Here is a 60948-nt window from a genome sequence, read left to right on the forward strand (position 1 = left end):
CTGTGGCCTTGGGAACCTTTATTCCACAGACAGAGAGCCACTAATGACTGATCAGCCCATAGATAGATGTGTCTATTTAAGCTCAGTTCAGACAGTGTTAAGTAGCTGTCCTGAAAATACTCAATGCTGACGGGCTGACTTAAGATGGTTCCTTCTCTTCCTTTGCAATTATGAGGCTCACACCATGAACAGACAAAGCCTACGTGAAGAGAGTCCAAATTATAGTTTCTGACAAGCAGTTGTGTATACCTCATGCTGTTTTGCCCCCTTATCGTGTTTTATTCCTTGTTATTTGCTCTTGAAATATATTTTAAAGGCAATCCAACTTCTCTTTTAACCCTTCATTGTCATCTAGTCTCTGGAACAGGTTGGGGCTGAGGGCTGGCTGGACTTCAGGGCCTTCATTCCTCTACACTATCTACAACACTATCCAATGTCTTTTTGGATTTGCCAAGCTTTGCACATTCATTTTGTTTCCAATTTGCATGAAGTATTGATGAATATCTTTAACCACATCCTCTGCCTCGAGTTTTGAAGCAGCAGAAAACCAGTCATTGTTCATTATCTCTCATTTTTATTTATTGTACATGTCTAGGAGCCAGAATCACTGGATACCATTCCTTTTAGCTTAATATGGAAGTTTTCAATTGAACAATAACTGGACCTTTGACCCTCCAGATCTTAGACTGGAAAGACACAGGTGTCTTGTTAAGTGGCACACTGTGACTCTAATGCTCCTAGCTCACACTGTCGGGAAGACATGGGGGATTCCCTGGGCAATGCACAGCTTAATTGAACCATGCACACCAGGCTCCTGCCCTGACCGGCTAGGCCAAGTAAATATAATTGCCAGATCAGTGTGTATGTACTGTATGATCATATGGAAGAGGTGTTTAAGTTAGATTATGTAAGGGAAGTATCGTAAACTGTTTTACCAGCATATAAAAATGGGACAATTTCATCAAACCAGTCACTGTTCCCTTTCTTCTAATTTCTCATTTATAACAATAATGGTATTCATGTAGTGTAATTAGACTTAGTCTTGTCTTGTGAGATATGGACTAGCATGTGATGGACCAGCCATTGCTTCTGTCACGGTAAGAGACAAGCAATCAACCCCCACTTTAAAATCAAAGCAGACCTATCAAAGACCGAACAAAGCAGGCAACTACCCAGAGGCTCCAGACTTCCAGCAGCCAATGAAAGCCCTCGATTTACTGTCTGGCTTTAGTTTGTGGTAATTGGAAGTGTGTTGGTGTCGCAGGTCTCAGGCATGTGACCATGCAAACATATATCCTGTTCAATAAAAGGTTTAGCTAACTGTGGATGGCCCACTCACCCACTCACCCACCACCTCATTTTCTATTCTCTTACTCTATTGTGTTGTATATTACTATACTATAGTATGGATTATTATTATTATTATTATTATTATTATTATTTATTTATTTATTGTTATTGTTTTTATTGAGCCGGAACAGGTACGCAATGATTTTCACTGTACATTGTACTGTATGATTCTGTATGTGACAGATACATTTGGATTTGAATTAGAATTTTAAAATGACATACAGTTTTTTATTAGTCATATTAATCAATTTCTAAATGTCATATCTAAGCCCCCTCTTTTACTGTCATTGACCAAACAGCAGTTTGCACCCCTGTCTTGACTGCTGGAACAAAAACCTGCAGCCCCCTTTATGGAATAGTTTGGACATGCTGATGGTACAAAACAAACTTAGAGGATCCTGTGTTGTCATTTAATTGAGTGTTGTGGAAACTGTTTTTGACCATGTCAGCATGGCTGGCGTGCTTGAGTCTGAATTTGCTGAATGGAAACATAATTGCGACTGAATATAGACAGTGCTGCTATCTACCTGCGCTGTGGTGAGCATATGTATAACGAACTGTGAAAAAAATTTATTGCCAAATCCAAAGATATACTAGAAAGTGGCTTATTTTTAGCCCAGTGGCTTATTTAGGCTATTATGTAGTTGAAAATCACTACATGGAGTCAAAAAGAAGATGCACAAAGCATTCATGTATTTAATGTATATAATGTTGTATTTAACAGCAGAATGACAGTATCCAGTATCAATACCTCTATTAAACAGCTTTGAGTCTTACATTTCAGATTTTAAGCGTACTTAATCTGTCTTCCTTTTTTGCTTGTTAAAGTCTAGCTTGAAAAAATTGCATCAGCTTGGTTTGAATTTGTAATTTGCTTAGAATAATCAAAAGTTCATTGACAAAAATAAGTTTGTAGTCCCCAGCAGCAGAACAAAAACAGCTGTACCATTAAAAGTGAAAAAAAAACCCGTCATTTTCTTAAATGAACCAAATCACATTCATATCTTTTGACTCAACTTGCCAAACAAAACATGATATTGCCTTTTAATGCATTTTCGATGGTTGAATCGATCCAGCTTCTGTAGTCAGGAATTTTGGTATAACATTTAATTTCCGGGCCACCTGAGGGTGGTCGGAAGTTGTGGGACACCAACCCGTACGCCTTTCCATTTTCACAGACCAGTGGAATACCACCATCTCCCTGGAAGTACATACACAGTATGCAGTGATTGCTTCAACAACAGTCAATTAGTTTTCATTGTTGACAAACGTTTGTTTGTCCATTTAATGTTACAAAAATACGTACCTTACCAGGTCCAGTATCTTTCTCAGAGCAGTACAAGTTGGTATTAGGACACTGCTTACTGTCAATCAGTGTTACATTGACTTCCATGAGTACAGCAGACATATAACTTATATTCTTGTCTGTTGTTCCCCAGCCAGAGAGTATACATGATTTTAACAGAGAGCCATCACCTTGGTACTTAAGTACAATATTTCTCTCTGAAATGTAGTGGCGTAGAATTAGAAAGTGGTATGAAAAGAAAAGACTCAAGTAAAGTACAAATACCTGAAATTTGTACTTAAGTACAATACTTGAGTAAATGTAGTTAGTTACATTCTACTACTGGACAATATATACTGGTGTATGTATACATATATATATATATATATATATATAACAAAACTAAACTGACCATCAATGCCCATTAATTTTATTGATGTCTTTGAACTTGATTGAAATAAACAGATCCATCTTTGCACATTTTACAGTATGTCCCACAGTATGGAATGTCCTAGATGTAAACTCAAACTTTACTTAATTTTACCTAAATAAAATGAACTTGAAGTATACCTCTTATGAATATATTTTAAATCTATTAAACAGCATTGAGTCTACACCTAAATTACTGCTATCAAGCCGTACTTACAGTAATCTTTGTGCAATGATTGGCTTGTTAATTGTCAAGTTGTTCTTATGGTTTCATCAACCAAATCTTACATGTATCAGAGCTTTTCAATGCATTTCCCATGGTTGAATCGATCCAGCTTCTGTAGTCAGGAATTTTGGTATAACATTTATTTTGCGGGCGACCTGAGCGTGGTTGGAAGAAGTGGGACACCACAGCGTACGCCTTCCCATCTTCACAGACCAGTGGACCTCCAGAATCTCCCTGGAAGTACATACACAGTATGCAGTGATTGCTTCAACAACAGTCAATTAGTTATCATTGTTGACCAATGTTTGTTTGTCCATTTTATGCTACAAAAATACCTACCGTACTAGGTCCAGTTTCTCCCTCAGAGCAGTATTTGTGCTTTTCACACTTCTCACTGCTGAATAGTCTGACATTGACTTCCATGAGTTAATCTGTAAAGTATTTGAATGCTCCTGTTGATCAACACATTCAATAGAGCATTATTACATAATTATATTATTATGTTAGCACATAATGAGAAACAAATATAAACGAAAGCTACATTTTGCTTTTAATTGCAAGAATTTTCATACCTTAAGAAACATTATATCATTTTGAAAATCAGTTGCTCTGAAGTCTTTATGTGGAAGTGCTTGTTCCACAGATATACGCTGTATTCCATTAATGTTATGGAAATTGTGCACCCCTAGTAAGGACCTGTGTGTAGGACCTGAAATCACAAAATGTAATGAAAAAAAAAAAAAACAATCTAAAAATAATTTGATTATTTGTTCTCTGAGGGCATTTTATTCACAAAATATAATTAACATACATAATAAACATTTACATTTGATGGTAAATAAATGTTCTAGCTAAATCTGGAGTGTTAATAAAGCATGAAAGCCTGATTTAATGCTTGAAAATTGGAAACAAAATTTGCTTGTATAAGTGGAAAGTGGAAAGCGAAGGGTCTGTTTTAGAACTTAAAAATGAGAAGAGAGTTTCAGCTCTGACTTCAAGAAGTGAACCTCTTGCTGCATGGATACACTTTGTTCACTAGGAGGCAGTGTTGTCTTTTTCTTGATTTAATTTACGCTCAAACAGAGACGTGTACAGTGGTACTCAGAAAACAACAGTTTATTGTTTAAAAAGACTGTGTTCTTATTTATTTGTGTCAAAAAGAAGATGTGCAAAGCAGTAATAATGTAGATAATGTTGTATTTAAGAGCAGGATGACATACAGGGTCTAATATCTTAAAGTGCTCATATTATGCTCATTTTCAGGTTCATAATTGTATTTAGAGGTTGTACCAGAATAGATTTATGTGGTTTAATTTTCAGAAAACACCATATATTTGTTGTACTGCACATTGCTGCAGCTCTTCTTTTTACCCTGTGAGTTGAGCTCTCCGTTTTAGCTACAGAGTGAGACATCTTACTTCTGTAACATCTTTGTTGGGAGTCGCACATGTGCAGTAAGTACTGCTAGCTTGTCAGTTGCAGAGCATGAGGGTGTGCCACGCTAGCAGCTAGGCGAGCAGTATAACGTGTGTTACAAAGTGACGCACGTTCGTCACGGAAGTAAAGGCTGGACTACAACAGAGCAGTTTGGAGCAGTTTGTGAACAGTGTTTTCTGTTGGAGATGGTAAATCCCTTTGGGGTGGACTTTGGGCTATTTCACTTTGTAAACCTATAACGTGCACAAAAAGATATATAACACAATAAGGGAAAGGGAAAAAGCCAAAAAGCATAATATGAGCACATTACTAAAATATCTAACTATATTAATCAGCATTGATTTTAAGACGTACTTAATTTGTGTGCCATGTTTGTTAAAGTCTAGTAATAAAAATACCTGCATGTGCTTGGTTTAAATTTGCAAAAAAAAATGTAATTGTAAATTGCTAGCCCCCTGCAACAGATGAAAATAACTGTACCATAAAAAGCTAAAACATGTCACTTAAATTAAACAAATCACATTCATATATTTTCACTCTTATGACTTAACTTCTCACACAAAAATTGAATTTGTATCTTTTGATAACGTCAAAGTAAACCACATTTTAAATAAATCTGTGTAAAGCAAGCAAGTTCTTTGGTCTGTGATATTAGCATCTCAATTATCAGCTCTCCAGTGTTATACAAACAGTAAATTCAAATCTTGTGATTTGATCATTTCAAAGCTTTTTCATGCATTTGTAAAAGTCAATTCGATCCAGCTTCTGTAGTCAGGAATCTTAGCGAAACATTTGATTTCCGGGCCACCTGAGTGTGGTTGGAAGATGTGGGACACCACACCGTACGCCTTCCCATCTTCACAGACCAGTGGACCTCCAGAATCTCCCTGGAAGTACATACACAGTATGCAGTGGTAGCTTCAACAGCAGTCAATTAATTTTCATTGTTGACTGATTTTGTTTGTTTGTCCAATTATATGTTCTAAAAATACGTACCTTATCAGGTCCAGTTACTCCCTCAGAGCAGTATATGTTGTTAGTAGGACACTGCTTACTTTCAATCAGTGTTACATTGACTTCCATGAGTACAACAGACATATAACTTATAGTCTTGTCTGTTCCTCCCCAGCCGGATGTTATACATGATTTTGGCAGAGAGCCAACATCTTGGCCTGCGAGACCAATGGGTCTCACATTTTTGCTAAATTTTGCCTTGGCGCTCAACTTGAGGAACAAGGAGAGAGAGAAAAGAATACACATAATGAAGCTTAAATATAAATTCAGGTGCTCACATTTGCCTCTAAAATATTTCCTGATAAGTTATTGTTCAGTGATATGCATACAAAAAGTATTTCAAGCCTCCTCTTTATTAATGCATAGCATTTGCAAATAACATCATGATAAATATAAGGTAGTTATTACTAAAATAGACAAAAGCTAATTTTTGGCTCAAACTGCGAGAATTGACTTACCTTAAGAAGCATTATGTCATTGTTGAAATCAGTTTCATTGTAGTCTTTACGTGGAAATGCTTGCTCCACAGATACACGCTGTACTCCATTACTGTTACGGATATTGTGAACTCCTAGTAAGACTGTGTAGGAACTGAAATGACAAAATGATATGCGCAACATTTATATACGAATAAAATGATTAATGTTATTCACAATATAGAAATATCAAGAGAATTGCATTTTTGTCACAATCATTAAAGCCATCATGAAGCATATTTGCCTAAAATCATCATCATCATCATCATCATCATCATCATCATCATCATCATTATCATCTCATCATCATCATCATTTATTGGTGAATTTTAAGTTGAAGTCTGAATGAATGAGATTACGTGTTGTTTGAATGAGAAATTCTATCAGGACTCCCAGAATTCCCAGTAAGTAATTATAAAGTGGGTTAAACTGACCTGGCTTGGCAGTGGGCTGCAGTCATCACAAAATCCTCATTCAGAAGGAAGCCACCGCAGTATCTTGTTTTACCATCCTGCATGTGCCGCTCCAAAAGCACCATGTAGGGTCTGCTATGTGGCACAGCCTCGTGACCTCCAATGATTTCCCCTGTATGAACTGATTAAAAAAAAAATATATATATTTGTGATATATTATATATATATATTAGGGGTGGTACTGTTCATGAAAAAACATCCGAACCGCTCGGTTCGCTTGTCTCGATTCGGAGCGTGTGTGTGTCGAACTGTTCGTCAGTACACTGTTAATGTGCACTAACCACTTACTGCCGTAGTGCCCACTTTTGACACCTATGTTAAAACCATAGGTTAAAACATTTACTGGAAACGACGAGGGGGATGAGCGTGACGAACACAACACATGGCAGCTGATTAGACGAACGCGTCATCGATGTTCTTGCTGCTCCCGAATTTCAAAACAGACTCTAATGGTGTCTCGTTCTGAATATGATCTCGTATTTTACGAAAAATAGTTTGAAAATGAAAAAAGTGTTTCTGAAAACATTTTAAGCGAGAAATAGGCCATACAGTTGCTGAATCTGTCCGTTTCTTTGATCGACAAAGGTCAGTTTAAAAGATTTTCGTCAGATTTTGAGAGGCGCCGAGCCGACCGCTCCTCAGGTGGAGTGTGGAGTGCTGCTGCTGCTGCAGGTCACGTCACATGTAGAAATGGTAAGTGGGAGAGATAAGGAAGGCTGCCTGGAGTTGGAGGATGCGCCAGCGTCGTATAATGCCGCATTCTATTTACCTCGCAACTCAGTTTTAACGAGGTCAAAGTCGGAAACACGCCCCCTGACCTCAGATTTACGAGCTCGGAACTCGGACAACCTCGCAGTAGCCCAAGTTCAAAATCCAACATGGCTGCCCCCTGTATTAACAGTTGTGAAAGCTGCAGTAACATAAAGTTATAAGCACTTCTGTCTTATTTGTGTCACTAAATCAGTCGTTCACCCAGGCATGTTCAACTTCTATCTGTGGACATGTTGTTACACTGTTTGCATGCACAAAAAATGGCGTAATGCGTTGTTATCATCTTGTATTGCTAACAATAGCTAACCGGGCTAGAGCTAATGAAAACAATGAAAATCCAACTTTTTAAATAGAACGCATTCATCTTGGGTATGACGTCATTCCCAGCTCCGGCATCCGAGTTCTGAGGTAAATAGAACGCGGCATAAGTCTGGTGCGTGGGAACATTTTGGATTTCATGTTACCTATGATGACAGCAGAAATAAAACAATAGATAGAACTGCCACTGTGTGCATGTATTGTGCAACATGCATTCAATATGCAAATTTTAGCTATATATCATATGCTGAAGTATATTTCTGGAGTGTTAAACATAAATAACATAAATAACAAGAACCTTACAGAACCGAAAACCATGACCCTAAAACCGTGATACGAACCAATATATATATATATATATACTATATATATATATATATATATATATATATATATATATATATATACATATATATATACACATATACACATATACACACATACACACATATACACATATATATACTACTATACATATACTCACAAAGCTAAACTGACCATCGACGGCCATTAATGTTATTGATGTCTTTGAAATAAACCGATCCATCCTGGTGCATTGTATGTCCTGCAGTGTGGAATGTACAGTATCGGTCAAAAGTTTGGACACGCTTTCTCATTCATTTGAATGGGAAAGTGTGTCCCAACTTTTGACTGATTTACATGTATCTCCTCATGTGCTGTAATATAAAGTGCATAACAACCTCAATGAAAAAAGTATAGCTGTAAAAATGCTTCTTAACTTACCTTGACCATCAAGAGTCAGTGCAAGTATCAGTATTAGCAGTTCACAGTGGATAGACATGGTGAGATCACAGTCCAGCTGAGCTCCTGAAAAGCAGTGGCTCAGATCACTGACAGCTTCAGTCTTTAAATGCTTCCTTGTATTAGGGTGGGTAGTTTGCATATGCAAATGTTGTGGCTTTGATGAGAGCACATCTGTCACCTCCAGAGTATGACACCACATACTTTGTCATGACTGTCATAAGATTTTCGTAGTACAGGTCTAACTTCTTTAGACAATGTTTTATTAAGTAGACGGTGTGTGTATATGTAATATGTAATGTAACATATTTGAGCTGGGATGTAAACATGAATTTTAAGAATGTGCAGCCATGAAACAAACTGATTCATTTTTTAGGTCAAGACTGATGTTGCGAGGTAAGTAATGCCTTTCATAGTATACTCTTTGATTCGCAAATTATGTATCTATTATGAATTCCCATTTTATATTTTTACATAAAAAAGACACATGCCTGTGACCGCATGTTAACTTGTCATTGAGTCAATTGTTGCAAGCTTGAGTAGATTTCAGACCAATGTAGTGAACTGTGATGGTCATAATTTATCCACCGATGCCTTTGTGGTAACATTCACAGCCTTGAAGATCTCTATTGGCATTTCATGTTCAAAGTTGTGGCTTTCTCAGAGGAGCCTCTATGTCTGTCACACAGCCCCAAAGGTAACATTATTCTGATGTTATCACGTCATAAGACAGTGTATAAAAATAGGATTTGTTTGAAAGTGTGGTTCGTGGAACTTAAAGTGAAATGGGACCCCTGAGCTACCAGAGGAATGAAGAAGTCATTAGGATTATGTTGGAGGCAAAATTAGATGTGAGATGAGATGAAACCAGTATTATAGTAACAGAATATTTCGGGGTTGTCTTTTTCTTTTAAGCAAGGAGCCACAATTTCTTTATTAGAAAAATGTATGTGTAACATAAATCAAATGCAATTCATAATGTGTGTTCATAGCTTGTGGGCTCTCCAAACCTTTTTGCTTCAGTTTGGCAAAAATAAAGGAAAACACACTTACGAGATACTGACTGCTGTATTTTTGTAACCAATGAGAAGGAAAGGAAAGCTGGATATTAGTTTAGAGCAATGTGGATCAAATGCGAATGAAGCAATTTGAAGATATGAAGACATTTTCAACACATTAAAAATAGTGGTGGCTATAACCCATTCCCCTTCGGTGTAGTCAAGCCTAAAAGTATGCAGCTTACGGACCACAGAATACAGATTTGTCTGTTACATCACTTCCTTAGTCTAGACTCAAGTATGACCCTCTTATATCTTAGTCACAAACTTTATTGTAATTGTTTTGAATGATGCTTAATAAAGGTTTCATGTGTTGAAGAAAGGGGAGAAAATGAGTAGGTGGGGGAGGATGAGAGGAAAAGGAGTGAACACGTTTTTGGGATGTGAGCCCCTGGAGTCCAGGGCAGTAATGGGAATTACAGGAGGAGATGCAGAGAGGAACTTGCTTGGTGGAACAGGGACTTTACAGTTAGCCCCTCACTTTTATTGGGACCCCGGGGCTAAGAGGGCTGCCTGGTTTAGCCATTGGACACAGCTACAAGGAAATGGGGAATGAAATAACGGCCATGAAAAACCATCAATCATAGTGCAAATTACATGTTTATTAAGAAGAAAGGAAAAGGACAACAATAAAAGCCGACAGACATTCCTAGAACATTGATAGATCAAACTGTGGGTTTAACGAAATCACATATGGAACCGGAGGTTTATGGCCCGATCCAATGCTGATGTGACACTGTTCAACAATTATCCTGATATTAGCTGACTCATGTCTATGCTGGTCTTATGCTGTGCTCACACCAAATGCAAATATAAGAGAATATTGCAGTTCTTTTATAAAATTAAGAAATATGACATCCCAATTCAAACCACACCAACTATAAAAATGTGCATGAATTGCTTATATGCTCTTTCTTACTTCAGATTAAAGATTACTCAGTGTGTTGTGGCCAATTCGATTTCTATGCTTGTGGCCCAGCTTTCTGGAGATGGAAGCACTTCCTGTCTACAAGAAAGGACAGGACGGATCTGGATTCCAAGACTGTAGCTCAGCCTCTGTGATGGGAAGGGAACCACTGTCAGGAGAAATTAGACTGTTCCCAGACAAAGGTAAGACAGCCTTCCCAGTTGGGCTAAAGACACACACACACACACACACACACACACACACACACACACACACACACACACACACACACACACACACACACACACACACACACACATACACACACATATACACAATCACACATCAATCTATGAATAGTTTTACCATACAACATCCCGTGGCTGGTAGACCCCAAGGTATTTAATCTTACATTTTTCTTCTTCTATTCACTTTGTACATTCAAGAACAGATGAAGAAAGAGAGACCGGAGATGTTACATTGCAGCAAACTCAAACATTTCAAGCATCAGCAATGACCGCTTTTGTTCCCAAAAATAGCCTGGTCACAAATAGCTAGTACTTCCACAAAACTAGATTCAATTCATTGACATAAATAAAAATAAAAAAATAAAAATAGTTGCTTTTACAGTTTTTCTCAATCGATTTGGTACATTTCTCCAAACTCAGGTAACAGCTCTCAAAACAGTTAACACAGTGATCTGTACACTTTGTAATTGTCCTAAACAGATAGTAAATTCTCCTTAAGTTCATACAAATTACAAATCAAAAGCATCATTTTCTCAAAACACTGTGCACAAAATTCCCTAATGTTATCACAGCAGTTCATACAGCCAACCAAATCTTTAATATATCAGGAAAAACATTTGCAGCTTTTTCATTAGTCTTCACAAAGATCACAAGCATTTTTGTACCATTTTCAAAACACAACAAACAAAACTCTGTGAATTGTAAAATAGTCAGTTGCACACCTTACGTCCTCAATTAACCGATATCTGATGAGTTAGTAATCCACTCAACACAGAAAAAGCCAATTTCCTAATTGTTCACACAGCTTAATTACAACAACTACAAAAGGGGAAGAGAAAAACAACAAAGAAGACGAATGAGGAGAAAAGACAATAAAAAGAAGAAGAATGAGCAGGGGAAAAGGAAGAGGTGTAAGAGTGAGAGGTGGTGGACAGGGTAGAGGGAGAGGAAGAGGAGATGGAAAAAGAGCAAGAAGAGCTGAAGATGTAGGAGAAGGAGCAAGAAGGGTTGAAGATGTAGGAAGAGGAGAAGAGCTGGATAGATTGGAGGGCAATGGTATAGTGGAAAGAGAGAGTAGAAAATATAAGAAGAGATGGACAGAGAGGAAGAGGAGGGAGGAGAGGTAGGATAGGTACACACGTGTTTCAAATGAAATCAGAGCCACACTTATTGACCATGTCATAAATCATGGTCTCTCACTGAGAGAAGCTGGGCAGAGAGTTCAGCCCAATATAAACAGATCCACAGTGGCTTCAATTATCCGCACATTTCAGAGGGAAAACCGTTAAGTAACTATATCATTCTACTTCTACAATGAGAGTCCATGTAGTCTTGTTTGACATAGGTCTAGATTTCTACAGTAAATGTTCCTGCTTGTCCAAACATTTTTCAGAATTGAAGTTAGAGAGCATTCAGGTGGACGAACAAGACTTCTTTCAATTGAACAAGACCATGCCATTGTTGACATGGTGGTCCAGAACAACACCCTCCGCCTCAAAGAAATTCAGCAAAGAATAACACAGGACAATCAACTGTTCCACGATATCCACCAATGCAGTCTCTCCACAATTGATCGTGTTCTAAGGAGAAATGCAATCCGAATGAAGCAAGTATACAAAGTGCCCTTTGAGAGGAACCCCCGTTAGAGTGAAGGAGTTGTGATTCCAGTTTGTATTAAGTATTTTTTCTATTTGCAACCCAATTACTGCACTTTTACTGTCAACACAAAATATATATTTTTCCTGAATTTTAAGTATGTGTCCATAAACTATTCCATGCTACTGTAAGTGAAAATATTTAGGCATATCTATGTATACTACTGCTTCAAAGTGTGAACTCAAACTTCAGCAACAGTTTCACAGTAGTATTGACTACTGTATTGTACCTTACTGTATTGTACCTTGTGTTCTTTTTACTCTAGAGAATCTTGGAGTTGGATAGCAGTGCAACTCATTATGAGTACCTGTATATTGATGAAGCAGGCTTCAATCTTCACAAAAAAAGGAGAAGAGGGAGAAATGTGATTGGCCGTCGTGCTACAGTCAATGTCCCTGGACAACGAGGAGGCAACATCACTCTCTGTGCCACAATTTCTACAACTGGTGTTGTGGCACACAATGCTGTCTTGGGACCATACGACACAGCAAGGCTCCTACATTTTTTAAACCTCCTCAATGAAATCCTCTTTCTGCAGGGTGACCAGGAGCAAATGGTGTGGAATTTTGTAGTTGTTTGGGACAATGTCCAGTTCCACCATTCAGCACTAGTGCGAGAGCGGTTTGAGAATCACCCACATTTCAGGATGGTGTTCCTTCCACCATATTCTCCTTTCGTGAATCCAATTGAGGAATTCTTCTCGTCTTGGAGATGGAAAGTACATGATTGCAACCCTTACAACCAAGTAAGTCTTCTTCAAGCGATGGAAGAGGCCTGTGGAGATATTGGGGCACAAGCATGTCAAGGAAGGATACAGCATTTCAAGGTTTTTTTTCCCACGATGCATGACTCGTGAAAATATTTGCTGTGATGTTGATGAAAATCTCTGGCCAGATGTAATTGAGAGGCATGATCAATAAATTAATTGATTCAATGAATGCAGTACATTTTTTATTTTATTTTTTATTTACCTATGTACTTATTTGCATAATATTTTTTTGTGGGGTGACAACTCATTGTTATACACCTGTTAACTCCCCATTAAAGAACTTAATGAAAAACATGTATTTTCATTTATTTCTTTGTGTATCTTCAGCTGAATTTGTTACCAAATCAACAGAGAACACACTTTTAGTTTTGATGTTAATATTGAATTTTAATAAATGCATTACTAGAATAAAATGCTGTGTTTCATTGTGCAGTGAATACTTAACTGTTTCGCCAACATAAGAGTGTGTTTAGTTTCCTGTGTTAACTGTTTTGAGAGCTACTTAACTTGATGTTGACAGTCATTTACTTTCCACTGAACTAGAACCCACAGAAAAAATGAGTCACGTAGGCATTTGATTACTAAGAGTGTGATGCAATCAGTACAGAAAGTTTCCTTCCTCAAGATAAAGAGATTGAACATACAACTGCATTCTTGTTTTTGCTGATGCATGAGTAAGAATTAATTAATAATTTGTTTGAAGATTGTTAAATCTACTACATAATAAACTATGAAAATAACTTTTTATTCCAATAAAATACTCAATGACTTTATAACTCAATACTTAATGCCTAATCAAGGCCTACCTACAATAAATAAGGTAGCTGGCAAACAGAACATCTTCTAAAAATGTTTGTTATCAGACCTCAGCCACGTGCTTTAAGCCTGCGTAGATAATAATTCATGCATTTATTTTCAATTCTTCTAAGCAGTTTTTTTACAGCTGGAAAAGTAATGCTACAGCAATAGACAGAGCTGGCGGTTGATGCCTGCAGAGAGTTCACAAGAAGAGAGTGAATTGAAAGCATTCTCGAGTGCACCTGTGATTTCAATAAGAGATTTTTCTTCCAAGTCAGGCTTTGTTTATATTCAATTGAAGTTAGATATGTGCTGTTCAAATGAACTTTGACAGACATTGCATGATGAAAACATCCCATAAACTGGAAGAGGATGTAGAATTGAGGAGTTATTTGATTTTGCCATGGGCTTCATTGACCCGACATACTGTCAGGGAGTGTGTTTTTATGTGAAGTGCAGCTTTTACTTGACTGACATAGTTGAAGTGCCTCATTTTACTCTGCAATCTTACTGCACAGTGCTGTGATTGGTTATGCATGAGAGTTCCATTCAAAATGTAATTTTCGACCCAAAAAGTGCCATTAAGTAATAATAGTAATAAAAACTACTTTCCCACTCCGCATGAGACTAACTAATATCTTCAATATTAACCTGCATTGTATCTGATTAAATGTTATAAGTTGACATTATAAGAGAAAGCTATTGGTAGTGAACATGTCAATTTAGAAGTATTCATATACAGCGGGGAAAATAAGTATTTAACGCGTCAACATTTATCTCAGTAAAGATATTTCTGATGGGGCTATCGGTATGACATTTTCACCAGATGTCCATAAGAATAAGTCCATAAATTAAGTTGTGTGTAATAAAGTGAAATGACAGGGAAAATGTATTGAACACACTTGCTGAAATTTATTTAATACTTAGTAGAAAAGCCTTTGTTGATAATGACAGCTTCAAGACACCTACTGTATGAAGAAACTAGTCGCACTGCTCAGCTGTGATTTTTGCCCATTCTTCCACACAAACTGTCTTCAAGTCTTGAAGGTTCCAGGGGCATCTTCTATGAACCTCTTCTTTTCAGAGGTTTTCAATTGGATTCAAGTCGGGTGATTGACTGGCCCATTGTAACAGCTTGATTTTCTTTCTCTGAAACCAACTGAGAGTTGGGTTGGGATTACTGTCTTGCTGAAATGTCCACCCTCGTTTCATCTTCAGCATCCTGGTGGATGACAGCAGATTCTTATCAAGAATGTCATGGTACATTTCTCCATTCATCCTTCCTTCAATTATATGAAGTCTGCCAGTGCCAGATGCTGAAAAACAGCCCCACAACATGACACTCCCACCTCCAAACTTCACTGTTGGTATGGTGTTTTTAGGGTGATGTGCAGTGCCATTTCTACTCCAAACATGGTGTATGCTGTGACAGCCAAAGAGTTAAATTTTGGTCTCATCTGACCAGATTTTAATCTCCCAGTATGTCATTGGCTCGTCCAGATGTTGTGCAGCAAACTTTAAGCAAGCTTCCACATGCTTTTTATCTGTATGTTTTTCTACAATAAGCTTGCGAAGGTCTTGGGACAGTTCTTTGCTTTTACCCATCATGAAATGCTTCTTAAGTGACACCTTGGTAATGAGAAATCTTTTTATAGGCCATCAATTAGGACTAATCCAGCTGATATTAATTTGCACTAATAGGGGACAGGATTGCTTCCTAAATACTTTTTAGGTTTTTTGGCGTCCCATGCCTTTTTACACCCCTTTTTCATGTGTTCAATATTTATTCCCATTGTCATTCCACTTTATTACACATAACTTTTGTCATGGACATACATGTTTTGATTTCTTTGTATGTGTGGATTACTTGGGTTGTTACTGACATCTGGTGAACATTTTCATTCCAATAGCAATATACTTACTGGGAAAAATGTTGACGTGTTCAATACTTATTTTCCCCGCTGTATAATGTCTATGTGTGACAGCACTGTTGTGAAACACAGAAAAATGAAGTCTAGTTTATGAAATCTCATCTCCATGGCAAAGAAAACACTTTCAGTTTCCCACCGTGGACTCACATTTCTCTGTAAAAACGTGTTAGATTTGGCATAGTCCTACCACACTAGGGCTGGGCATCGTTTTGATTTTAACGATTCTGATTCCAATTCCGATTCTTCCTTTCGATTCCGGTACTTATCGATTCTCGATTCCGATTCTTTGAGGGGTGGAGTTGAAACAGTTCACATGCCTATTTTCACAAATAAGAGGAAAGTTTTGTTTTGATTCAATAGTGGTTTGCAGTTTTACTGCTTTTTCAACGTAAACTACACTAGAGCGCCGCTTACTGTTCTCCATGGCTGCAACACAACAAGCGCCTGGCTGCTACTGGAACCAAAACTTGCGCATGTTAAATGGGGAAGCGATGATCGGATTTGAAACCAAATCCTCCATTCCAATAAAGAAACGATTCCGATGGAATCTTAATTTTTGAAACGATTCCAAGTAGGAATCGGTTCTCGATGCCCAACCCTATACCACACTGACCAAAGCTTCAGGAGATTAGATCTTGTGATTCAAACCTATGTTATCTCATCTCAGTCATGCTGCTTCTGCTTGTTTGACAGCTTTCTGTAAAGAATGTGCAGCTATTCTCAAGCAGCAGATCTCCATGCTTTTTTTGCTCCAGCAGTAGCTTTTTGTTTGTTTTTGTCTCAACCACGTACAAACTGCATTAGAGGGGACACATCCTTAATTTCCTGTCAGCAGTTTTATTCACTAATCTGGGCAATGTGGTTGTGTAAGCAGTAGAACACAGTCAAAATACTGACCTAAACAATGAAAATATGAATAGGCAGACAGTTAATGACAACATGTAATTACCTAAGAAAACCACAGGTCACTTCTTGCCAAAATGTAAACTCTACTCAAGTAACATGGCCAGCAAAAAGCAGACATAAAAGAGGCAAATAATTTGACTAAGCCTCAATTGACATAAATTATGTCAGCTCTATGGGTGTTTTTCTGTTCTGCTTGAACCATTTCAATCCAAAAAACATATGCGCTCTAGACATGGGATTCATATTTAGATGTATCAGATTTAAACCAGTATAATGAGATGATGGGAACTTTCTTCTTGTACCCTCTTTTCATTTGGTAAAGAATGAAGCTTTCCCAATAAAACAGTTAGGCCTCATTTTTGCAAGAAAAGTGATACCAGTAGCTAAAGGTTTTTGTGTCTCAAGTCGTGCAATTCATCAGGCCTTTGAGGAGGACCTGTCAAAAATGAGGATACTGTATAAACCCACTTGCGATTGCTCAAGTTAACAGCGTGTTCCTGTATGTTGGTCTATTCAAGTCTCATCACAGGCTCCTAAATAAGAATGTAGAGTTGAAGTAAAGGTCTAATTTCCCTTCCCTACAACATAATTGACCTTTCGCTAAGCCTTAAATACAGTAGTTGTTGATCAGGCTGTTACTTTTTCAAAAAGTCAAGTTCGAACAAATTCAATACGTAATTTGTTAAAATACAGTCAAACACAACTCGTATAGCTTGAGATATCCCCCCTATTGGTGTCATATAATTGCACTGGGTGTCTTGAGTAAGACCGGTTACACACTGGATGCGTTGCGCGAGCGTGTCAGCTGCGTGGCGTGTCCGTTTATATTTCGGCTCCCATGTTAACAGGTTAGAGCTTACACACTGCCTGCGTGACACGCGCGTCTCTAGCCGCGCCGAAAACGCGTGCCTGCTAGAAATAGAACCAACGCCTATTTTTCACGCAACACTCAAGCGTGTTGGAAGCGTTTCCAGGCAAAATAGAATAGAAAAAGATGTTTATATGTCGTTTAGACACGAATACATATTAATAAATGACATGTTGATGTTTGAAAGTATCTAGGTTTTGATATAAATGCAGATATAAATGTAATTAAAAAAAAAAAAAATCGATTTTCTAATATTGCACCTGTCAATACAGAACAAAATATTCTGTAGCCTATTTTGCCGTCAATAGTGCCGACGTTGTCTTTGCTGTAATCAAATCAGTATATATTTATGTTTAACATGGTATTTATCAATGGGAAACATACATGTGTCCAGACAAGGCTAGCAGCAGCAGCGCCGCGTCAGACACATTTCTGGTGTGTAAAGACAGAAAAATCCACGCAGCCGCCACGCAGCTGACACGCAACAGAAACGCCACGCTCACGTCACGCAGGCAGTGTGTAACCGGCCTAAGAAGTCATTTGTGCCAATATGTGTTGCCATCAGAAAATACTTACGCACACTGCATCTCAGATTCTTCGGTGTGATTATCTGATCAGTATGGCTTTGGTCGCTAGCGTCCTCATCCATTATTTATAAGCTAGTTAGCCGCACACGCTAACATTTGCCAGCTTAGTTTTTCAACATTCAGATAAATCTAAAGCTTGACAAAGAAAAGCCGTAATTCTAAATTCTCATCAACATAGACACATACATAAACAGTTTGTAAAGCCTGACTGAGGCATACAGAGCTTCCAGAATTCAAGGGATATAACAGAGGGTGACAACAGCCCCTCTCTCTCCTACACACAGATATGCATACACACACACACACACACACACACACACACACACACACACACACACACACACACACACACACAAAATACCTTTGCAGTGTCTCCTCATAAGTCTGTCTGAGCACACAGATCCAGTGTTCTGACCACAGAGAGCACCCCTAAAAGAAAAACGTGTCGGTCAAACGGTGTGGAAACAAAAACAGACCCTTGAAAGGGTGCTGTATAGGTTTTCACTGTGGTGCAAAAGAGGTCTGTAAGTAGCAACAGAAGACTAATACATCAGCCCTTTTCATGGAGGGCAAAGTATGGGTCGGATGTAATAGATAGGAATGGTAAACTGATATTTAGACATTCCCGTTAGAGATTGGAGTGCCAGATGTGGAATTTAGAACTAGTTCGGTCTGACAATGTCATATTGGGTCATTTTATCCACCATAGAGCTTTGTTGTAGTGACAGAGGTAGAATTGAAAAAGTCATCATTATTGGAAGGACAGGTTCCAGAGGAAAAGGGATGACAGGTAGCCTCTTAGATTCTTAGCTTCATCCTCTAAACCATAACTCTTCCAGCTTTCTCTGCTCTGGGGGGCTGAAGTGAACTTCACAAGATGTTTTTACATGGCTGCTTCGGATTTGGTGTGTGTGTATAAATGTAACACACGCAAATTATGTGGTTGTGTTAAACTTGAGGTCAAAAAAAATCCCCAACATATTAGATGCATTACATTCATTTCTTTAGTAGAGAAATTAATCAGGCCACACTCCTATACTGAAGGCGTCTTCTCTGTTGTTTGCAGTGTGGAGATTTTAAAAATGATATTTACGATTTGTGAGAGAAAGAAAAATCTAGCATTATCTGTTAGCAGGCATATGTGCAGTGCAGTGTGGAGGCCTTTCATTGGGGCCAAGCTTCCAATTCCCTTCTTTACTTTTACACAGGAAACCTTGAGAAGATTGGTCCCACCAGATGTAAAAGGACACTGGTATTTTGGGTATTTGGCAGCCAGTGGGGGAAGAATAGGCAGGTATTTGGAGGTCTTTGGACACATAGTGGACAGACAGGAGGTGGATAAAGAGGATGAGAGTGAGGACAGTGGAATGGCCTGCCTTAGGGTGGAAGAAGAGTCAGACAGTCTGTGTTTGTCATTAAAGGAGTTTTTCAATGTAGAAAACAGATGAACACTTCTTATCTGATGATTCCAGACAGCTGTGATCAGACAGGAGGGGGATCAGCGTATGAGTCTGTGTGGGTACATGCTTGCCATGTCCTTTTATGTTCTGTTTTTCTTCCCAAAGATCACTGCAAATGTGCTATATTTTTTCTTCTGTTGGACTGAAGGTCGGAGTTACAACAATAACACTCCCCACCACGTTCTTAAAACGGTCATTTAATTGCTGAGGTGCGATTAATTTTTCTGGCCAACTTCCAGAATATTTTTTATTCGGCTTCCGTGTGTGTGCCCCTTTTTTCTTTATGATTTAGTAGTTGAGTAGCATGACATCAGCAGTTCAGTCACTCTCTTAATAGCTGCTATTTTTCACTGTCACACTTGTGTTTACTGACCTAGTTCTGACTCCATATGGCTGGGTAAAACTGTTTGAAAAGAAACAAAGATCAACAGGAGGAAGCACGAGGAGATGGTGAAGTAGAACATTGAGTTCATGGAGATACAGATGATGGGATGGGATACCTGAGGTTTTGGGGATCTCTGTTCCATTAGGTATCTCATTCCCATTATTATCTAACTGAGAAGTCTGTTTGTGTTCGCTCACAGTATGTATTTAAAGAGGACATATTATGCTTTACCTTATTTACTGTCATATATATAATTTTACAATGTTGGATGTTCATGTTAAACATGTCCAAAGCTTCAAATAATGCGATAAACGTATGTAAAAGTAATTCCTATGAGCCAACCCTCAGATTTCAGACCGTTATGAACGCTTCACTTCAAACAGTTGTATCTACTTTCGGCTCAAGCTTCTGCCAGATTTCATTATATGGTCATCTGCTCCAGCCATGTTACTGCAGTGTTTACATTACATACACTGCTACAATACATGTAGCTACATGCTAACACAGGGACACCTGTAATCTTGGTTGCCGATATTGTTAATTTTTTTCCAATATCGGATCACGTGTTTGATTGTGTAGTTTTTGGTTTAGAAGATTTTATTGGTGAATTTTACCGGTAGAAAGCGCTGCTATAACGCATTCCATTACAGTCATTCCACTGCTATGTAGATGTAGATGTAGCTACATGCTAACATAGTTTTAGTTTAGAAGCCTTTATCTGTGATTCTTTACCTTATAACAGAGATGTTCACAAGTCATTTTTTGGAAGTCCAAGTCGAGTCTCAAGTCTTTGAGCTCGAGTCAGAAAGTCAAGTCTCAAGTCTCTGGCCATCTGATCTGTCCCTAACACTGTATTGTTAAATCTTATGAATTGAAAGCATGTCCTGTAGCTACCATCCAGACAGTACAGTATTAAAATCAGTTGTTGGATAACTTCTTCTACTTAACACATCCCTCTAGTCCCTCTGACCTGGTGAAATATTAACCTAAAGCTGTCACATCATATGGATACAACTATAAAGATACAATGTGCCTGTTCCCAGCATTACCACAACACTTTGCGATAGTTACCTGTGGTGATATATGCTAAATGTAACGTCTCTTTCACTCAAAAAAAGTCTAATGTCGAAGTGGAAATTAAGAGAATAGTGGCAGCGCCACGCAGTTACATAACAACATGCAGCTCAGTGTCAGTCCAAATTACGCACAATAAGCAGTTTGAACTCACTGATCTAATGCAATTTATTTATTTTCTAAGTGTAAGTACGCTCAGTGAAACTGAGTCCAGCGCGAGGGAGACCCGACTCAGAGGAGGAGAGGTTAGTGAGGCCAGCGTATCCACGGCAGGTGACAAAATAATGAAATAGTAAATAGGACTACAGTAACAGAAATAAGTGCAGAATTAAGACAGTCAGGACGGCCCAGTGTTTGGTGGATCTGGTACACCTTGTTCACTTAATAGCCTACAAATCATCCACGGGATCAATTACGCATCACATGAGTTTGCCCACCCGGCACAGCGTTTGTTCCTGGGGAGATGGATCCGTGCGTCCCGCCTCCTGTGCGCTATGGATGTCTGAGCCTCAGCAACTACTAACTATAAATATACAATGTGCCTGTTCCCAGCATTAGCACAAAACTTTGCGATGGTTAGCTTGTTACCTGTGACGATATATGCTAAATGTAACGTTTCACTTTCTTAGCGTGTGAGTGACTGACCTATCTGGGTGCGTTTTGAGATGCCTGATGAAGTTCGACGTTGTTGATCCGGCATAATTTATCTTGGTGCCACACACCTTGCATGTAGCTGTTAGCTTACTGCCTCTGTTTACCAAGTTATTGAAAGCAAAACTAATGACAAAAGGCACAACTCCAGGAGAACTTGGTGTCGCCATCGTCAATGTATTTTTATGTGTGAGTGTGCGCACATAAGGCATAACGCATGTGTTACGTTGCACATTATGGCAAAGGGCAGGGGACATGCAGCTCGTCATACGTTTCCCCAACGTATATGCGCCAATAAAAGAAAATAGAAATACATGAATACATTTAGATTTAAAAAGCTATAATTGCATGAAAACATGTTGTTGACGAGTCTCGAAGCTCGAGTCTGAAGTCTTTTGGGTCGAGTCCGAGTCAAGTCTGAAGTCAGCTGTTTGTGCGAGCAACTCGAGTCCGAGTCTCAGACTCAAGTCCCCATCTCTGCCTTATAAAGTGCTGCTATGTTCTGTTACAGTCAGTCCCCGGCTGCAATGACAGAGACGGCAAGAGCAAAGAGCAGAAGACCCAGAAACGCTGACCAATCAGAGGAGACTGGACTAGACTGGAGACGGGCTTAGAGAGACAGACAGAGGGTGAATACAAGTGCAGCAGCCAAGGGCATATTGAGAAAAATAAAGTGTTTTTTGAACATTAAATCATGTCAACATGTTTTGGTAGAAAGCAAAAATACAAGTATGGACCTGAATATGAGCATAATAGGCCCCCTTAAATACAGCATATATTTGTGCAAATATTATTTTGATGCAGGAAAACAGCGCTATGACAACTGGAAAGAATCTTTTTTTTTTTTTTTTTTTTTATTAAAGTTTTTTTGGGGGCATTTTTAGGCCTTTTATTTTCACAGGACAGATGAAGACATGGAAGGGGAGAGAGAGGGGGAATGACATGCAGCAAAGGGCCGCAGGTCGGAGTCAAACCCGCGGCCGCTGCTTTAAGGAGTCGTAAACCTCTATATATTTGCGCCTGCTCTACCAAGTCAGCTAACCCGGCCACGGAAAGAAAATGTTTTCACTTTGTACTTCTTTAGTTTCACATGCTTAAAGGATGAATACTAACCTGTTTTTTTTACAATGATTCATGGCTCAAGCGCCAGGCCTTCAGCAGCAGTCCCAATACGATATTCCTTCCAAGGTCTCTAAGTTTTCATATTGCAGGCCACATCTTGATCTGGGAAAAGAAATTGTGAAATAAAGCAAAATATTGCCGCTGTCAAATGCAATGGCAGTGATGTACGTATGTAAGCATCATAAACAATCATAAACATATCTTTCTAAGCTCCTTTTAGAAAATGTGAAGTGTTGCACACACAACTGCAACACTATATACCATTTAATATCAGAGGATCTTTGTGACCTGTGAAGGCTGCTGCACAATTCTCTTCTATTATGGAAAAAATAATGAGGTTAAAAATATTGACTGAAGTGAACTTCCTACCACTTCTGCAGAAGTATTTTAGCTGCACAAACAGTATAACCTGTGGAAAAGAAGAGTAAGCAGTCAGGATTGAGGAATGGTATTTGGAGCAAAAGAGACGGCTTGAATTCACCTCTTTAAAAAAATATTCATAACTGCAATTTCAAACAACTATGTGCCATTGTGCCATAAGTACGGATTCAGCGAACCAGTACAAGAATTCATTTTTAACGTGGAGGAAGTGGAAATTTCATATTATCCCCATTTGTTGAAGTCATTTCATTGTTTAGCTCATTTGTTCTTCTTTTCCATTCTTCAGCATGTGTCCCTCCCTAATCCTTCAGATATGTTGAACTAAAAAAGAATGAGTATGTATAAGGCCATGTAACAAGGTCGTGTTTAGTCTCCGAGTAGCTGCTGCAGTTATCTATCATTTCATCTGAAACCCTCGCAACAACAGAAACTAGTTCGTAGAACCCTGATATGGTGACCTCTTTTTAAAATTCTTTTTTAGTTTTAGTTTACAAGAAGTATATATTATCATATAATTAGAATTTATAATAATAATAATAATAATAATAATAATAATAAAAATCACCATACAATATAGAATATCATTAACCCCTTTTTCTGCCTGAGACCACAAACTGGTTCTGGTTGCTATCTGGGGCACGAAGCAAAATATAATGAAGCTACATGTATAGTCTGATGTGTGCGCACTGTATGTGTGTGAGGGGCACTAACATATAATTTGCCCCGGGACCCCCTTCTGCTAGCTTCAGATTTCTTTTGAGTGTTTTTGTGGTTGGGTTTACAGTGAAAGTATCTGTTCAAATAGTATTCCCTTTAGAATTGGACCCAATAGACAGAGTGAGTATTTGTCGGCATCAACGTCTTATCTGGTGCAACTTTCTTTCTCAGTGAGAGAAATGTCTTGAGATGCATGCTTGTGATCTTTGCAGTTGTTCTCATTTCAAGACCACACCAAGATGTGGGTGATAGGCACTTAGGAAGTGGACTAGATATGTGCATTTTGTAAATAGAACACGTCCTGCAGAAAGATATCAGTTGTGGATGCATTTTGTGATAGAAATGTAACACAGTAAAGGAAGTTAAAAGCTGGTTGAATATAGAGCTGCTGCTGTAGAGAAATGCAACAGTGCTTTAATAATACTATGACAGAATATTGATATTTTTTTTATGTAGGCCATGTCCACACTAATGTGGAAACATTTTAAAACATATTTAACATTCTGTTTTAGCCTTCCATGCACACTAAGCTTTTGTTTAACATCCCCCAGTTAAATTCATACAAACATTCAACATTCAAGATACCATTCTGGGGGGGAGAGATTCCATAAATGTTATATTGTTTTGTCCAGAAATCTTAATCCCTAAGGCAGATGGGATCACTTTTACACAAAAGTATTGTGTTCAAATGTATCCCCATGTGTGCAAACATTGCGTGAGTCTCCTAGACTGGGTAAACCCAGGCCGATCTAGACTGAGCTTGGTCTGGTGATAGCCAGACTGAGTCTCCCTGAAGATGTTACAAAAACAGCTAACATGCTGGGTTTCACTCCATGAGACCTTTGTTTCTGAATGTTCACTTTCCCAGATGGACGGGTCCCCCCTTACAAATCGATCCCTTCTCCATAGGTCCCTGGCTGGAGAGGCTCTTTGTCCGAGTGCTGTGATGTGGTTAGAAGCTGTTGGCCAATGCACATTTCATTGTTCCCTTTCATGGTCTATCAAATGCCCTTTTATAGAGCTGAGCTTTCTTTGCTTAAATCTTTACATTCAGTGTGACCAGCCTATCTAGAAGATTGATAGACATGTCTAGGTTTGTGTTGTTTTTTGTGATCATTTACATATCATCTGGCTATTACACCTTCCTCTCTGATGGAAACTGGGGAGCATGTTAGATCTATTGATGCTGGAATGTAATATGGGCTGAATTTAGTCTGATTGCTTCTGTTGATCTCTTGAGAGTTATATGTCTCACAAGCTTAAAGGGAAATATGTAGAATGGACTTTTCTAATGATCTGTCACCAATAAAACAAGGGACATGCACACATGAATTCAATTGTTGTTTACTTTGTGAGAAAGCCATTGGTCTCCATTATCCGGTCTCTGATCTATCTTGTTCCAGACTGTAATATTCTTTCATAAAATGCACTCTCTTTGTTTTTCGAGGGCCAGGGAGTAAAGTCAGTCAAGAGCGCTGTTGTGGGACACATGCAGATCAGTAAGGCTTGAAGTATGCATGAGACAAAAAGTAAGACTAGTTTGAGCCGGGGATGGAATCTACAGCAACAGTCGGTCAACAGACGGGAACAGGCTTAACATGTCTCCATGGGCCACTTTCAAATGCAATGTTCCAACAACAGTTTTTCTCTTTGTCATGAGGCCCTAGCTACCAATATTTTCAACACACCTGGAACCATGCATCATGTATTTCATGTCACCTCCTTTACTACCTGCTACCTGTTGTGTTTACTGTGTCAAATGTGTTCTCTGCAGGCAAAGACAGTTTTTTTTTAAATTAATCACGCTAAATTAGCAATTGGCCTCATAAAGTACTTTTCAAGGCACAATTAATTGCGGGTTGTTGGACTGGTGGAGCCAAAATGATTGTTTAAGTTGCTGGTCCGTGTGCCTCAGGGCTGAATATGAATAATATGTTGATTTGTAGGAGCTTGATGTATTTCAGAAGGTCTGGTGTGTGACGCCTGCAGACTGAGGGAGGGTCATGTGATTATAGGCCTGTGAGTAGAACACTGTGTTCTGTGTAGTGGAGAAACTGCTCATCGTAGTGTGATGTCTGTGTGTGTGCACACATTTTTATTATTTTTAACATTGTATGCAGGTTTTTGAGCTTGTCTCTCTTTCTTCAGTATCTGCATATTTAATTTTTGGCTTCATGGGTGAAATAGGTGTTTCTTTAATTGTTTTTCTGTGCTTGTTGTAGTTTATTCTCTATATATGTCAGTTAAGATCCATTAACCTTTATTGGCATGACATTTTGTTCAGAAAAATGTTGACAAAAATGTTGACAGCATGAGATACATGAAGTGAATGCAGGGAATACACACAAAAAAAGTAATAAAAAGCAGCACATGGAATTGGAGCAACTAGCAAATAAAGATAAAGTGAAATAAGGACAAAAATGTGTTTTTTGCCCTCTCGCTCACTCTCAATGATATTGCGGCTTATTGTAATCACCCAAAACCCCTGGACCAACCGGGCACCCCTTATTTCCTTTAGCCATGCTAATGCGTGGCTGTCTGTAGCTCCACCACTTAAGTGCAGACTTAAATACTGTATCTAAATAACTCTAAACAAGCTGTGAAATGTTAAACAGAAAATCCACAGAAGCAGAATCTGAATGACTTTGGTGATCCCCTGATTTTACCTCTGGAGCTACCAGGAGCTTGACTTTTCTGCTTTTGAGTGAAATATATCCGCAATTATTAGCTGGATTTCCACTAAATTTGATATCCATGGTTACCACAGAATGAATGCTAATACCAGTGATCACCTGACTTTTCATCTAGCATGACCAATTGGTCAAAGTTTAACTTTGTCCATTTCTTTTGTTTATGACCAAATACCTACAGAACTAATGACCCGTCAGCCTCGGTGGAACTTTCTGTTTACTGATAATTAGCAAAATGGCTATAAGTAGCAAGTTGTATGAAGTAAAGAAAGCAGAAAGAAAATGTATCATACATGCTTGCCAGATGTGGCCTAGATGATTACATTGTATAAACACTATGTATGTTTTCTGCATCTTACATTACACCCTTCCATTATACAGCTCTACAATGTATGCAGAGGCCTTACAACCTCAACACAAAAGTAAGTAAAGTATTATGTAGTATAGTTGTGTATAATGCCCATTTAGCCACATACCATGAACTGATTCTGGGCTTCCTGGAAACGACACAATGCATTACCAACATCATATATAACTGATCCTATTTCCTCCAATCGACACAATATATCAACACAATCCAACATAAACCCTATGGCGCACTGTAAAACCATCATCACAGAGGCGAGTCATTGACAACTACACGTCTGCATTTTTAGATGGTAAACTCCCGCCTCCTCCTCACCATTCAGACACTACGTCCTCTAACAGTCCTCCTGTTAAGCTGGGAACCTTGAAGAACAAGATGTATTGTGTCTGGATAAAATCAGGACTGAGGACATGAAGGAAGGAATGTTGCATAGTCTGATCTCTCCTGCAGACATGTATGCAGTGGAGGTAGAGAGGTGGGGGTCAGACATTACAGAGAGTGACTCAGCAGCTTGATGTCATGCTCTTGCTGTCTCATGGGTACAATTAAATGATGTCTTTCCTCGGCAATATGGTTGAAGAAAAACATTCCAAGGTTTAAGATGCTTGCAGGTTAAAAAAGGTGCACTTTACAAAGCGATGCTTTCAATCTTGCTCTCTGTCCCCTTCCATTGTCAGAATGTTACTTCACATTACATGTATGGAAAGTATGCTGTATAACATCACTTCAGATCACATTTATCCTGTCAGATTACATTTCTAGGAAAACAGAATGCTATATCCGCAATGTCAGCACTAACCTTTATTCATGAAAAATAACATTGTTAAGGAACATTAAGGATGTCAAAGTAAGTTTGTGGAGAGATGTATGTTGACACGTTGAGAAAGTAGACTGTGAAAATGTGGCCCGAGTAGATATCAGGAAGTGTCTGTGTAACATTTCACCACCATCAATCACAGTCCAATCTCAAGAGAAGCAAACAAAGCCATTAATCAACATTTCAAAGTCTATGTTCTTCATCTGTGTTTGAATTTTGATCCACACAATGAAAGAGGTTGGAAAGATAACCACAACACCTAAAGAATGACTGACCTTGAAGTAGCAAAAATCCCAATAATAAATCAGGCTACACAGATGTCACATAACTTGATTGTCAATTAGCAGCAAGAGGTCTGCTCGGCCTGTTTTCTGCAAGTTTCTGTAATTGAGACCAAAATTTGGTCTGATGAGTCACCTCACCATTCACCCTTTTTCCTTTGCTCAGGCAGCTTTATGTTTGGAAAAAGCCAAAGGATGCCTTCAGCCTGTGTTAACTGCTGCCAACAGTTTAATACAGTGACTCTGTAATGGTGTGAGCAGCCATCTTGTGTCATTAGATCTGATTATTGCTCTGCATGGTCATATAATAGCTAAAGAATGAGACTATTTTACAGGTTAAGTTGGTGCAAACACTATTCCCAACTACGATTGTGTTTTCCAAGATCCTGATGTGCCCATAAACACTGCTAAACAAATCAAAGAGTAGTCTCTTGAACACTATTAAGAACAAGATCCTTCCATGTCCTCCCCAGAAACCAGACATTGAACCTTTATATGAGCTCGGGAGCAGAGTGTGGAGTTGCCTCCGTCCCATTTCTCACCGAACTGGAGGATTTCCTTCTTGACAAATGATCCCACCGCACTTATTTCAGGATTTATGTGGCAACTCTCAAAAGAAAGTTTAGGCTATTCTCGTATTATTTGGTGTTTTTATTGTATTGTCCACCCCCTGGACTTAAGACTTGGCATGGACTGAGGTTGACCCTAATCAGGGTTCTCTCTTCTTAGGATCTGATATTATTTTTGAGGGGGGCGGGAGTCCTGCTGCAAAACAGGAGGCCCAGTCCTATAGGTTAAAAAACAAAGGTGACCAAGCCTTTTCAGTGGCTGCTCCTAACTTCTGGAATAGTCTACCTATTCATGTAAGAACAGCTCGGACCATTGAAACGTTCAAGTCCTTGCTTAAGACCCATTACTATGCACTGGCTTTCAATTCAAGTTGAGCTTTGATATCTTGACCTTTTTTACTGTTGGTTATTTTGTATTGTATATTGTGTATTGTTTGTGTATATTATCTCCTTGATTATTTTAGCTTGTTAAGCACTTTGGTCAACTATCCATCCATCCATCCATCTTTGTCCGCTTATCCGGTATCGGGTCGCGGGGGCAGCAGCTCCAGCAGGGGACCCCAAACTTCCCTTTCTCGAGCCACATTAACCAGCTCTGACTGGGTGATTCCGAGGCGTTCCCAGGCCAGGTTGGAGATATAATCCCTCCACCAAGTCCTGGATCTTCCCCGGGGCCTCCTCCCAGCTGGACGTGCCTGGAACACCTCCCTAGGGAGGCGCCCAGGGGGCATCCTTACCAGATGCCCAAACCACCTCAACTGGCTCCTTTCGACGCAAAGGAGCAGCGGCTCTACTCCGAGCTCCTCGCGGATAACTGAGCTTCTCACCCTATCTCTAAGGGAGACGCCAGCTACCCTCCTGAGGAAACCCATTTTGGCCGCTTGTACCCTGGATCTTGTTCTTTCGGTCATGACCCAGCCTTCATGATATCATCATAGGTGAGGGTAGGAACAAAAACTGAACGGTAGATCGAGAGCTTTGCCTTCTGGCTCAGCTCTCTTTTCGTCACAACGGTGCGATAAATTGAATGTAATACCCCACCCGCTGCGCCGATTCTCCGACCAATCTCCCGCTCCATTGTCCCCTCACTCGCGAACAAGACCCCAAGGTACTTGAACTCCTTCACTTGGGGTAAGGACTCATTCCCTACCTGGAGAAGGCACTCCATCGGTTTCCTGCTGAGAACCATGGCCTCCGATTTAGAGGTGCTGATCCTCACCCCAGCCGCTTCACACTCGGTTGCGAACCGATCCAGTGAGTGCTGAAGGTCACAGGCCGATGATGCCATCAGGACCACATCATCTGCAAAAAGCAGCAATGAGATCCCCAGCCCACCGAACTGCAACCCCTCTCCACCCCGACTACGCCTCGATATCCTGTCCATAAATACTACAAACAGGATTGGTGACAAAGCGCAGCCCTGGCGGAGGCCAACTCTCACCTGACACTTTGGTCAACTATGGATGTTTTAAAACGTGCTATATAAATAAAGTTGAACTGAACTGAACTGAACTATTGTCAACCTAAGCACTGGAACTTTTCAAACTTTGGTTAAAGAGACGCTTACTTTCTTGATAAGGCTTAAATGTGAAGATTGACACCACTCTCATGTCAGTATGGTAAATATGAATCCACCAGCAGTCAGTTATCGTGTATGCATAAAGAGCTCAAACGTTTATTATTAAAGAGCCCTTAAGTACTTATCGTTTTCACAGTGGGACCGCGCAGAGCTTTGGGGCTTATTGGGAATGCAGGTCTGTGAGGGCAGACATTGGGACTGGGCCCAGCAGTCAGTTGTGGGTTCAGTTTCCTGTCCACTTAACATCAAAGTTGAGTCTGGATTTGCATTTGAAGTGACATTACGACATTATGGCTATTCAAGTTCAACAGTTACAGAGGACATCAAGTACCAAGCAAACAATAGTGTTATCCTTGTATGAGCTCCTTGTGGGAGTTTTAAATCACGCTTTCCTCATATCGCTACATGAAACGAGAACCACTTGAATGACAAGATCTATTGGAACAAAGAGCAAAGCAAGCAGGTAGTGGTGTTTTGAGCTTGGCTGAAGTATTTGCTTAGCTAATAAAAACCACACTGGCTGGAGATTTTGTCTTCCCTCCATCCTTGGCAGATGAGTTAGGAGACATTTGAGGGTGGTTGCTGGGTTGTGGACAAGACAAGGCTAATGATAGATGAGTTTTGGTCTCAACTCTTAGTCTTATATCATCCAAGCCAGACTTTCTCTACTTTCTCTACACCGAATTTGCCTTATACAGATAGTGACACTGTCCAGTGGTACTGCAACAAGAAGTCAAAGAAATTTATGGACAGTGCTATCCTCATTTTGGCCTGTCTCTCACTGTCTGAATCTTTGTTTACTAATCTCATCCAGCCTACTGATTCATTTTTTCTCCAATACATCATTTTGATGGATGTAATTACTTATTTTTTTCTCTCTAAAAACTAAAATCATTTGGAGTTCATTTAATTTGAATAACAGCGTGTACCTGGCAGTTTTCTCACCTTCCAGCATGCCAAGCAGCAGAGCTGTTGGTAATGTCTGTCAGTTTGCCAGTGCCACCTCAAACGTGCAGACTGCCCACTTCACTGTACAGCTTTTTGGCTGAAATCCCTTAGGGACCATTTCCCCACCTCAGGACCCCACCCTATAATTAGTAATACTTGGCTGCATTATTGAAAATAAACATCTTTGGTGATTTTCCAAACTCTGCTGTATGAGTGGGGCTGCATGATTCAAGCCTACTGTACCTGTGCTAATCAGCACACCCAAATATTACCAGCTGTGTTTTATTGCTGCTGGTTATTTGGGTTTTATTCCGGGTATTTTCACAGAAATGGTATAATTGGGAAATCTCTGCAAAAGAAAAACACACAAAGATTTTTACAGTACTATTATATGACATGCTCATACTATGTAGATGTTAATCAAAACTGTTGGCATTAGTGGTGGACTCAGCAGGCTGTCTGAGGGGCAGGGGCAAAAATAATAAAAAGGGCACCAGCTGCATGCGACGCCCAGCATGCAAAATGTTTTTTGCCTATATGGCTCTGCATTGCGTTTTCTAGACTGTGCAGGGCACTTCATGTTTTCTCTACCAAAGGGGAATAGTTTTTTCAAACATTGGGGCATACAGTATGTAGCTTCAGCATTCACACTTAATACTATTAAGTCTCTATCTACAATCTATATCTACATAAGGTTTTAAAGGTCCCAGGTGGAGATGTATGTAGATTGAGTTATAATGATGAAAACCTGTCAATCTGCTTAGGCTGTTAGCCTAGAGCACAACATGTTGGAGAATTCAGTCACTTAGCTCAGGTTTCTTTACACTGGCTCTCCTTATTCTTCAGTGATTTTACTTCACATTTACTCTCGATGAGATCCAACTTCTGACAAGACACAGTACACATTCTTTCTGACTGCCCATGACACGTTTTCACAGCTCTCCTTTGCGCTAACGCTGCAGCCTTACATGAGACGGTTTCTCAAAGTCAGGAATCAGAACAAGTGGCTTCTGTTATGCATCACTCCAGTCTAGACAGTAACTCACATTCTGGGCTAAACTGCCTGCAGGATTGTTACTGGCACAATAAAGTGATGGAGACAAAGTGAATCAAAGTTGAGGAAATACAGATCATCATTTATGTGTTTTTGTTTTTTGCAATTTGCCAATTGGACAAATTTGTAGGTGGCAAAACTATCAAATTCAATACTACTGGAAAGGTCAGTTGTATACACTGGTGGTAATTATGAGTCATTAATCTTCTTTGATCTTAGACAGATGGCTAAATATAAAAGTTCTCTTTAAGGTTTGAAACAGGATATCCTGTTTTAAGACATCTTTCTAAGGCTACGTTTTATCTGTTATATCAATTATTTATTTGATAAGGTACTGCTGACTGATATGGATTTTTTTGGCAGCGAGTGACAACATCACACAGTTGACCTGCAAGCTCAACAACTTAAACACTGGCAGAGACACAGAGCTCACAAACTATTAGTTATAATGTTAAGAACCTGCACTGTGGAAAACTCAACCTCAAGAAATCAGCCAAATCCCTGTCTGGAGCACCATAGGCTACACATGGAGTCTGCCATGAAAGAACAATAGCAGGCTTTATAACTGATAATCAAGACATGGTTTTCAACTATTTGCACAGTACATAAAAAGTAATGTTCCACATTTACCACACTATTTGGGAACAAGTCCAATACTCTATTAAAGTGTTCTCAATAAACTCAAAAGGGCAAACAAGAAAGCCTAGATAATTGGTATAGTTGCAGAGTTGCATTGTTTGAACATGAAACAGTGTCACTGACTGACCCTACTCAAAGAACAGGAAAGGTTTTTCTGGGTCTATTCATAATGAAGCATGCATTTATGATGGACAGCAGTCCCCACATTAAGCTCTGAAATGATGAAAGGCCCGTTTTTATCAAGCTTGTTCGGGCTGCCACGATGGTTTTTAGAGCAGCTGTAGCCTATGTGAAACTGATAAGCCAATAGCATAATACATATGTGGGTTTGTGAGGAATATCTGTGCTGCTTAGTCATTGTTAATTTGCATATATAGCTTACACGCTCAAGCGCACAGCGTGCCTCGGTGTGACGGTGTGACGGCTCGCTGGCAGGCTGCAGCTCGGATGAAGGCAGCTCAGTCCCGCACGGCTGACCGTCGCACAAATCGGCCTGCTAGTTAATTTGGAATATTTCCACCGAGCGAACTGCCAAATGCATTTGCACCGGCAGAAAAAGGCTGCGCTGTAGTAGCTCACATTAGAAAACCAGTACATTCGCCGTTCTCTATGGCTTCTGGCTCCGGAGATGAAGAGGGAAACACGGAAGGCGTTTCCTGGAGACTCATAGGCCCGGCAGCGGGGCTCTCCAAGAAGCGCTGCCGTCTAATGTACTCCTCCCTCGGCTACGACTCTGATGTCTGCCTCTTCTACGTGAAGGGGGAGTTTTTTGCCATGGATGCTCGCTGTTCACATGCCGGTAAAGCCTCAGTACCAATCGCTTATATTAACCATTTAGCTCTCTCTAAAGGCATACTAATGCACAATGCATCCCGTTTTAATAAATGTATAATAATACGTATTTTCACCGTAATATGGACCTTGTAGGCTACTGTACTGTATACTTCTGTGGGTTAGACTTTAACAATGCTACCTCCAACAAAGTATGATGATTTATGATTTAGCCCATTTATCCCTCAGCTGGTAGCCTACTTAAATGTCTATGACAGCCCCCTGCTGCCATAGACCTTTCACCTCATATCAGTTCCACACCGTGTTATGCAAGCCTCACAATCACATTTTCCTACAAGGAAGACAGCAACAGTCATTTGTTTTGAGAGGAATAAACTGTGATTAACAATTTCCTGTGTCTCCCAGGCGGTCCTCTGTGCGAGGGGGACATCGAGGAGGCAGATGGAGTCCTGCAGGTCTTCTGTCCCTGGCACGACTATGACTTTGACCTCAGAACTGGGAAGTCAGGGACCTCCTTACAGGTCAGTTATAAAATATGGCCTTATCTCCTTATATGTCTCAGTATACAAATACAATATTAGTAAAAAACATAAATAAGACCCCAAACATATCCCAATATATCATCATTAGTTAGTACTTAGTGTACACAGCTATGTGTGTCAAACCTCTAATACAAAAAAAAAATCATATGAAAACGTCATTGTATCCCCATCTTCACTTGCTGACTGCACCTGGAAGTCAACGTGAACATTTTCAGTGATATGTAGACAAATGATCCACTTCTATTAGATGTAGGAAGTTTCACTGATTGACACGGCATAAGAAATCAAAGCTCATGAGTCAGAGTTAAGATTATGTTCCCCTTTTGTTTTGTAAAACATTTTTTCTCCCCGCGTTAGCATGCAACTGTCCAAACAAGAGTTTCACTTTCCATAAACATCTCGTCTTTTTTTCCATTAATCATTTGTATAAACTGTTGTTCCTCTGGTACATCACTGTGATGTCAACTATCAAGCAGTAGAAGAAATATGAAAAGAAATATTCTGATGTTCTGAGAGTTTTCACAGGACGGTTTGCTACATTTCTAACTTGTAAATAGTGACATTAAATACATATGTAAGCTTACTTGTACCTGTGTGAGTTCCACGGTAGCACATGATGGCGTGTTTTATGTCGTTTTGTATTCTTTGTTTTGATTTTTACAGCAACAAGTGTATGAAGTCAAGCTGGAGGATGGCAACGTGTACGTGAAACACGCCAGTCGTCTCTCCTTGGAGCCTTTTCCTGCAGATCAGAAGAACAGCCTCGGCGCGACAGCCTCATCTTCCAGCCCTTCGTGATGCCGTTGTTAGAGGTCTATTTTTAAGACTTGTTCCAGAAACCCAAGCCATCTGAAACATTCCTTAGCCTTATCTGTCATTTTCACAGACCGTTTCTACTTTGATTGCTGTGAACTCAGGATGATATGGAGAGGCTTGTCTGAAGAGGACATGACATCATGAAATAACTTCAGAGTTTTTCTTGCTGCCATTCCAGGTAGAGACTCATCATCACAGATACTGGACATGGAGAGCTGCAAGCTCACTGCTGACCTCAATAACACACCAGACAGTAGCACACATGCAACATGAAAACACAAAATGTTACTAACATACAGTATTTGATTATTATAATGATATTGTAATTGATCATTTTCTAGATATTTAAGGATTCCTGAAGATATATACTTTCTGATAATAATATTACAGAGTGATATGTTATGACATTTTTTTTCTTTACATTTGAGCAATGAAATTTGCACAAGCCAATACATATTTAGTTGAAACTAACTACCAAAGTGGATCTGCAAATCTTTCAAAACTTTTCATCGCAATTTTCCCATCTTTTGCTAGTCTTGTTGCACTTGTATGCACTACCAAGCAAGTAATGTTATCTCAAATGTACTGTATATACAAAATGATAATTTGCAGAAATAAAACCATAATTGCAGTGATAGGATACATTCACATGCAGATAGAAATAACTAGTTAGATGTAATAGGAGTCATTAAAGTATATGCAAAATGCAGTGATCTGCAAATGAAGTTCAAATAGACAACATGAACAAAATGAATAGTACAGATGTGCAGAAAACGAAGACTATCATCTTGATTTATTTTACAAAATGTATATTCTTTTTACCAGTTGTGGTACAGTTTCCACTCAGTGGAAAATTTGTAGAATCATGTAATAGCAGAAGTGTAATGATACGTTTTTTTTCAGCAGCTAATATCTAACTAAACTAAACGGTCTCATGGTCATTACTACCAATAATCCTCTTCCATGTCTCCAACAAGTGTTACCTGAGGCCTCCAACTCTTAAACTCTCAGACGAGCAGTCACACTGAGTTGTGGCCTTTGGATAAATTTAGACATTTATTCCAGTGATGTCACGCAACAGAAACTCCCTTTCAGAATTTGTATTTCTGGACAGTTTTTTAACCCAAATAGAGTTCCAGCAAGTAGAACACACATGAAGGGCACTGCAATTACGATTGGTGGCAGTCCCGGCGTAAAGACGTCTCCATCAGCATTTCTCTCCGTCCCTGGCCAGTGCACAGACAGGTTTGTCTGTTACTGACGCAATGGGACTCAAAAGAAATGATTAGTAAGGCGCCGGAGGGAGGTTCACGACCTGAAATGCACCATTGACTCAAGAAAAATGTGTTTTTCTAGCTTTATATGTGTGCGCACTGATGCAAGTGTTTTCTTTGTTACTCCGTGGTGAGAGCAGTCATTCACTATATTTTCTGTCAGCTCCATTTTCTGGCAGAGGCACACAGCCCAGTCATGAAGGTGTCGGTGACAGTGAGGCTCGACACTCATTTTTCTCCCTGCTGTGCTACTTTATTATTCCACTGGAGAAAAATGTGAGGTTTTACTTTGTGCATTATAACTCATCACCTGGAGGGTAATGGGCATACACAACAGAGATGCAGCTATTTTGTGTCAGTAGAAAAGTGAGAGGAAACATTGTTCAAGATTCTGCACAGGACAGGAGTGGTTTCTTACATTTTTATTCTCACTGAGTCTCACTGAGAAAACCATCATTCTTGGCATCCCGTTGTTATATGTTTCCTTAAAGTTATTTCATATGCTCTGCTGATTTTAATGCATTTTGTTTCTTAATATGTGAATTATGTATCTGCCAAAAATGCCTGCAGACTGTAACTTTTGGCACATTTACTTACAGTATTTAACACTACCATTTGTAATGTAAGCAGTTGCTGTTTTGTATGTTGAACTATATTTATTGTTGTGACCTTTGCAAAGCCAAACATTTTATCTGTATTGTTTAATTCACAAATTAAATTATTGTATGTTAGGAACACTATAAATTGACAAATTTGTTTTAAGTGATTTTTCAGTGGGTCCTCAAAACATAGAACACAACTCAGGAAATAGTATGAATCAAAAGTTTACACAAAGTCATTTATTTACAGTTTCTTGTTCATTCAATAATAGTAGATGTCATACAATACACAATTTACACATAAAAACTTAACTCAGAGAGAAACGAGATTGGCATCACCATGCAATAGTTAAGCGTTTGCAGAGTATTATCAGGAGTTCATTTATGTAATTTTTTTACTGGAGCATATTGGCAAATATACAACTCTCTTCGCAAACTCCAGAAAGTGGTGGAAAGGGTCAAAGATGACCTCCTGAATAAATTATGATCTCCTTCAAATCAGCTGGATGGTACAGGAGTGAAAATGGATGAACCTGTTAGGTGACTAATAAAGTCTTGGTGTTTTCTGGTTGATTGAGAGTCTTTTCTAGTTAAAGCATAGTAATGACAAGTTTGTTTTTTTGCCATGCTACCATCGTTGTTTCCAGGAGACCATGGCTAGCTGTTTCGCCTGTTTCCAGTCTTACTAAGCTAAGCTAACAGGCTGCTGGTTGTGGCCTCATATTTAACGGACAGAAATGAGAGTGCTGTTGATCTCCTCATCTAACTCTTGGCGACAAAGCAACAAGCTTATTTCCCAAAATGTGGAACTATTCCTTTAAAGGTGTAAAGCAAAAATACATAAAGCTCTATTAAGCCATATTCGTGACATCAACATTAAATTACTCCATGTAAAAGACAACAGTTGCTACTTCTACTGCCATTCCCACTGAGATTCAATGAGATAAACATTTTATTTCCATGCAATGTGTTTTATCGGTATCTTCCATTCCATCTTAAACTCACTTTATTTGATTCTAAAGACTTTGGAAAGATTTTCTTACAGTAAGTCACTAAACCAAACATTGCAGAGGTTCTTTAATCTCCTTTTGAAGTAAATGTTTCCAGATCACTTTCCCATGCAAAGCCTTACATAATGGTTAACTCAGCCTATTATTGTTACCTTGTCCTTCAAACTCCTTTGATAACTTCTCCTCTCTCCTCATGAATAAGCCATTTCTCCTGTCAAAGCATTCTCCTCAAAAAATCTGCATTCTTCCATGTGCAACCACTTTCAAAGCCTGAGATTCTGTAAGTGATGGACTGTGAGGCCAAAGACCACTACTATTTTCCCTTCCTTTTTTCCCTTTACCAAACAGTGCCCCACAAATTAAATCCCTCACTAGATAATCTCACTGTTATTTCTCTGTTATGTCTTTGGTCTTACATTTCCTCCAGTTGCTCGACAGTTGTTGGGCCTCCTCAGCTGACCTTACACAACCATTGTATTTGTACAGGACTTATCTCTTCCCACACCTGGATTCAATCATGCTATTTTTTACAGGGTGGATGCTGCGTCTGCTGCGGGGAGATGTTTGTTTTTATCTGCCGATCTAAACTGTTGAGTCATGGACGGCCAACAGGCCTGTGGTTAGAGAGGTCAGTGATAATGGCGAAGGTACCACGTATTGTCACAATATATTACTCTGTTTCTGAGTGGGCTGCTCATATAGTACATAATGGAAACGTATTGTTTTTTCGATGTGGGGCCAAGTACAAGTGTTGGGTTACAATATATGGTTTTCATTTCTAAGTACAACTTCACATTGGCGCCTTTTACTACATATTAAATAAATCTGTTGCACATTAGGAATAAGAATGTAATCAGGCTCAAATGGAGTTACCTGCACTGAAGGCTGGGTGCCATTTTAATTGTTAATATGTTTGACCATATTCTTCTTGGGCCCAGTTGTTGATTACGTCATCCTGTGTATCCCGGACATTATCTTGTTTGGCTGTTTGTGAAAGTCAGGGTCAAACTGTTTTAATAGCTCTCAAGAGAATATGTCATTTATTTTGTAATTAACAGCAGTCATATATTTACTTGTGTAAGCCTCTCCTGGTTTCTCCATGGACCACGGCCCCCTTACAGTATATGGCTTTGGATAAGTTCAGCTTGAAGAGCTTTTCCCCTGGGTCCACCTATTTTGCAGATAAACAAGCTTGGCGCTTTAATCACAGAGGGACGATTCTTGCTATCTCCAACCTCAATTAAAATAGCATAATATTTGTTATTTAAGTAATATTCTGTCTCAAAATCTACAGCATCAAGATGTATACTTAAAATGTAGTTATAGTGTCACAATGACAAGATTTATGAAAGCATTGCAAGTAAATTCATTAGTGTGTCACTTTTTAATTATCACTCTCACGAGTAAGAATAATTGTGTTTTGTTAATGAAGAGAAGGCTCCGCTGAGAGTTTGACTTCCATTTAACAAGATTGCTCTCTGAAATTGAAAAGATTACTGTGGTGTACACATTGTAAAATAAACTGAGTCATGCAGCAAAGTATGAAAATGTTAATAGGTACTCAGTTCAGAGAATTGAAGAATGAATACATTGCAGTTAAATTATTTGCTTCAAATGAGTCTTGTGTAGGATGTCGTACAAACACCTTAATCTGCCACACATACTGAAGGAGTTGTTGCTTCATTCACCTGCAGCACTTTGTATGTACTGTAATAGTTTGTTACATGCTGATCTTTAAGAACCCTTAAGTTAAATTATATAGTTATTGCACTTCAAGATACAACGATGTTACAAAAATGTAACCCTGAATGGGTCTTTGTAAAGGTTTATGAGAAAATAATATCTTTGGGAATCATTTTCTATGGTGATGCTAATTTGGAACGTGCAGAGGACAGAAGGAAATTATGTCATAGATCTCAATCATATATCCTCATTTTAGACTGCCTTCCACTAGTGAGATCCATGATTGTCTTGGCGGAGGCCTTGGTCTTGCACATTCTAAGTAGGTGTGAAAGGACGTTTGGCTTGATCACAGTTGGCAATGTGGCATGGTAATGTAAAACATTATGAAGCATGACTGAAAACATCCTCTGTTCCCTGGGTGGCATGCCTCACCCTGCTATGTGTGTCTTTTTTGCCTCCCCTTGGTGGAGAGAGTTTTCTAGTTTGTAGAAAATGACTCAGTGTCTACTGCAGACAACAAGGACCTCAAGTTGGTTTCTTTCTGATCTTGAAGAGAAGTTCAGTGGAACGCAACAGCGAATTATGAGGTGTTTGGGGCCAGGCGTAGTATTTGAAGTTGTGAATGTTTGGTTTCAACTCTAGCGTTGAGAGACGTCAGCAAAAAAAAAAGTGGAATGCCACAAATTAGAACTATAAAAGTTACATTCTCAAACGTCAATTTAGTCTATTCATACATACAATTACACCAAAGCTAATTAAGTAAATGCCAGTCACTGCCTTCCATAAAGTCAAATGATGCATGTCTTTTAGGAGGGAAGGAAGAAATTAATATACCAAACCCTTCAAGTAAGTATATAGGAAAAGTATATCTTCAATCACTCTTTTTTTTTTGCTGAATTGCTGCCTGCTTCGGTTTTGTGGTTTCCATAGTCAAGAGGGAGTTCATACTCATCAACAGACGGGCAACTTTTACTTCCTCGATTTGACGACATCATATCAGTCTTGACAGAAGACCTATAAATGAAAAGGAAAGAACATTTAAATCTATCTGATATTACTGTCAATGTGAATACACCTCAAATGATTGTATCTAAACCTTCCTACCTTGGAACATCTATTGGCGTTGCTGTGTACGCATGGACACTCTCCTCCTTGTTGTAGAGCTGACTCTGCGACTCTGGGTCCTGCCCCGCTGCTCTGAAGGATACGCCACCATCTGGGTGGATAATCCTTGCAGACCCTCCGACTCCCTCATGTTCCTCGCCATCTGAGACAGAGTCTGACCCGGGTTGGTCTGCAGACGTTGGAATAGGCTTTCTCTGTTAATTTTCCTCTCTGGACAGCTGAAGGAGAGCGCCACTCCAGAGTCTGACTTCATCTCCCTGGAGAAACCATCAGAGGTGCCATCAAAACAGCGGCCTATAGCAATCTCCTTGGCCACCCTGGGGTTCTGGTCTGTGACTGTGTAGATGCCATAGTTGTGTCCCAAAGGATCAACAGGGGCTAGCATGGTGAATCCATGGGACTCGTTATTTTGAGCAACTGGTGGATGTTTGATGAGATACTCTTGTAGGAGGCTGTTGGTGCCAGTTCTGCGGCAGTTCCCTTGTGGAAGGACTGTTATGATGGATCTGTCCACCTCAGCTTGATCGAACAACATGCCGCTGCATTTAAACTCTAAACAGGCTGCTGAAGTGTTGGCCTCTCGCATGTCCCGGGTGCTGCGAATGTCTCTTATGCCATAAAGTTTGCCTTTCGTTTCTCGGTGTGTTCCTCCCATATTCCTCGACCTGACCATCACTTCCTTCTGTCCGTGGATCTTGACCTTAATGAAGCATGCTCTGAACTCCTGGGGGTTAGGCCACCAGGAGAGGTAGTCTCCTGTCCAGGTCGTCAAATCATTCTCCTCAAAGGGGACAACATTGTATTCATACTTGTCCTTTTCCACTCTGAAGAATCTGAAATGATTGGCATCAATAGGGGCATTTTCACAACCTATTAAACTCTGATACGGATATATTGGCCCATTGGTCTCATCAAGATTATTTTGGTTTGGCTTTGCCAAGTTGATTCTGAAGGCTGTTTTCTTTAGAGCTGGATCGTCGTGGTCTGAGCGCTGGTAGTTGATTTTATCCAAATATGGCTGAGACACTCCAATGATGTTTGGATTCATCTTGGGGGAGGATGGGGCTGCCTCCAGTTCTTCCCCACCTATCATTGCTGTAACATAAGCTGTGTAGGCATCGGGCATTTGGGCATCACAGAAAGCTGGTAAACAGGCCCCGTTGGATCCAGTTATGACACTGTCAAAACGGCCCCATGCCCGAGGATTAGAGGAAAATCCAGGTTTGGGTTCCAAGTTTATCAAGCTGATCACAACCCCCTCCAGTTGTTCACTATGTAGGAACTTGTCACTCATGTAGGCTCGGACTTTGACGTAGCACCGTCTGTTTTCAGGCACGTCTAAATTAAAGAGCCTACGTTCTCTGATCTCCATGTTGCCTATGAGGAATGTGCGGTCCTCTCGTTTGCTCCGCCCATGACCACCAGTAGTTGTGGTGTAGGAGAAGTTACTCTCTTCTTCCCAGACTCCTGTGTCTGGGTTTAAAGACCACAGTTTCATTTTGGGAATGTGCTCTTGCATTTTAACGTGCTGTGTGTCGAGAAAGACTTGAACAGCTCCAGCTCCAAGTACCTCCTTGTTGGTCTCATCTCTGAAATCCACAGAGAACATGCCATAGGTCCTCAAGGGGAGCATGTCACCCTCATCGTCCACAAAGTTGAGATCGCCAGGGGCGGCGGCCGCCGTGGTGATATTTCTTGGGTCAATGAATGTGACGCTGGCTTTCACAGTTCCCTCATAGATTTCTCCATTGTCCTTGTGGAAGGAGTTGGGAGGAATGACCAAGTGACCAATGGGGTCTTCTCCTTTAATTTCCCCTAGGTTAATAGAGTTGGTCTCTCCTGCATTGATATCAATTGCTGCTTGCTTTCTCATTACCTTCACATCATGGTAAATGGACCCACCTTTCTTATCAAGGATGAACACCTTAGGAGTGTCAATACATTTCTCAGTAGGGTCAACAAAATTTACCACTAATCTCTGTGTATCAGGAGTAATGTGCAATGTGAAACCTCCTTGGTATCCAGTGGTGCCCACCCTCTCTTTACCAATATAGATGTGCCCAAAACGCAGAGGCTCATCATTGTCAGCTGTGACCACTCTGCCACGAACCAGCACAGTGGGCTGCAAACACTTCTGACAGCTGCACTGTGTCACAGCCCGGATAGGGAGGCTGTAGCTGCCACAGTCAATAATTCGACTTTCCATATTTTGGACTCCGCAGCAGAAGCTAGTTTCATCACTGCAGCGCATATCAAAGTCTAAGGAGCCAGCACATTTGTTGTGAGGGCAGCGACCAGCATTGTAGTGCATGGAGTCGGTCCCAGGTTGAACACAGTCCATCGGGAGTCTGATGAGGTGCGTTTCAGGGGTGGAATTGCATGCTGTCTTTCCTTTTGCTGTGAATTAGACAATAAATTACATTAGGCTGGTACTGACACGACATAAAAAAAATTGTCATGATATACATAAAACACGAAAAGCTTTTTCTCACTGCAAAGCAGAACACAGGCTTGCCATGTTGAAGATGTAACTGCTGAAGTTCTACTTTCTCAAAGATCTTGAAAGTGTGTCAAATCTTTTAGATTTTAATTATAAAATTGTGGGGTACTATATAATTGTATATGACTGCATGAGTGGAATAGGAAAGTGTATAGTGAATAAATTGGAACTTGCCAATTGAGTATTTAAAAGGAATTATTTCTGCCTTTCTTTTTTCACACATGGTTGCACATAATTTATTCATACACACACACAATGTCTGCATGGCCTGAAAGTACAAGTGAGTGGCCAAGTTGGACGGTGAAATGTGCATGAAAGAGTAATTAGACATTAGGTTGAGGAAAACATTTATCTACCAACCATCCAGATGGGAGTTGGAAAAAAAGAATTATTGTTCACCCAGACATTGGCAGAATAATCAATGTGCATGATATCATGGTTGAGTTTATAGTCAGGCATCCTTGTTAAGCTCCCAATCTCTCAAGTAAGCTGATAATTGCAGACACATGGAGCAGTGTGATGTGTATGAAAAACCATAACGGTACTACTGATGGCTTTACCAGCAGGGCTTTGAGTTTCCTTTGATGTTAAACTTCTGCATACTGTAAATTGTGAGAAGAAACTGCACTGTGAGGAGTAAGAGTAGTTTTTTTCATCCTGCTCTGAGGCGCAGGTGTTGTCCTGCACACATACAGCGTCTTCTGCCATTATGACTTTTGGATTGAATGGATTCGTCTGTGGCCTGGGATAGATTACATTAGCACTCTTCCATGAAAACCTTGTTCGTTTAGGTGTTTCTTAGCTAACAAGCACCTGAAGGATATATTGTAAGCAATGTGTAGCTCTCCCACACAGATGTGAAAAGGTGTACTTGTCTGACTCTGAGAAAGAAAAAAGATATTGACAATCTTGGATTTCACTTTAACACCGGGTGTTCTGGAGAAATTGGATTTGAGGCTTTACAGTGTCCAGAGCCATTTCATACAATAAAGCAGCGGAGGAAGCGTAGGTAGCTTCAACCAATGTCAACATAATAAAAACGTACTGCCAGATTGTGCGTGCCCTGATTATTTTATTTTCCTATTTGCTTTGCCTGTAATGTTTTTCCCAATGACAGAGAGTCTATTAACTGACTTGTCTCCCTCCCTCAGTTGTAGGACACTGTGGTTTTGTTTGAATCCTCTTTATGCATGGACATGGATCATGGATGACTCGGTTGGAGCTTAGCACTGACATTCCTCTTAAAGTGTGTATTCAAGCTCCGAAGCAGCTGCTCTTTATCCAGTAAAATATATTGTGGTTGTTTGCTTTTTGTCAGTGGTTTTACTGTGTAGAACTTTGACTAAACACGTCATGTCAAATGCACTGGGATAGCAGCCATCCTGAGCTATAATCCCTGTGTGCCGGTATCATCATAGTAACTTATTTTCTCTCCAGGCTGATGATGATGAATTACAGTTTACATGACATCACTGTGCCACTGACTAGAAGGGAGCTTTTGTGTCTTTTTGACTGAGAACAAACTTAGACCAAATAGTTCCACATTTTTCTCCACAACTTTTGAGCTTTTACTAGCACTAATGTGTGTCATCAAAGTTGCCCCTCAAACCAGCAGATTAATGTAATAATCTCCAGAGGTGGAAAGTAATGAAATACATTTACTCACGTTGCTGTATCACTGTAATAGTATCATCATGCAATGCCAGATGTGCCTGCCAAAGGTGACTGAACTGGCAGCCTTCAATAACTCCACAACTAATCTGCGGAAGCATGTTTTGGTAAGTATTTGTGCATTGGTACTTCAAACAAAGTTTTCATGACTAATAGCAAATTGCCAATTAGCAAAACATGTTTTGTGGCATTGCTAATTTTTGTCTAGCACTAGCAACCCGTAGGACAACGTATGTAGGACACTGGCTAAATTAATTCACATACATTTAATTAGCTCATACGGGCTACTTAGGTGTGTAGAAGCTAGCTGCTAGTCTGGGCTGTGAACATTAGTCTCGGTTGAACAAATAGGCTGTGCCCCACCGAAATTGTCACCGGTTTGAATGTAAACGAGCCTTTGAATTTATAGTCACATCAAATGTATCAGCAGTGTGAATGGTAAAGTGAGAGCTCAGTTTTTTTTTGAGAGGATTTTAGCATGAAATGTCATGTGTGACATGTGTTATGTTGTTATTACATGTGTATACATTTGTATAGATGTTTATACATTTGTATAGATTTTTCTTTAATTAAAAACAAAATAGTTTGGGATTTATGACCCCTTGTCCTATTTTCACTACATGGGAGAGATCCTCCCGCCCCGTTTTACAGTTTTTAATGTAACTAAGTAACTTTTACTTAAAGTACATTTTAAATGAACTACTTATTACTTTTACTTGAGTCATTTTTCAGATAGGTAATTCCACTTGTACTTGAGTAAAATTTGAGTATTGAGTATTGGTACTTTTACTTGAGTACAATATTTTAGTACTTGTTCCACCTCTGGTAGTGGCCTACACATAGCATCTTTAACCACAGGTTTATGCAAAAGTCGAAACACCATAAAAACTATGGTGATGTTGAGACACAATTGTCTTCAGTAAGAGATCCAAGATTACAGTATACTGTACGTACCAATAACAGTGAGGAGGGCTGGAGAGGACTTGATGCTGCCTGCAGAGCTGCTAGTCTTGCAGTAGTACTGCCCTGACTGCTCCGGCTTCAGGCCCCATAGTACAAGGTCCTCCTCATACTTGTACACCTTCCTGTCCAGCAGAGTCCCATTGTGGAACCTTGAAAAATAGTTACAGAAGTAAGAATTTCTTTTATTTTTTTACTTTTACTTTAGTTATTTGTTGGTAGATGTATATAACAATATACTAAAATGTATAATATGTGTAAAAATACCACTTAAATCTATAAATATGCAATTTATTCTAAAAATCAGATACGATATTTAGAGCTGAACAATGGACCAAATAACTGTGTAATGTGAAATGGGCTTCTTATGGTGATTTACACATACAGCCGGCTCTTCACCTCAGGTCTATTTAGCATCTTTCATCTCATTGTTTTATTTTTTTATTTTTATTTTTAGTTCATCTTTATTTTTACAGGCAAGTCATTAAGAACAGGTTCTTATTTACAATGGTGGCCTGACAAGTGGCATAGCCACTTAGGGAAAGGGAAGGAGGGCTAGAAAATAAATACATTAGAAATACGTACAGTTACATTAGAAATACATACAGATTCTTCTTCTTTTTTTCCCCCTTCAAACTTGTTTTATACGATTGATACTGATACTATTTTGATTCAGTCTCATGGCTCTCATCAGCTTTGTTTTTCAGCTGCAGCAGACAGGTGTTTTCAGCAACTGTATGCTAACTGCGCAGCACCAGACAGCAGATGGGATAAAGCCCCTAACTGGGGAACATAAGGGAGTATTTAGCAGCTACAGAGCCATTTTTGTCACAGCGGGTTAAAGACCAAAACATGTTACAAGTAACTGATCAATGCTTCTTGGATTGGATTTTTAGGGACCTCCAAATATAAATTTACAAATATGTCAAAGTAATCACACATTGTTGCTGGTTGTGTCTGTGCTAAATGATGTGCCAGCACTATTCCTCTCACCAGTAGTATTTGTCAGGTGTTGGTGATCCCGTTGCCTTGCAGCAAAACATCACCCGTCCTCCTTCATAACGCATTTTGTCCTCTGGGTGCTTCACAATGTACGGCTTTTCTGTGGAAAGCAGAAAGAGCAAACAAGACCTTCCTCTTACTGTTGTTAATGGTGCCGCAGAGTTTTGAGACCTCATAAAACTCAGTCAAACGTTTTTTCTTAAATTGGTCCCTGTGCTTATGAAAAATGATTGTTGAGGGGACTACTCTTTCAAAAGCGACACAGGCCTATTTTTATTTGGTCTCCATGCAACCAAGTAAGTGCTCCAGGCAATGTGAAGTATTACAATAGCCCAGACTGTTTATGTTGTAGCTTTGTGAATTTCCTGTTTTCTACAGTCTGAGAATATGATTGAAGGATTTACTGGCCCTTACTTGAAAAAGAAAATAGCTATTTTAAGAAATAGCCAACAATATCTTCAATTAATACTAAATTATACCACACACTTGCTTTGTGTTTGGTTTGATTGAAAGCAACAGACATCAATAAAATAAGCTTTTTTATTTTTAATCTGTTTTTATTAGCACTCACCAGCTGATTTGAGGACAGCCCGTACCCATGACAACCCTGTGGTGTTACTGGTGGTGGAGACAGTGATCGGGGAAAACTTCTCCTTCCTGATGGAGATCAAAGTCGAGCTGGAGGAGCAGATTCCTAAGAGCCTGAACTGACCTTTGACATCTGTTCGGGCATGGATCACCTTAGGCTGGCTGGCCAGTGACACCAAGGCTGCTGCCACAGGGACACCAGTCACACTGTGGACTTCTCCGTGCAGCACGTGGTCGTCACATGTACACCGACTGCAGTCCCCACTGGGGCGGCCCTCGGTGCACATAAGCTGACATTTGGCTGTGTAACAAAGACACAGAAATGTGAGCACAGACGGATAAAGGCACCAATACAAAGCAAGATATCACAACTTTCACAGTGTAGACTCAGCACACCTGGGCATGGACTCTTCCCACACTTCTGCATTTCAATAGGCCGTCCAGTACACTGAACTGTCACTGAGGTCCTCGCACAGGTCCTCCTCCTAATCCTGCGGCCTCCTCCACAGGTCGCTGAACACGCCCCCCACCGACCCCATGGACTCCACTTGGCTGATCACACAAAGAGACAGGGTTGACGTGAGTTTGGAATTTAATACATAAAAGTATTTTGTGTTAAATTTGCGATTAATTCTGTTATTCAAACGTCATACAGAGTGGTCTAATGAGAGTTGTTAACTCCCTTGTGCATAGGCGCCCCCATGTCATAATTATTAGTTATTAAATGGTGCAATTATCCAGTATTGTGGGCAGAAGAAGTATGAGAAAGCTGAATAAATAGCTGCAATTGAAAGATTGCTGATTACAAGTAGCTCAATCAAGAACACTTGAACTAATGTTTACAAAGTTCTTCTCTGGAGGGTGGTGCCTGAAACTCTAGCAGAAAATGGCACGTAGGCATTACACAAGATTTGTTAAACATAGCTGGATAAAGCAATATGGTATTTTATTCACCTCCCTAATTAACCCTTTCACAAGGGAGGTCAGAGGTTAGCAGCTCAAATACAGAACAGCTACCTGCTTGTTATTTCACATCTCACATTGTGTAACTTAGGGTCCTGGCAAAGTAGGTTCCGGTAAATCTTGGGATTCTCACCTGTACATGGAGGGTTAGAGCACTCTCTTCTTTCTGAATGGTGCCCCTGGCACGCTGGCACCAACAGGAGAGGCATGGACTGGGTGTTCACACATTTCCTCTGGCGGACCTGGATGCCTACGTCGTTACAAACCGTGGTTGAACAGGGACCCCACTCGCTCCAGTCAGTCCAGTAGCTCTGCACTAAACACACACATTGAAGAACAGGGTGTGAAAGCTGGAATTATGTGCTGCTGTTGGCAAGTAGAATCAGGAACAGGAAGTAACAAACACATTATTTAAGAGCATTCATAATGGGTGATTCCTCCCTCAAGCCAGTGATTACATGCATGCATGGCTGAATGTTCATATCTGTAAAGTGACAGCTTGCACAGGCTTTAACTGCTGCCGTCACAGCTACCTGGGGGACACTGAAAGCGGACATGGTAGTTGGAGCAGACGCGGCCCTGGGGCTGTTCCCTGTTGATGCACCAGAAGCCTTTCTCCAGACTGGAGTGGACCACTTCTCCGGTGTCTGCTGCTGCAACCCAGTCTGTGGTACGAGCCTCCATGGCCATGGGCCGAGCACAGACCCTCTCCCTGTAATAGAATCGGATCGCCTCCAGGCGCTCATAGTCTCCGTTCCCTCCAGGATGGTCAATGTTGAACCAAGACGTCCACTCTGTCACCCCTGGAGGCACGTGGAGGGGAGACATGGAAAATCAAAAGAATGGAAGAGAGAAAAAACAATTCTCAGGATCCAGAAATAAGGAAGGGGAGTGGGGGGAGGGGGTTGGAGCTGGTCTTACATGGAGGGGAGATATGGGTCAGAACCAAGAAAAAACAAGAGGGAGGAAACGAGCAGGGATGGGTTACAAACTTTAAGAGGAGGTCTGCTACCACCATTTGAAACTGACTTCATGCACCCCAGGGAGCTTTGCATTGTCCAGTTTCTTTCCAAGCCCCCTGGCTTCACTGATGAGGCAAATTGTCTAGTGTTTTAGTCTGCTGCATGTTCTGAAACCTGAGCATTGTCTTTAGGGGAATTATGAGGAATTCAACACAAAAGAATGCATTAGCAACTGGCGGATTATTTACTGATTACTTTTGTTCACAAAGTAATGATGGGACAACAATCTAAATGCAGTAATGCTGCTGCTCTTTTCTTCAAATAAAAAAAGGATTTGAAGTCATGAAAACCTCTGCTCCAACTGCTGACCCTGTTAATAAGCGGGACAAATCAGCGGGTCAGACTACCATAATTACCAATTTTCTGTTGTTTTGTGAGCTCCAGTATACACCTGTCTCTTTCATTTCACACAGTGTAAGTCTGCCTCACGGCTCTCCCTCAGCGCCTCCCCTTCAACTCTCACATTTTTGAAAACCCCTGTCATACAACCAGTTCTTAATATCACTGCTGATGGATTCAGTACCTGTTGTCTGTGTGTCAGTGAATGCATTGAAGGCCACTCTACTGCTCCTGTCTGACTGGCTCCTGGTCCTCACAGGTCCTGCAGACAGAAAGAAAAACATCTGGATATCAAGAAATACACAAATTAAGCTATTCAATCCTACAGGTTATGGCCTTAAATGTAGGCATTTCCTACATGTAGTTCAGCTGATATAACATGAAGGTAGTATAAGGCAGAGCCCAACATTTGTACGCACACACACACACGATCATGTGCACATACACGCTCACACAGTCCAAGCACGTTTTGCTTTTTCTTCATGGCATGAAGACTTTTCTAATTACATGCCTTCCCTCTGCCCTCAATTTTTTATTCTCTCCATTTTTTCACTTTGTTCATTTTAGTCACAGGCCTTTTGTCCTTTTTATGTGCTGGAACAAAGACTATAGGCTTCTGGGGCGACTTAAGAGGGAGAAAATGGCAAGAAATTGTTTGCTTTTTTGTCCATCTATTGTTTCTTTCCTCTCTTGCAAACATTCATCAATCTAACATCTCTACCTCCATCCACCCCTTTTCTGTCTTCTTCTGTAGATTGTTCTCACTGCTGCTAACCCTGCTTCGGTGACAACAGCCCCCCCCCCTTTCATCCAAATTGTGGAACATCTTCTCCATCCATCATCTACCTCCATGCTCTTTGTCATACGTCTTTCCTTATCCCCCCCTTCCCCCCTCTCCCCCCAGTCTTCTTGTCCTCCTCCAGTCATCCTTCCATTCTTGATCCATCAACAGGCAGCCGCTGTTGAGGATGCTAATCAAGCTCCAGCTGTGACAGATCAGTGCATGCATTCATCTGTTCACCAGCGGCATCGCCAGAAAACTTCACTCTAACATGCTCCATCACCTACACACACACACACACACACACACACTTTTATGCAGCATTTTGTTGCTGATTTCTTTTTTGATCTTAAAGATATATGATTATAATACACATATCATGCACACACATAGCATGCCTGTATCACTGAGTCATTCTTTCATCATTGTCATCTTTCATGCATGTGCTTGAACCCACAACAGCACCACAGTGAGGATCAGGCGAAGGTAAATGTTGCCTTGTTAGAAAGAGAAAGTTAGCATTCATTGCACATTTGACTCTTTGAATTATGAAACATGCACCATGAAATGTTTTCCCTCATGCTTTGAAGTTTAATGATTCATTTTTCCTTCAGAACATAATTTTTTTTTTTTATGTCAGTTGTTTGCTTGACATTTCATCTACCAGGTTTCACTTGGGCTGTGCGGAAAAAAATAACAGTCATGGTGTGTGACAGAAAGTAGCCTCAGTGTGTGTGTGTGTGTGTGTGTGTGTGTGTGTGTGTGTGTGTGTGTGTGTGTGTGTGTGTGTGTGTGTGTGTGTGTGTGTGTGTGTGTGTGTGTGTGTGTGTGCGTGTGTGATATGTGTAAGCACTTAGCACTTTCGGTGAGACAGTGCTGAGTTTACGAGCAGAGACTCCCAGCACAGAGGCCAGTATCGATCCCAGTCACGACAGGTTTTAACGGCTCACTTCAAGTCTTTATTGTCATGCCAGCCCATTTCTTTTCAACCCTTTTGATAGATTTAGCAAAGAAGGAGAGCAGCTCAACAGAACAAAGATCCACTGTCCAAAAATGTATTATGTAAGTTTTAGGGTAACACAGACAGTCAGCTGACCCTCATGATTGTTAGTGTTTTTATGCCCCTGGCTTTAAAAACCATTGATAGTTTTACGTATCGACTCTCTGATACACTGGAATAGCTGGATAAACAGAAGCAAATGCTTCCACACTGATCTGCTGGGCAGATGTGGCTCTGCCTGCAGGTTTAGTTGAGTAAATCAAATCAAATAGTTTTTCCACCCTTCTCATTTAGTTTCCTGAATTCCGTGTCTGTCCTGATTACATTTTTTTTTAAGTTTTTCTGCCACTGGACAGAGCATCTCTGCTGTGTGTTTACAATGAGCATGCTCTAAAGTTCACTCTGAGAACTTTTTAAAACTTTTCTGACGGAAAGCATGTGGTAAAGGGACCCAACAACCCCTTTGTTTCACTGACTTGTGGCTAATTAATCACCCTTCCACTCTAAAGTGCATCCATCTATTTGTAAGAAATTTTAAAGAAGTTTTCCTGCTCTTGTCACATTCAATCCTCGCTCACACCAAAACAAAGGGAATTTACAGAACAACCATTTGGCTCCCAATTATCATTTTAAGATGTTTGACAATGAAAACAAAATAGCAAAACGATTGTTTGAGTTTTATGAGGTGACGGGTTTAGAAAGTTAACAGAGGAATCCCAGATTAGCTTTAACAGAAGGCAAATGTTGGAGTAATGACCTCAGTTATGGCCGGAATGAACTGGCCGAGTTCCCGTGGCGGACTTACAGAGCTTATTTTGCTTTTGAGTGGTATGTTAACACTGTATGAATTTTAAAAGCCGGGGGATTTTATTGGGGCGCTGCTTATTACGGCTGGTATGTGGGAGAATTTACCTCATCAAGAAGCACGTTTTTCAAGCCAGAGGGAGACAGGATAGAACTTATGATTCCCTCTTTAGTTCCTCCTTAAAGTGCTCACTGGTACAGTATATCTTCTTTGTCCTTGTTCATGTGCTCTGTGTGGGTTTAGTTTTGTGCTTTGCTGACAAATAACTCTTTTTTTTTTTTTTTTTTAACTTGCGACAGCAATGTAATGTAATAGAACCAACAAGTCCTCCACAAAACATGTCGTCCATGCCCTCTGGAATGACGCATAGAAGCGTTTTCTGATAGGAACCACCTATTGGCAGGATGACGTTTGTCTGTTAAAAATCACTGTTGAAAAATGAATCTGTTTTATGATGTGACCATGTCTTAGGTTTCGGGAAACGTGGTTTGGGTTCAAATAAGAGACTGCCCCCCATCATTTGTGCAAGAGGCCCAAAATGAGTGACAGAGCCTTCTATTTGCCGTAGGAGTTGTGACGAGAACAAAGGAGGAAGTAAGGTGACGTTGTTAGAGACCAGCGGTTTTTAAAAGTGAAGCCAAAACATCTGGATCGCCTCCCTGGTGACTGGATGCAGTATAGGTCAGAACAGAGATGTTCACAAGTCATTTTTTGGAAGTCCGAGTTGAGTCTCAAGTCTTTGAGCTCGAGTCCAAGTTAAGTCTCAAGTCTTTGAGGGGCAAGTCCAAGTCAAGTCTCAAGTCTCTGGCCATCTGATCTGTCCCTAACACTGTATTGTTACATCTTATGAATTGAAAGCATGTCCTGTAGCTACCATCCAGACAGTACAGTATTAAAATCAGTTGTTGGATAACTTCTTCTACTTAACACATCCCTCTAGTCCTCTGACCTGGTGAAATATTAACCTAAAGCTGTCACATCATATGGATACAACTATAAAGATACAATGTGCCTGTTCCCAGCATTAGCACAACACTTTGCGATGGTTAGCTTGTTACCTGTGGTGATATATGCTAAATGTAACGTGTCTTTCACTCAAAAAAGTCTAATGTCGAAGTGGAAATCAAGAGAATAGTGGCAGCGCCACACCAGTTACAGAACAACATGCATCTCAGTGTCAGTCCAAATTACGCACAATAAGCAGTTTGAACTCACTGATCTAATGCAATTTATTTATTTTCTAAGTGTAAGTACGCTCAGTGAAACTGAGTCCAGCGCGAGGGAGACCCGACTCAGAGGAGGAGAGGTTAGTGAGGCCAGCGTATCCACGGCAGGTGACAAAATAATGAAATAGTAAATAGGACTACAGTAACAGAAATAAGTGCAGAATTAAGACAGTCAGGACGGCCCAGTGTTTGGTGGATCTGGTACACCTTGTTCACTTAATAGCCTACAAATCATCCACGGGATCATTTACGCATCACATGAGTTCGCCCGCCCGGCACAGCGTTTGTTCCTGGGGAGATGGATCTGTGCGTCCCGCCTCCTGTGCGCCATGGATGTCTGAGCCTCAGCAACTACTAACTATAAAGGTACAATGTGCCTGTTCCCAGCATTAGCACAAAACTTTGCGATGGTTAGCTTGTTACCTGTGACGATATATGCTAAATGTAACGTTTCACTTTCTTAGCGTGTGAGTGACCGACCTGCCTGGGTGCGTTTTGAGATGCCTGATGAAGTTCGACGTTGTTGATCCGGCATAATTTATCTTGGTGCCACACACCTTGCATGTAGCTGTTAGCTTACTGCCTCTGTTTACCAAGTTATTGAAAGCAAAACTAATGACAAAAGGCACAACTCCAGGAGAACTTGGTGTCGCCATCGTCAATGTATTTTTATGTGTGAGTGTGCGCACATAAGGCATAACGCATGTGTTACGTTGCACATTATGGCAAAGGGCAGGGGACATGCAGCTCGTCATACGTTTCCCCAACGTATATGCGCCAATAAAAGAAAATAGAAATACATGAATACATTTAGATTTAAAAAGCTATAATTGCATGAAAACATGTTGTTGACGAGTCTCGAAGCTCGAGTCTGAAGTCTTTTGGGTCGAGTCCGAGTCAAGTCTGAAGTCAGCTGTTTGTGCGACTTAAGTGCGACTCGAGTCCGAGTCTCAGACTCGAGTCCCCATCTCTGGGTCAGAAGTCTCTCCCCCTCCGTGTTAGTGGATGGGACATGGGCCAAACTAAAAACATCTAAGTACACTTTAAATAATTTCCCCCAAAGATGGTTTCTGTCATTTTAGGTGATCACTGTGCAGACCTTGGCTTCACTTCAGTGGGAGGAAGTGTAGATGCGTTGTCCATCTTCTTTTTTTAACAGTCTATGTTAGAGATGCATCGAGAGGAGATCGGGGCAGATGGACAGGTCAACAAAACACTTGTCTTTAACACAGGAAACTGCTGTTTGACCTGTGATTGGCCAAAGTCTCTTCACGGCTACATTATCTAAACCCTGGAAACGGAGTCAAGAGAAGGTGCCGAAGTCTAGTTTTCTCTCAGACCACTTGAATTACAATATGCTGAAAGATTACTATGGAGATTTTGCCCAACAATGCCAAAAAAAAAGTGTCTTAGCCTACCACAGCTTTAACCTTAATCACATGATTATTACTGTAATAATGATGACGAAGCTCCCCAAACCTTAATAAAGTCATTATTTTAACCAAACCATGGTCTTTCCCTAGACATAACCAAGTTGTTTTTGTTCCAAACCATCAGATCAGAAAACACTTCGATGTGTCATTCTAGAAGGCAAACAACATGTCTTGTCTTGTAATTTGAAAATGAGTCAGGTTGGGCGTCCTTCTTCTTCATGAACACAATAATAAACATGTGGTTAAGGTTATGGAATGATCAACGGTCCAAACAATGTTGTTAAAAAATGGAAGTGAACATCGGTCTCCTGTGTTAATGTCCGATGTTCGGTTGACCGATCCATCTACACTGAGCTCCTCCTCCCTGTGCGGACTTTGTTTATAACATCACCTGACGTCCTCCTTTGTGCTCATTTCTATGGATGCTCTAGAGGTCTTTGTCACTTGAACCTCACTGAAACGCCTGATGCTGTTCTTTGGAGGACGGTCTCACCTTTGCTGGCTTGATTTTGTGCTTTGCCCATAAAATTCTCTTTACGATTTTGACTTTTCACAGCCCATGTCGTGAATTCACATATAGATGTATAACATTTCTCTCACAGTTTCACCTTTGACATGAACCCTGCCATGTGACGGTTATTCTAATCCTCAGCCGCCTCACCAAGACCCTCATAAACCATGGACAAGGTAACAAGACACACTATAGTGGCAACAATATACTAGAGGAGACCTGCCGCTGTGGGCTGGTTAGAATTTCTGTTCCACATATAGCCATGGCAAGCACCTGAATGCCAGACAACATGTCTGAAACATAGTTACTGGATTACTTTGTATCCCACACTGCATTCATTGTCATCTCTTCCCTCTTTAAGTCGGCGGTAACAACTGCAAATCTTATTTTAGAGGACTATTTTGGTATGTAACGATTTACGTCAAACAGGTTCGTTCTGAAATGACGTACTTATAGGCCAGGCTACACAAAGGCAAACCCTCTATTAATAATCACCAGTGCCTTTGCAAAGGACTCTCTCTGCTTCACTTTCTGAGTGGGAGTTTTCTGCCGTCGCCAGAATCCAATAATAAAAATCTGCTGACGAGTGGAAGGGTGGGGGGGGGAAACGACTTTATGAAGTTGCACCAAGAATGGTCTCAGTCAGATTAGAGCGGTATGGTTGTGCCAGATGTACGTTGGCAGAGAGACAAGGCTTAAATAGAAGGTCTGGGTCCTGTTTATAATATTCCAGATCCTTACAAGAGGGAGAAGACGTGAAAGAACCATCCCTCCCTCCTCTCCACGTTATGTAACCTATTGGACAAAGTAAAGCTTGCTAAGAGAACGAGGTTGTGGAGTATTTGTCGATAAAGTCTAAAACAGCGGTATTTCATGCATGAATTCAGTGTATGTGTGTGTGTGTGTGTGTGTGTGTGTGTGTGTGTGTGTGTGTGTGTGTGTGTGTGTCTGTGTCTGTGTCTGTGTGTCTGTGTGGTCCTGCGTATGTGATGATCTGTTCGCCATGTCATATGGAAGCTGTTTATGTGTTTGGCTAGCTTCTTAGCTTCTTAGGTGTGTGTGGTTGCAATGGAGTCTGCTTTGTTTCTCTGCATATATCTCTCTCTTTAAAAAATCCAAGTCTGATTCCTAAAACATCTGTCGCTCATTAAAATCGGCAATTCTGTCCCTGACATTAACTAATGATGCAAATCAACCACATGATTTAAGGATTTACGAAGGTATAACAGAGGCTTTGTGCTTTCAAGCATTTCATCCCTGATGCTATTAAAAAACACAATCGGGCCGCGTTGAATTATTTCCACATCAAAAATATCTGTTAGTCCTTGCATGAACCTCTGCACCTGTGCACAGGTACAGAGCCAGGAGCTGGAAATAGCTCAATTGAGAGCAGCTGATTAGTCCTGCAATAAATAATATCTTGGTACACCCACACACGCATGTACGCATAAATAGAAGAAAAGAAGAAAGATGTGAAATGGCTTGGAGCTTATCATTAATGGGAATTTGCGCCTTCTCCTTTGATCCATTGTAATCTCTGTCTCAGTCATTTAAATCAGCTGGCCAGACGGCTCTGTGCTTGGAGCAGACAGTGGTCAGCATCTGGAGAACTATAGCTCCACAACGGCCCTCCAGCTGCTGCTCACATACACCAACTAGCTTTGCCTGGCGCTAATGCAACCAGAGAAGAAGAGACGATTGGAAGTCCTGTGGTTAAAGGGGGAAGATTACAGTAACTTTAAAAAAACAACAACCTTGGAGCTGAAAGCAAGACTCATGCTAAGCGGTGGTAATGCCACAGTGTTCCCCTCTGACTTACAGCCGGCATTCAGCAACAGTTGCCGCCTCTAAATAGGAAAACAGCTCATAAATCTGTAAGCTCCAAAGTGTATGGAGAGAGTGACAGAGAACAAGGTGAGGAGAGAGCGTTTGATGAAGTAGGGCAGAGAAAAATAGGTGGAGAAAGGCGGTGTGATGGAGTGATGGAGAGACAGAGGGGAGAAAGGTGGGGAAAGTATTTGTGAAGAAATTCCTGAGGGAGACAGATTAGAAAGAACAGATGAAAACAAATGGACATATGGAGACATTACTTTAGTGGTGGACTGAATGCAGCGAGGGGGGGCTGAGACCATCAAAAAGCAAAAAGGAAAGAGTGACATGCCGGCCAAGTTGACCGGGGAAAAGAGGACGGTAAAGTAATTTTACCTGCGCCCTTTATTCCCCCCCCCCTCCTCCCTTTTATTCCATTTTCTCATTTAGCCGAGCACAAACCCGGCAGGTGGGAAAGTGGGTCACTTGGTTTGTGATTATTGCTTCCTGTTTCCAAGGTGACTGGGTTTATGTATTAAGGGACTGCTGGCATGACGTTTGAGGGTGAAGTGAGGACAAAATGCAACACCTTACTGCAAGATGTGGATGTACCGCTTAAGGAGCTTGGCACAGAGTGTAAAATGTTACAATCCATTTAAAGGACGGCATTTCCATCGCAGCTGTAACACAGTTTTCCACAGAGACGGTCCGAATCACCATTTATGCATTCATCCCATCTTTCTTCAACAAACCATCTTTAAGACATACTCATCAGTAGATGGCGCAAAGCCTCTGCAAGACATTTACGACTCTGAGGCCTCCAAGTTTGACAAGATATGGAGACTATTAAGGTGTATTCACACTCGTTTGCTTTAATGAACTGCCAGCTCCATTTTCTTTAAAAAAAAAAACAAAAAAAGAAAAAGTTAATGGGGAACAGCTGTCATCTAAACAGAAAGTGACAGCTTTAGAAAGAGTGCTGCTGCTGCTGTCATTCAGGAAGAGTGAGCGTTTAAAGGGTGATAAGAGTGTAAATCATGGTATGGCCTATAGTTCACCACAGTCAGAATTGGGGGGAAAAGTAAGTTTGAATTTGCTCTTTGTGAGAAGCCTTGTGCTCGCTGATAGTGGCGGCTACTGTGCTGCAGTTTGTCATGATGAATACAAAATGTGCGCCGCCAGAACCTTTAGTCACCAGCAGCACTCTTACTGTCATCAACAGAGTGTTTTTTATGATTGCACTTACAAGGGGACCTCCTCCTCTTCTATCACCACATGTTGTTGATTAGCTGGCTGAGGAAATGTGCTGCTTACTTAACAATAGAGATTAAGAACTACTCAGGCGGTGTAAAAAAATAACACACAGACACACACACACAGCCAAATACACACTCTTATCACATGAGCTCACCACCAGAGTCCTCCTGCTCAGACATCCTCAGGGAAATGCCATCAACTTAGAAAACTTTACAGTTATGTTAGTTGTTGTGCATATACTGTATGTGTGAGCAGTCATACACTGGCCCTCTCATCTTACAGTATGTGATTACTAAAAATGATGAGAAGGGAGATGAAAAATAAATAAATAAAAAACTTCAAACAAAAGTAATCTTAAAATTGGTTGTCTTTCAGATAACATTTTGCTGGAATCTCTACATTAACAATCATTTTCCTGTGTATGTGTTGTTCTGGCATCCATTTTTCTTTTTTAAATAGCAATAATAACAGTTGAATTTTCAGTCTTCACTTACCTTGGCCCAGAGCCACTGAAGCCAGTACAGACAGCAGGAGTGCCACCTTATTTAATTCCAACATGGTACCACACCTTCAGTTACAGATGATTTCTTGTTTCTTTTTTCTCAGATCCTCTATAACATTCATTTAAGAAAACAGTGCTAATTCTTTAGATAGAGCTGAGAGTAGCCGCTTCAGTTTGTCAGGTGTGAGTGGAGATGCTGCTGGTGGAGCAGAGCAGTGCCGCTGCTCTTTTCTCATGTGAGTTTAGTTGCTGAGTTGAAGACAGGAGCTCAGGCGTTTTTAAAAGAAGGGGCATCGGGAGTGCACACCAATCCAGCCCCTCTCTGCTCACCATTGGCCAGTGAAATGTAACATCTGGGTCCCCCATATCATCTTCCAAAAAAGGTGAGGGTATGGTGGGGGTAGAGAGAGAGAGGGGGAGACACTCAGGGAGGGAGTGTGTGTGTGTGTGTGTGTGTGTGTGTGTGTGTGTGTGTGTGTGTGTGTGTGTGTGTGTGTGTGTGTGTGTGTTTGTTTACTGAAAATGTGTTTCCTGTTTGATTTGTAATCATCTTTAGCTCCAGTGTAGTTGTCTTTATCTACAGAGCAGGTGTGTGCGTGCATCTGTTAAAATATACAGAGAAGCTTTTGGATACATTATTTTGTATCATGTTTTATTTGCTGTGGGCTTTTTTTTAACATTCGAAATATGGGAAGTTGGTTTGAAACTAAATGTATGATTTTCTTGAAGACTTTGTTAAATAAGGCAAGTGGTTCCTTCCAATCTTTTTCTGTAAAATGCCATGCCCTTCACTGCCCCTTACCTCCCATCTGTCTTTCTCTGTCTCACTCTTTTTTTTTTATCTGTCTCTCCAGCAGACACAGGACAGTGCCAGATGCTGCTCTGCCTCTGGTTCGACTTCTGGTTTAGTTTTGTAACTTTTTAACAGTCGCTGATTGCGGGGTGATGCACTGCCAGAAAGTGGAAGTGGCGTCATATGGCATGCCATTCAGGAAAAACTCCTCAGTACGCAGACACGAGAGGTGCTTATGAGGTGCAATGTACTCAGGCTCCTTTGCATTATGTCAACTGTTGCAATTTAGCAGCGACACTTGTAAATATATATATATCCATGGAAATTAAAAAATGTTACATACATTCTCTTACAAATCCCTCTTGGGTCAAAATGTGAAAAAGGTGTTTTAAAGGCACTTCTTGAGAAAGATGTTCACATACATTAACATTAGTCACACACTGGATGCCTGTCTCCATCTTGATAAAGGTTGGTGGCACAAGGATGGAAATAGGTTCAGGATTTCTTCATTAAAACTCTGACAAAGTTTAAACAGTTCAGCGGTGGAAAGTAAATAAGTGCATTTACTAAAGTACTGTTCTCAAGTACAATTTTGAGGTACTTGTACTTTACTTGAGCATTTAATTCTACTCCACTATAATACATAAATATTGTAATTTTTGTTCCACTACAGTATCTGACAGATAGTTACTGGTTATCTTTGAATGATTTTACACACACAAACAGCCTACATTGTTAAAGATTACAGTGGTTTCCAAACTTGTTTGCTCCTTGTTGTGACAATGCAGGTATCTATGAGTTGTTAGCAGTTCTGCCAAATGAATAACTGTTGTGTATTATTTCACAAATATGAAGATTAGTGAAAAGTCCAAACTGTAGAAATAAATTTATGTCGCAGAACTTTTGTTTCTTCTTCTCTCTTCCATTCATTATCTCATGACC

At 40.3% G+C, this 60948-nt stretch overlaps 3 protein-coding genes and 1 long non-coding RNA gene across 5 annotated transcripts; 2 read left to right on the forward strand and 2 right to left on the reverse strand.

The window, feature by feature from the left end:
- Positions 1–4390: 4390 nt before the first annotated feature.
- LOC144523610 (granzyme B(G,H)-like) lies at positions 4391–8633 on the reverse strand. The gene is made up of 5 exons (XM_078259276.1): positions 8524–8633; positions 6652–6811; positions 6200–6332; positions 5724–5951; positions 4391–5614 (listed from the first exon to the last, which is right to left on the reverse strand). The coding sequence occupies exons 1-5, from the start codon at positions 8579–8581 to the stop codon at positions 5459–5461; spliced, it is 735 nt and encodes a 244-aa protein (XP_078115402.1). The 5' UTR covers positions 8582–8633; the 3' UTR covers positions 4391–5458.
- Positions 8634–8695: 62 nt separating this feature from the next.
- On the forward strand, positions 8696–13609 carry LOC144523611 (uncharacterized). 2 transcript variants are annotated; one of them, XR_013502529.1, is made up of 4 exons: positions 8696–8937; positions 10524–10709; positions 12148–12432; positions 12676–13609. It is a non-coding gene; the product is annotated as an uncharacterized LOC144523611 (long non-coding RNA). The 2 variants fall into 2 exon arrangements; XR_013502528.1 differs by having other exon boundaries at positions 8697–8937; positions 12148–12421.
- A 19785-nt stretch (positions 13610–33394) lies between these two features.
- On the forward strand, positions 33395–35784 carry LOC144523613 (3-phenylpropionate/cinnamic acid dioxygenase ferredoxin subunit). The gene is made up of 3 exons (XM_078259278.1): positions 33395–33802; positions 34201–34316; positions 35001–35784. Exons 1-3 carry the CDS (start codon positions 33613–33615, stop codon positions 35133–35135), a joined length of 441 nt encoding a protein of 146 aa, XP_078115404.1. The 5' UTR covers positions 33395–33612; the 3' UTR covers positions 35136–35784.
- A 1425-nt stretch (positions 35785–37209) lies between these two features.
- Positions 37210–59442, reverse strand: cilp2 (cartilage intermediate layer protein 2). The gene is made up of 10 exons (XM_078259277.1): positions 59206–59442; positions 50074–50151; positions 49062–49331; positions 48662–48844; positions 47962–48117; positions 47549–47866; positions 46969–47077; positions 45970–46127; positions 40824–43241; positions 37210–40733 (listed from the first exon to the last, which is right to left on the reverse strand). The coding sequence occupies exons 1-9, from the start codon at positions 59267–59269 to the stop codon at positions 40834–40836; spliced, it is 3744 nt and encodes a 1247-aa protein (XP_078115403.1). The 5' UTR covers positions 59270–59442; the 3' UTR covers positions 37210–40733; positions 40824–40833.
- Positions 59443–60948: the final 1506 nt, after the last annotated feature.

Source organism: Sander vitreus, chromosome 9 (assembly GCF_031162955.1).
Source record: "Sander vitreus isolate 19-12246 chromosome 9, sanVit1, whole genome shotgun sequence".
Taxonomy (NCBI): domain Eukaryota; kingdom Metazoa; phylum Chordata; class Actinopteri; order Perciformes; family Percidae; genus Sander; species Sander vitreus.

Coding starts and splice junctions, on each gene's coding strand:
- LOC144523613 (XM_078259278.1), top strand. CDS start 33,613: ATGGCTTCTGGCTCCGGAGATGAAGAGGGAAACACGGAAGGCGTTTCC. Junction 33,803..34,200: donor TGCTCGCTGTTCACATGCCG/GTAAAGCCTCAG, acceptor TGTGTCTCCCAG/GCGGTCCTCTGTGCGAGGGG. Junction 34,317..35,000: donor AGTCAGGGACCTCCTTACAG/GTCAGTTATAAA, acceptor TGATTTTTACAG/CAACAAGTGTATGAAGTCAA.
- cilp2 (XM_078259277.1), bottom strand. CDS start 59,269: ATGTTGGAATTAAATAAGGTGGCACTCCTGCTGTCTGTACTGGCTTCA. Junction 50,152..59,205: donor TTCAGTGGCTCTGGGCCAAG/GTAAGTGAAGAC, acceptor TTCTGTCTGCAG/GACCTGTGAGGACCAGGAGC. Junction 46,128..46,968: donor ACACCTGACAAATACTACTG/GTGAGAGGAATA, acceptor CTATTTTTCAAG/GTTCCACAATGGGACTCTGC.
- LOC144523610 (XM_078259276.1), bottom strand. CDS start 8,581: ATGTCTATCCACTGTGAACTGCTAATACTGATACTTGCACTGACTCTT. Junction 6,333..6,651: donor GCAGCCCACTGCCAAGCCAG/GTCAGTTTAACC, acceptor TTGTCATTTCAG/TTCCTACACAGTCTTACTAG. Junction 5,952..6,199: donor ATGACATAATGCTTCTTAAG/GTAAGTCAATTC, acceptor TTGTTCCTCAAG/TTGAGCGCCAAGGCAAAATT.